At 46.7% G+C, this 70,995-nt stretch overlaps 2 protein-coding genes across 2 annotated transcripts in view; both read left to right on the top strand.

The window, feature by feature from the left end:
* Positions 1 to 9,177, top strand: part of LOC144226937 (transient receptor potential cation channel subfamily M member 8) — a 58,944-nt gene extending 49,767 nt beyond the window's left edge. Inside the window, exons 18-19 of the mRNA XM_077758427.1 lie at positions 4,622 to 4,714; positions 8,405 to 9,177. Coding sequence (XP_077614553.1) covers positions 4,622 to 4,672 — 51 coding nt within the window. The 3' untranslated portion in view covers positions 4,673 to 4,714; positions 8,405 to 9,177. The remainder of the gene's footprint in view (positions 1 to 4,621; positions 4,715 to 8,404) is intronic.
* A 23,014-nt stretch (positions 9,178 to 32,191) lies between these two features.
* SPP2 (secreted phosphoprotein 2) lies at positions 32,192 to 54,598 on the top strand. The gene is made up of 8 exons (XM_077758837.1): positions 32,192 to 32,337; positions 32,454 to 32,578; positions 38,943 to 39,065; positions 40,166 to 40,273; positions 44,427 to 44,481; positions 45,204 to 45,254; positions 47,426 to 47,521; positions 54,493 to 54,598. Exons 1-7 carry the CDS (start codon positions 32,253 to 32,255, stop codon positions 47,509 to 47,511), a joined length of 633 nt encoding a protein of 210 aa, XP_077614963.1. The 5' UTR covers positions 32,192 to 32,252; the 3' UTR covers positions 47,512 to 47,521; positions 54,493 to 54,598.
* Positions 54,599 to 70,995: the final 16,397 nt, after the last annotated feature.

Here is a 70,995-nt window from a genome sequence, read left to right as displayed (position 1 = left end):
CCCATCTCTGAACTCTCTGCTGTCTCTGTCTGACCCAGGGCCCCCTCTTCTCTTTCTCTCAGCTGTGAAAGCAGGTGTAAGATGCCTGCAGTTATGAAAACACCAGCGAGGCTCGGGGGAGTGATTGGGGAGCCTGTGAGCCTCTGTGCTGGTCTTCGATGCTGCTTCAATTTGTTAGCTATTTAATTTGAAGGGCATTGCAAATGCATGAATACACATGTGAGCGTTAGGCGCGGGGAGAGTGTGCCCACATCCCTCCTGAGCTGGGTGACTGGAAATTGTGATTCAGGGTGAGCAGTAATTACAATTGATTCATAAGTACCAGATCCTTGTTAGGCTTTGTGGAGGAAATGATACCTGGTGTTTTACCATGGTATTTGAGAACGGCTTCCTGGATGGCAGGATTCACATTCCGCCCCAGGGCTGTGCTGTTAAGTGGCTAGACAGTACCCCATCTGGTAAGGCAGAATCTCCAGCACCCAGCACCCTGCCCGAACCACGAGGGTCTCAATCAATGTTTGTTGAGAGAATAAATGACCAAAAGGTGCCCCTTCATCGAGCTCTTACATGAGAATTGATCCAACTCAAATATTTTGGGTTTTTTTCTGTGTTATTTACCACCAGGATTCTTTTTTTTTTTAAGTTTGTTTATTTATTTTGAGAGAAAAAAGAGAGAGAGAATGCACGAGCAGGGGAGGGGCAGAGAGAGAGGGAGAGAGAATCCCAAGCAGGCTCCGTGCTGTCAGTGCAGAAACCAACATGGAGCTCAGTCTTACGAACCAGGAGATCATGACCTGAGCGAAATCAAGAGTCAGACGCTAACTGACTGGGCCACCCAGGTGCCCCTACTGCCAGGCAGGTCACCTCCTGACAGAACGGAATGTCTATGCCTGGTGCCTTCCTGGTGCCCTCAGAGCAGCTCTTCTCTTCCTTCTGAATCTTCTTTTTCCCTGGAGCTGCTGACTCAGTAACATCGGAGTCAACTACTCAGCATGACGGTCTGTTTTGTGCTGACAACCAAATGCTTCCATCACACTTTGCTTTAGTTACCTACCGCTGCATAACAAACACCCCCCACCCTTCTGTGACTCCCAACCACCATTTTATTTTTACTCTTGCTTTTTTGAGGGTCAGGAGTCTGGGAAGAGCTCGGCTGGGCAGTTTCGCTTCCTGTGGATTCAGCCAGATTAATGGGGCTGGATTCGGCTGGTGGCCAGGCTAGGGTCTGACACCTCTGTGCTCCTCGATGTGGCATCTCCCCCATGTGTGACGTCTGGTTCTTGTGGCTTGGGCTTGTCACAGCCTGGTGGTCTTAGGGCAGTCCCCCTACGTACTGGCTTCCAAGAGTGAGAAGTGGAAACTGGCAGTGCTCGGGCCGGCTAGGCCTGGGCCTGGCCTGATGTCATTTCCACCAGAGTCTGTGGACCAAAGTGATCACAGGCTGGCCCAGATCCAGTAACACACCTCTTGTGGTGGGAGTGGCACTTGCACTCAGACCCAAAGGACGCGGCAGCCACCATCTTTGGGGACCCGCTATCACACAAGGGTTTATCTTGTTACAACTGCTTTCATTCTGAAGTTGCATTGTTGATTCTTCACTGAGGGGCTGGGAAGACCTCTCTTTTATTGGACTTGAGTGCTGTACATAATTGATCTTGCCAGGCTGTGTATCAGGATTATACTCAATGGAGAGGGAAGGGAAAAGTGCTGGATATTTTTTTTAAAGTTTATTTATTTATTTTGAGAGAGAGAGAGAGAGATTGCAAGCAGGGGAGGGGAAGAGAGAGAAGGAGAGAGAATCCCCAGAAGGCTCTGCACTGTGAGTGTGGATCCAGATGCGGGGCTCGAACTCAAGGACCGTGAGATCATGACCTGAGCTGAAACCAAGAGTCGCTTAACCAACTGAGCCCCCCAGGTGCCCTGCTCGATATTTTTAAAGACTATAGAGAATTTAGAGAATATTAAGAGAATATATGAAAGGAGCAGCAGGGAAGAGTATCTTAAGATTGAGTAATTATATTAGACACATAATGTGTAATTAATAAACATATCCTTATATGATATATTCACTTTTCTACCTCACGTATTTATATTTAAAGATGTTGTCTGCTGCTTCTGTGCCGAGGCCGCACAGCACATAATATTTAAGGAGCACCTGCTATGTGCCAGGCATGGGGCTAAGTGCCATTAAAGCAGAGGTGGCCCCCAAATGTCATGACTGGATCCTTTGTGGGGTGGCGTGCTTATGGGAGCTGAATTGTGTGGGGTTCGATGGCGAGGATGGTTTTCACGCGGTACCCGGCACGCACCCCACGGGCCATCTGCGTCTGCGTCAGCAGGGGGCAGGGTCAGCAGCTGTGAAGGGCCCAAGTTCAGAGAAGCAGGGAGCGGTCCAGGCANGGCCACCCCGTGTGGGAACCGGCCTCTTTCGAGTTAGATTTTCTTCCTGTGCAAGGGGAGCCTCTGCAGAGTCTCAGCCTAAGAGCAGACCCTTTCAAAGACCACTCTGAGCCATCAGAGCGGCCACACAGAGCAGCTTCAACAGTGCGGTCAGGGAATAGAGGCAGCCGGGATGGGTCCAGGAGTTGTGTTTATGGAGAATGGAGGCTTATTTGGTTGCTGTGTTGCGTTGTTTTACTCATGGTTTCACCTGGGGTGGCTCTGGAGGCAGAGAGGGCCGGGGGCAGAGCCTGGGGGCTCCTGGACACCTCCAGGCCTGGGTCAGAGGGCGTCGGCAGAGCCCGGGCACTGGACCAGCTGACCTGACTCCCGCGGGCCAGGCTGGAGTGGACCGAGGCCTCCTGACCGCCGAGGGCCTGGCGGGGGGCGGGGGGGGCACTGTCAGTGGGGACGGTGGGCCTGAGCTGCGGGGGTTGTGGGAGGTGGGGCCTCAGGAAACCTCTTGTAACTGAACGCCGTCCATGCACGTGTGCAGGCAGGGGGGCCTGGGGCCCTAGAGAAGAGCTCGCAGGTTCTGTCCACCTTGCGTGCCCCTGGCTGTAGAGTTCAGCCCCTTTGCCACCTCCTACCAGAAGCCCACCGACACCGTGAATTTTGTAGGTTTGGGGAGAATTTGGGCGGGTCCCCAGGAGCCCTCAAACGGCACAGGATTTCACTACCTCTCTCCCCCCTTTTCACTCTGCTCCCCTGGCCTCTCTCCTTTTTTATTCCTTACTGGATCCTGTACCCCTCCTCTTCCGAGCAGCAAAACATCTCTCCTTTCCAACTTTAGGGATCATCACTTGCTCCTTGAGCAAGCACTGGGAATCTGACATCTGGTTTAAACAGCTTATTAAAGGGGCACCTGGGTGGCTCAGTCGGTTAAGCATCTGACTTTGGCTCAGGTTATGATCTCACGGTTTGTGGGTTTGAGTCCCTTGTCGGGCTCTGTGCTGACGGCTCAGAGCCTGGAGCCTGCTTCGGATTCTGTGTCTCCCTCTCTCTCTCTGTCCCTCCCTTGCTCTCTCTGTCTCTCAGAAATAAAGAAACATTAAAGAAAAAAAACAGCTTATTAAAGCCATTCTACCATCCCCAAATACAGGGCTCTGCCCAAGCCCCTCTAGCCAATGAAAAATTTCTCCATCTCATTGTACCCGGAAAAGTCATTCACAAGTGACCTTAGGACTGTAAGTAGGGATCTTAACTACTTTCCTTTCTAAAAAAAAAAAAAAAAGAAAGAAAAGAAAAAGAAAAACTTAAGTAAAGAGATTATTACTGGAAATAAGCCCAAGTTAAATATAGATTTTTTTTCCTTGACAAGAGCTATGGCGGGTTCAAAGCCAACTGTACAGAAATAGCACTATGTCCACGAGCTTTTATCTGAGTATGCTGGTGCGGCATGTAATTAGAACAAGCTTCATCTGGGGCGCCTGGGGGACTCAGTCAGTTAAGCGTCCGACTTGGGTCTCAGGTCATGATATCGTGGTTTGGGAGTTCGAGCCCTGCGTCGGGCTCAGTGCTGACAGCTCAGAGCCTGGAGCCTGCTTTGGATTCTGTGTCTCCCTCTCTCTCTGCCCCTTCCCTGCTCGTGCTCTGTCTCTCAAAAATAAATAAACATTTAAAAAGATATTAAAATAAAAGAACAAGCTTCATTCATCTTGTGCAATACGCTTGCGAAAGATGCATGTACTGAAAATAATTTTAGTATGCCTTTTACTTACACTGTTTTACTACTTATACTTCTGTTTGCTGGGAGTACACACTTTATTTGATTTGCTAGTATTATATCACATTATTTTTATTAGTATTATACTTTTATCGGAGTGAAACTTTGTATTTTATAATTTTATTAGTGTTAATTACGTATGCCATTATTATTTCTACACATTCTTTTTCTGTGGTGCTAAAACTTATCATTTCTATGTGGGAACCATTATTGACTTAACTTTTGAGGAAAGCTGCCACTAATTGGTGCTAATGAGTGTTTGGTAGGGACATGATTTCAGAAAGTGAGCAGTGAACTGGGTCCATATCACAGGCCACTCATTCTGCTCCATGACGTACCACAGTTTCTATTTGGTATATACACCTGTTTCATGGGAAAGTCATAATTTAAAACTGAAAGTTGGAAAATTCATCTTAAGACCAGTTCTATTCTTTTTTTTTCCCCTCCCCTGCCAAGATTAATGATCTCAAGGGTCTTCTGAAAGAGATTGCTAATAAAATCAAATAGAACTTCATGGACTCTAATGGAGAAAAATCTAATTACAGCAAGGTAAGTCATTTTAATGGGTTATATTTTTGCTCTGAAAATTTACATATTTTAAGACCCATTTAAAATCATGATATTTTATGCTAAGTGAAATAAGTCAGAGAAAGACAGAAATCATATGTTTTCACTCATAGGTAGAATTTGAGAAACTTAACAGGAGACTGTGGGGAAAGGGAAGGGGGAAAAATAGTTTCAAACAGAGAGGGAGGCAAACCATAGGAGATTTTTAAATACAGAGAACAAACTGAAGGTGGAGGGGGGTGGAGGAGAGGGGAGAATGGGTGATGGGCATTGAGGGCACTTGTTGGGATGAGCACTGGGTGTTGTATGTGAGCGATGAGTCATGGGAATCTACTCCCAAAGCCAAGAACACACTGTACACACTATGTTAGCTAACTTGACAATAAATTATACTTAAGAAACAAATAAATAAAATAAAATCATGATATTTATTTTCACGGAAATTGCTGTATTAGCAGATTTGAAAATAATGCACCGTTCAAAAAATCCCAACAATGTAGGGGTATAGGAAGGAAGAAGTGGAAGCCTAGATTGACATTACTTTTCCATCAGCATTGCTCCACATCAGAGGTTAACCCTGCCAGCAACTGGGTACCAGTATCCTTTTGAATCTTTGAAAGGCACTTAGGAACCACGTAGCTCTTTTGGCATTCGTTGACTCAAGGTCACACTGCTCAAGACTTGGCTTTTTTTTTTTTTTTTAACTTAACTGTCTTTCATGGATCTTTTTATGGATCATTGGCTAAACCACGTACCTCATTCTCATGATACACTATACACTATGTATGTTTATTGCTGTGGGACAGACAAATGTATGTTGAGCAGGTTTTCCTACCAAAAAATGTTTTAGTGAGCCATTCAAGGCTTTTCAGCAGTAGCTCATTTGCACAGTAAAAATGTAATTCAGGGAACTGGCAAAGGCTTTGCTCTGTGATCTTACTGTTTGCTTTAATTATGTTTTTCCCTGACCTGTCCAAATTCTGAACCTAAGTGTTAAAACGTTAGCATGTAAATACAGGAAAAAACTGCAATGGGAATTCCATTTGACTAGAATTTTTTGAGAAAGTGAATTGCAAGGAAAGGCAATTAAGGTTTCCTGTCTCCCTCTCCCTTCCTCCTTCCTCCCTCCCTCCTTCCCTCCCTTCCTTTCCTTCCTTCCTTTCCTTCCTTCCTTCCTTCCTTCCTTCCTTCCTTCCTTCCTTCCTTCCTTCCTTCCTTCCTTCCTTCCTTCTACTTCCCTCCCTTCCCTGTTTACTGAGTGCCCATGAACTTCTCAGAGAAGTCCTGTGTCGGGATCTGTGCTGAGGCTCAGACACTGATTACAGGCTGTGCATTAAACACTTACACTGTAGAATTTCTCTTTGCAGATTTATTGTGTTACAGATGGAAATTGTGTTGCATTAGGCTCCTTTCAATATTTCTGGTCACTCCCTACTTTTCCTTGGGTTCTGACGATTATGGGTCACTTTGTTAGAGCAAGCCAGCTGCACATCTTATGCAGAAAGGCGGGCACAGGCTCCTGATGGGCCCCAGACAACAAACCTCACGTATCAGGGAGGAATATATATCAACTCTCTCATAATGGTGTTTAGTGAAAACAATATTATACCTTAAAACAAATTACAATTTGAGCTTTGAAACATTTGTCATTTTGTTTAATTTATGAGCTGAAATAGATTTTTTTAAAAACCCAGGAAGAGATAAAACAATTAAACATGATTTTTTTAAAAGCCAGGAAAGTCTAATAATCAGCAAAGATCCCAAAATGAGGTGCACACCCATTTCTTAAAGCTCCAGTTTCCTCATCGCTTGCTCTTCTTTGGATGTGTTGACTGTGAGTAAAATGAGCAAACACACCGGCTCCTTATTGACCTGCCCTTTGCTAAGACTTAGATTTTTATGAATACATGGAGAATTAATTGGTGAATGAAAGTGAATTCAGAGAAGGACATTCCTCCGTTTCTGTGTCGACTGCCCATGAAAGAAAGGGGATGATGGGGAGCCTGAGTGATTTGGTCAGTTGAGCGTCCGACTCGTGGTTTTGGCTCAGGCCATGATCTCATCATTCGTGGGTTTGAGCCCCACATAGGGCTCTGCGCCAATAGCACAGAGCCTGCTTGGTATTCTCTCTCTCTGCCTTTCTCTCTGCCTCCCCTGCTTATTCTCTCTCTTTCTCTCTCTCAAAATAAATAAACATTAAAAAAAGAAAGAAAAAAGATGAGAAGAGGAATATATGAGAAAACAGAAATCCTGTAAATTCGTCACCACTGATACCTTTAGAAACAATGAATTTGGCATGCCCAATTTTTTGGTATATTTTTTTCTTTTCAACATAAGACCCCTTTTCTTTTCTTTTCCTTTTTTTCTATGTTGTCTATCTGGCATAGCCTTTTGAAGTTCACTGAAAATGTAATTTTATAGGCAACCATCTACATGGAGCTAAAGCATTATTCTTGTAGTATCTCTCTGATACTTCTCTCTCTGGAGGGGTGGAGGTCATCTTTCTGGGGGAAAGGACAAGGAATGAGAATGCAGCTGCAGACGGGATGAACGAGCTTTGGTAGGGACAGGCCTTCACCAACCTGCCCATCTGGGCTCTCCATCACTAAGTTGATCCAGTAATTTGGAATAAAATCAACAGACACTTGTACAGATATTTTCCTTTCTTGCACACACGTTGACAGGAATTAAGAACTGGGGACAGAGCAAATCCATTTGTTTCCCCAGACCTTTACACTTAGAGTGGACCTGACGACCCAGTGGACCAAGGGTCAAGAGGGAAAGACAGTCACTGGAAACGGCTTGATCCCTACACAATAATCCATTGATTCTTGCATTTGCTCTCCTGAAATTCTAGGTCAGTAAAAGAATGTGAAGTTCCTTTGGGGGTCATATTAAAACTTCATTTCAATAAATGATTGCAGTTTTAAACTTTATTTTCAACTTACCCTTTTATTTTTAAAAATTATTTATTATTAGAGCGTAAGTGGATGTGAGAGGGAGAGGGAGAGAATTTTTTTTAAATGTTTATTTTTGAGAGAGACAGAGTATGAGTGAGGGAGGGGAAGGGGGAGAGAGGGAGACAGAATCTGAAGCAGACTCCAGGCTCTGAGCTATCAGCACAGAGCCTGATGCAGGACTCGAACCCACCAACCGTGAGATCATGACCTGAGCCGACGTCAGCAACTTTACCGACTGAGCCACCCACGTGCCCCAGAGTGAGAGAATCTTTAGCAGGCTCCATGCCCAGCTTGGAACCCGACTCAGGGCCCAATCCCGTGACTCTGGGATCATGACCTGAGCCAAAATCAAGAGTCAGATGCTCAACTGACTGAGCCACCTAGACGCCCCTTCAAGTCATCCTTTTATTAATGGAAAGCCTACTCAGCAGGTAAAGCACTCAGAACCATTCTGGGTCTTAACCTGGGCTGAGCTGAACCTCTGTCACTCAACCTGTGGTCAATGTGTCCTCATGGCAAACTGGTCAGAACTCACACCTTTAAGAGAAAACAATGGTCTCATAGCCAACTCAATACCAAAAGAAAATCAAGTTTTGGAAGTGTATTCGGACCCATGACCAGTACGTTACCAGTATATTTAGAAGCAAATCGTCTCCTGAGAACAGATGTGGGAAATCCGTTCCTAAAATAGCGTTCTTTCTCTGTTTCACAGGTGATCTCAGAAATCTACATGGGAAAGAGTCAAATGCCGATGAACTGCTTTGTTACTGAGTAGCCAGTAGGAACTGTTCAGGCGCAGATGGCTTTCATCACTCCAGTGTGCTCAAATCTGAGAAACGGATGTGTGATTGGTTTCACACGGGAAGATGGACACCAAGGAAGAGCTTCCCCTAAAGGCTGCCCGGTTACGTCCTGAGTCTGGATCACTCTGATTTGCTGTGTGATCAAAATGTGATCCTGAACACCCCCCCTCCCCCCACCTGCCCCACTTTGATTTCCCTACCTCTGACTCCTGAGCACTATAGAACATCCACCCTGGGAATAAGAACCGGGTCGTGCTTTCCCTCCTGGACCGCTGTTTTGTTTAACTCCTTTGATTCCTGGCTATTTCCCTTTTTGGAGTATGTGGCTAATTAGTGGGCATGTCGTTAAAAGTCTCCCCCATCAGGGCAGATTCTAAAACCTGCCAGAGCAAGAGAGCCCTGCTCTGCTCAGCAAAGACTGTTCTCACTTCTCATTATGCTTTTTATCTATCAGTGGAGGTGGCAAAATGGTGTCTTAACCTCTTACCCTCACCAGGAGCCCCCCCCACTCTTAACGGTGTGAATAATCACCCAAAAATGGGACCTGAAGAGACACCCCTGATTTTGTTTTCAGTGGATGCTCCTTTCTCCTCTTACTCTTTTCCCAGTAAAAATAATTCATGGATATTGCAGAAAATTCAGACTACATAGACGAGTAGAAAGACTATAAATAGTCCTGCTAGTGGTTAAAGATAATCACTGCTAACATTTTAGGATGCATTTCCAAATCTATTTTTCTCTATGCATGTTTTATTTCTCTTTTAAAATTTTACATGGTGTCATCATACCACATATACAATTTTATATAAGCTTTTTCACTTAGTATTTTATCAAGGATGTTTTTGTTATGTTCCTGGTCTTCTTAAACATCATATTAATGATGCATAATATACCACCTCTGGTGATTTCCGTAACGCTGGTCGTTGAAGGCTGTTTCCAACTGGTCAGTGGAATGAGCATCATGGTGCATGAATCTTTTTCTGCATTGGGGAAGTTTTCCCATAGCTAGAGCCCCAGGAGTGGGCATTGATTATCAAACCATTTACGAGGCTTTTTCGTAATTGTATAGCAAATAGAAATTATTAACTTTAGTGTAGTTACAAGACACATGAACTTAGAACTCTTAACAGAAGACATTGTATTTAACCCTTAGTTTAGGCAGAAACTGACACACTTACAAATACCGCAGATAGTGGAGGTATCGGTATAGAATTGGGGAGATCATCTTATCAAACACTTCTAGTGCCAACTTTCTCTGCAAGTGGTGGTGTCTTTGCCCAAAAGATGTGGGCTCAAGGAACAGAAGGCACTTTCAGTGTCCATAATTGGCTTCTTCAGTTTTGAATAGACTATAAACTCAGGGGCTGCAGAAGGAAATCTTAGAAGGAAGCTATTAAAAGATCATCTAATTGGAAAAACTACAAAAGCACGAACCAAAAAAAAAAAAGTGTTTTATCATTTTTGTCTGGGCTTTAGTTAACGTGATTACTCACAACATTCAGAAGGCTGGCAGGGAATGAATACGTGGCAATGAATGTTTTATTTTTTATTTAAACCTTATTAATGGCTTAAAGGGGAATTGTCTTCAATAGGGCTGATGAGTTCATGGCTTTGGATGCTAAAAGTAGATGTAATAAAATTTCTATGACAAAAATTGCCAATGAATGGAATTTTCAAAAATTTCTCCATTCATGGGAGGATGTTACTTCTGTTTTCCTATGGCCACTAGAATATCTGCCTTTTCTGAAGCCACCAAGGAGAGTTTTGTGTCATCTCCGTGCTGGCTGGAAACAATAAAGTGTGTGGCACTGGGTAGAGGAGATTGTGCAGGGGCAAACAGCAGTCCCCGTCTCCTACGAGTAGTGAATTTGAATATAATTAGTAAATCACAGTGAAAACCTCTCATAAGACAACATTTAGCATAACCAGTAGTGGATCCCCTAAAATGCGTTAGTGCACATATTCCTATCTCTGCTGCCCATGTTTTTATTAGTTTAAGAGAGACGCCTACATGTACATCAGCATCAGCAGCGCAAGAACGTCTCCTATTGGCACTCGTGACCAAGAACCTGGACGCATGCGGAGAATTCATTTGTGATTGAGCAGGAACCACTGAGAGATTTCAACTCAGCTTGTCTGTTGGAGGTTTTTGCATGGCTACCCTACGGAGAGTTTTGCATATGCAAAGTCACCGTTTTAGGTGTAGCTCACGGAAATAGCACAGGTATGGAACGTACCTCTAATCCAAGTTGCAGTGACCTTGTGTCCGGGACTCCGTGTGTCCTGTGTGTCACCACTGGCAATGCTGCAACTTGGTTTAAATGAGTGTGTTACTGAGTTAAATAACAAGGAGGAACTGTCATGTGTCGCTTTTGTCATTTTATTGACAGAATAAAATAAAATTACTTAGTTGTGTTTTGTTTTTTTTTTTTTTGAGAAAGCAGTAAGATTTTTTATTGTCAATACAAGGAAGAGACCTGAGTGTAACAGAAGGCACAAATAAATGAATGATCCCGATCATTTCAGACTCCAGGGCCTCTCTATGGAAAGGTCAGCTCGACTCCTTATGCCAACAGGATACTATCAAAAACGAACAAACAAACAAAAAAAAGGGAATTTGAGACAGTGTTTAAGACAAGGACCAAACACGGACATGGTGAGAGGAGAAATAAAAAGGTGGCTTCTCTAGTGCTTTTCCTTAGTGACTTATGTACAGTAAAACCTTGGTTTGCAAGCATAATTCGTGCTGGAAACAGACTTGTAATCCAAAGCACTCGTATATCAAAGCAAATTTCAAGAACCATTGGCTCAGCTGTGATCATGTGACATTCGGCATCACACACGACTCATATTGCAAGACAATTCACTCATTTATCAAGTTAAAATGTATTTGAGATGTTTGCTCATCTCGCTAAACACTCACAGAACAAGTTACTTGCAATCCAAGATTTTACTGTATTTATAAAAATACGCAGATCTTTGTGGTGGGAGGGGCAATAATTTCATATAGAAAAATTAAAAGTTCTTTCACCTGTCGGGAAAAATGTTTTATGTCTGGCCTGAACAAGAAAGTCAAAATAGGGGGACACCAGGTTCACATGAAACTCAAGACAATAACCTTTACTTTAAAAAAAGTTTCATGTCCATGTAACCATACCACACCAGCAGACTGAATCTTCTCCCTTACCAAGTTTTCAACCAAACTGGAGTTAAATTACTCTCACTTTAAAAGGGCAAAAAAAAAAAAAAAAGGATATTCAAGATTAGCGCCTGTTCTGTGGCACCTAAAAGGAAACATTCCTCCAATAGTCGTGGCCAAAGAGGTGCTCCGGAAGGAAGGGCTGCTGGGTGACGTGATCCGTCCCTCCCAGAATGCAAGGACACTCAAGATTCAGTACAGGAAGAGGGGCCCCTGACAAGTCTGCTGGTAACTGTACCCAGGTCTCAGACAGGTCCCAGGTCCCCCAGCCAACGGGAGCACGCAGAAGATTCTAGTCAAGTTGGCCAAAGTCTAAACTGGTCCGTGAACACCTCTATTCCATGATTTGTCCCTGCTCCCGTTGCTAGTGGTGAGGGAGTCCAGAAGCCTCAGCTCTGGAACGAGAGGAACATCGCCTACCTAGTAAGCAATGGGGGAAGTGCTTGCCTACTGTAAACAAGACAAACATGGGTAACGAGGTCCCCATATGTCACTGCTAGGATTAGTCAGGTTAACTGTAAACTAACCAGTACAAAATGGCTTCTTCCACCCAAGGACAAGCTTTGCACTGACGTTTCTCAAAAACCAATTATGTCTCTGCCCTAGTCTCTGTTTAAGAAGTTCAAAAAAAAAAAAAAAAACATGGGGCACCTGGGTGGCTCAGTCGGTTGAGTGTCCAACTTCAGCTCAGGTCATGATCTCGCGCACTGGTTTGGGCCCCGCATCGGGCACTGTGCTGACATCTCAGAGCCTGGAGCTTCGGATTCTGTCTCCTCTCTCTGCCCCTCCCCTACTCGTGCTCTGTCTCTCTCTCTCAAAATAAATAAACGTTAAAAAACTTAAAAAAAAAAAAAGCTAACAGCGACCTTTCCCATCTCAGAGCTGATGAGGCTTTGCGGGTAACAGTGGGGTTCATGGGGTCTGGAGCCGATGACCAAGAAAGAACTCTTGAAGACATCTTTGGTGCAAAAAGATAACTTTATTGAAGCACAGGGACAGGACCCGTGGGCAGGAAGAGCTGCCCAGACCATGAGGAGAGACTGGATTTATACTATGGAGCTGGGCACAGTAAAGTCCAGGGGAAGTTTCCAGTGAGCTTTTCATACGCTAAAGGAGACTCCCAGGATCCTGGAGCCTGGCTATTGTCAAGCTAAGGTTGTTTTCCCTCTAGCAAAACATTAACACTAAAACAGTAGAGAGTTCCTGGAGAAATGTTTCACTCTGCCAGCCTCAAGTATCTGTCAATGGGCTGCAAGTTATTAGGAAATTTAGTTCTGCATTTCCTTCTGCCTTTGTTTCCCCATCACGATGGAGGCGAGATGAAGACTCGGGTCCTGCAGGTCTATGCCCAGGACTATCACACACGTCCCCCCTGGTTGGGGTGAGGGGTGGTGCTTACAGCCTGTCTGCTTGCCTTAGGCTCCCGCGTCAAGAGCCAAGGTAAAAGGGGAGCTGGCCATAAGATACCCTCCATCCAGAATCTTTGGAATACAAAGAGCTGTAGATGCCAGTGAGCATGAGCACATTCAAGTCACAGGGTTTGAGATTATGGGTCTGTGGTGATTGTTTCTTCCCTTCTGTCCCTGGGCTGTCCGTCTTGGGCGGCTTGATGGTGGAGGGATCTCCAGCCATGTGGATAGCCTGGACACGGATCAGTTGCATTGGAGAAGGCTTCAAATCCCTTAGCTTATTTATTTATTTTTATTGTTTATTTTTGAGAGAGAGAGAGAGACAGAGCGTGAGCGGGGGAGGAGCAGAGAGAGAGAGAGACACAGAATCAGAAACAGGCTGTGCTGACAGCCACAGAGCCTGATGTGGGGCTCAAACTCACGAACTGTGAGATCATGACCTGAGCCGAAGTCAGCAGTTTAACCGACTGAGTCACCCAGGCGCTCCTCAAATCTCTTAGTTGAGTCAGATGTGTTTCTACAGGGATTTTGTTCCCAGGGTCATATAAGCTGACTTCTTTAAGGAGCCCCCCACATACCACCCACCACCCCTCAGACATGCCTCGCTATTTCTGAGGTTAGGGAGATCCCCTGTGAGCTCACAACAGGTCCTCAAGGTCTGTCTTGGGGGCAAAATAGATGTCCCTTGTCCACAACCCCACGTGATAATGGAGCCTTGGGCCCAGCATGGGGCATGGCTTCCTTGCTGAAGGCAGGGTCCTCTGGCTCCAAAGCCACCACATTTGTTCAAGGGAGAACTGAGGGAGTGTGTGTCCCTCTACCCCTCTCGCTTCTTCTGGGTCAAGTAGGGACTGAGCTGTTGGTCGCCATGGAGACAGCCTCTGCCCACAGCCTCTGTCTCAAACATAAAAGTCTTAGAAGCCAGGCCCTCGGCGAAGCTGGAGCTGATTCAGAGCCAAACATTCTGGCGGCCTCCTTGCCCTCCCACCTGGGCCTTTATTCTCCTGAAGATGGAAATCTTTAGGAGAAAATCAACCTTTGGTGGCCTGCCCCATTCATCAATCAGACCAGAGTGCCCCAGAGGCCCCCCGCCCCCCACCAGCTTGATCCTGTTCAGAATACAGAATAGCTGTTCAGAAATGTGCGCTCTGCTCTGCTCAACACATTTGTAGCATCAGTTGGCAAATATCAGTCTCTTCCGGATACAGAACTCTTGCTTGACAAGGAGAAGTCACCCCCATTCGCTTATATGTACAATATGTTTTCATTAATTGTCCACTGTGAGCCCTTTGTGAGTAATAAACATGGATCAGAATAAATGAGAGCAATGTGAGGCCCCTGCCCTCTGCTGTCTTACCGTCTTCCGGAGGAGATGGGGTGGATTTAAGAAACAGAGCTAACACCACAAAGCACTCTGCCCAGCGCGGGGACAGGTGCGGGAGCCATGGGATGCCCACTAAGGAGGGATAGATCGCGTGAAGGACCTGAGAAGCACCTGTTTGTGCCATCGATGGAGGAAATCCGCTTCCCCCGAATTCTTCTCACGGAGAGCACTCTTGTGTTAGCACAAATGCCTGGAGGAGCTCCTTGGGGTGGAGGGTGAAGCCCAAGTGGCTAAAGATGGGAACTGATTGCTGTGCACAGACGGGAGTGAGGCGTCTGAAGTTTGCAACGAAATCGAGAAGCACTCGCCAAGGGGACGCATTGGAAAGGGCAAGCTAGCAGGAGCACGTTGAGTGGGGAGCTGAGCACTGTGTTTGGGACCCACTTCCCTGCGAAGGCGCACATCGTCAGGAAAGGAATATGTAAACCACGAAGCGAGGGTGGCCGCAGATCACGCGTAATCTAGATCTAGGGCCACATCGTGCCTGTGAGCCCCTGTGGCCTCCCGCACCCCCAGATTACAGCTGGTCTGCCCTCTCTGTCGAGTTTCTGAACTTCAGGAACAGCTGCCTTGAGCAGACCCTGGGGCACTGGGCTGCCGTCTCCTCCTCCCAGCCCCTGCCCAGTGCTCCGGGGCGCAGGAAAACCTCGTGGCTTACGTTGCCCTCTCTTCCCCGTGGCTTTCCTCCCTTCTTTGGTTTCATGCCTCAGTGGACTCTTGAATAGGTGGCCGGGTGACGCCCCCCAGCTCAGAACTGCGGGACAAGTGTGCTGGCTGGGAATCCCCCTTCACTGCTTGCTGGCTGTGTGCCTTTGCAAAGGTTACACAAACTCTCTGTGCCTCGGTTTGCTCAAACCCACCCTGGCCCTCACCTGAGAGGGTTAAGAGGATTAAACAAGATAGCTTAGGGGGCGTCTCAGGTCCGGCTGGCCCTTGGTAACTGCCTGGCGACTTTAGCATCCCCTTTGTCACCACCTTCCACTGTTCCTTTGTCCAAAGTCTCTCCCACCTGGTTTCCTGGTGAGCTCCTACTCTACTGTCAGCGCCCAACTCTAGAATCACCTCTTCCAGAAAGCCTGCCTTCATCCCCCAACTCCCACCACCTCCTGACTCTTTGACTTCATCACAGGGGTGGAGGAAAGAAATATCTGGGGGTCACCGTCGTGCTAGCTGAAGGCTTCTGGAGGCCACGAGCCCTGGCCAGGTCCCCAGCTAGCTGCCCAGCCTGGAGGGTCAGCACATGGCACAGCTGTAATCCATTCCCGGTCCAGAATCCTGGCCGGGAAGTTGTGGCTATCAGTTCCTAACACGATCTGTTTATGTGTCTTCCCTGCTCTCCCTCTCTGTGAAGTTCTGGAGCGAAGAGACATTGTCCTACTGGTGTGTTTCAGTCGCCGGAGCTAGACAATGCTGGTCTACTGCAGCAGCTCCGTCAGGAATGTGCGTGATCGAAGCGGACTCTTCCGCACTGTTCTCCAGCGTGTGCCCTGGGCTTCCTTCATTCACGTGTCTTCTCCCTTCTTGGCCAGCCGAGCTATTACTCATCCCTAATTAAACACCATCGGTTCTTTCCTTGTTTCCCTGGGCAGAGGTCACCAGCCCTTCCCCATGTGAGTTTGGCATCTGATTATAAACTTGGCTGCAAGCCCTGCAGCCTGTCTGTGAGGCGTCATGGTTCTCGTCCACCGATCTGTTCCCCACTGATTAGCGGCTCTCGAGGAATCATCTCATTCATTCATCCACGCATTCAGACACAGAAGTCGTGTGCCCTGTACACGGATATCGTCCCGACCTTGCCCTCAGATACCTCACCGTCTCCAGGAAGAGGCAAACCCAATAGCGTTTCGGTCCTGAGTCTTGCTGTCTGGCGGACACTTCAGTACAGGACTTCAGGGGAACAGGTAGAAAGGGACCCGGTCAGAGCTCTGGCAAGTGCAGGAGCGCATTGCCTGGAGCCATCGAAGGGCTAACGAGGGTTGACCCAGTGTTTGAGGCAGAGGAGAGACACACAGGCGAGCACGTAAGAGAACAAACCTGAACCAGCTCGCCTGCATTCAAATCCTGATTCTCAGCTTTGCAGAGCCCAGTGGCCGGCAAGCGGTCCCAACCCACACCACGTTCGTTAGCTGTTGTGTCTGCCTGTCACCTACCCATTTGGTTTAACTTCTAGGTTCTGGGCCCAAAGTGTGACCGTATGGTCAGCCTGTGAAATTTATCCTCAGGAAAGGTTTTTTCCCGGTGAAATGCAAAAAACCAAACACCTCCAGGCTCCTGTAGCTGTGTAAATACAGAGGACAGGGGCTCTCTGCAGGGTCACAGGGGACCCTTGCGGGCCGATGGTGGCCTTGATGCGCGCCTTTGATGGCTCCTTGGCCCCGACGTGTGCTCTTCACAGAGCACTGAGCTTTGTTTTTATTTATTTACTTGTTTTTTAGTTTTTTGTTTTTACTTATTTTTGAGAGACAGACAGAGCATGAGCAGGGGAGGGGCAGAGAGAGAGAGACACACACAGAATCCAAAGCAGGCTCCAGGCTCTGAACTGTCAGCACAGAGCCCGACACAAGGCTTGAACTCACGAACTGTGAGATCATGACTGGAGCCAAAGTTGGGTGCTTACCCGACTGGGCCAGCCAGGCGCCCCCGAGTTTTGTTTTTATTTTTAGAATATGCAAAAAAAAAAAAAAAAAAGACAAAACTCCCAAATTAAGAGTTTTAGATGCGTTTAATGGGTTTTGTTGTTGTTGTTGTTGTTGTTTTGAGTTACGAGGTGGAGGAATCGGGTTTGCAATCATTTTGCGTGGATGGAAGGGAAACGGCACGTGCCCGTTCTGCCATCCTGTGCGGAAGGAAGTGCAGAAGCAAGCGTGGGTCCGAGCCCGGACTCTCCAGCGATGTCAGAGCTCCAGCCTGCTCCACCGCGAGGGCGAGGCACCGTGTCCCTGTTTCCTGCCACCCCTCGCTGTCCTCACCCCTTCTGTCCTTTTCCATCTCGGCGCTGGCAAATGGCCCTGACGTCTAGTTAATTTTTTCTGAGATGAGCGACAGATGAAAGAGAAGCTGCTCACCCGGGGTTGGTGGAGAGGCTTCTGGAAAAACCCCGCCCCCACCGGCCCCCAGGCTCTCCGCTTTTCCTAGAATCTGCTCCATAGAAGCTGCAGCACTCTGAGATTATTCCAGAAATGGTTTCCTTTCAAGCCCCGCTGTCAGTTTCCTTTGGGCGTATTAGGTGCTTTACGGACGGTTTACTCTGAGTCCTGTGCCTTCAGTGACCCGGAACGGAAGACACCGCAGAGTCCTGCCCTGGGACTTCAGCAGCCCCCGCAGGTGTCCCTGCTGGCCCCCCTTCCCAGGGACGGTGGGGGGCTGCCGTCTGCTCCCTGCAGACTGCCCACCCCCCTCCACACCCCCCTCTCCAGCCCTTCAAAGCCCCAGGCTCTGAGCCCCACTGTCCTTAGAACGTCAGGAAGCAGGAGACTCATTCCAAGTGAGGGTTGTTCCCAGGTCAGGAGAACAATTTCCCCTCATTCCTGACAGCCCGTTGCTTCCCGTCTCCAGAATCCTGGATTTAAGTCCCTTCTTTGTGAGCTCTCCTCTTCAGATCCTTCTGTAAGTACGTGACTCAGTTTCCCTATTAGAAAGAGTCATTTCAGACTCGACGTGCATCTGACTTGGATGGAGCATTTTTATACTCTGAAAGGGGGAGATAAATTCGTTTTCACTCAGCACCCATCGCCTGCCCCTGGATCCAGCTCGGCTGGATTAATTCTCCCATATGTCACCTTCTCAGGGAATACAGACAGCCCATGGCTGAGATGGTAGAAAGAGGAGAGCTTGAACTGAGCCATTCCCCAGCCCCCTGAAACCCTCGGAATCTGCCTCTGCCTGGATGAGCAATAGTAGAAACCGCTTTGATCGGAGATGGGCTTTCTCGTTCTGGCCGTTTGGGTTGCTTTGAATTCATTTCTGTAGCCGTGGCGGGCATGAAGGACGGATGTGAAGTGGTGAGTGTTAGCCGTTTCCCGGCCCCTTGCCGGCCCCTCCAGCCCTCTGAGGGGCCGACGCTCTTGCTGGGTTTCATCAGGAGCTGATCCTGGTGAGGGAGGGTTCGGGAACAGACACCGGGCAGGAGGAAGGAGGCCTGGCTGGCTGGACTCGAGAGACAATCTAAGGCAGGCGGACACTGGATCGTGCCCTGAGCGTGTGTGCTTGGGCGCGTGTGCACGCACACATAAACTCTGTCTGACGCTCCTTGCTTTCCTCTGCCACCNCCAAGTGCTGACTCCCCCTCTGCCATCTCCATCTTGGCAAATAGCCTGGCCTCCTACCTCCCCAACCTCCCTCCGTCAGATTTGGAGGCTGCCCTGCACCTGGACTTGGGGTTTTCTCCTTCCGCCCACAGCTACCCAGGCCCTGGCCTTTGTCGTCTCCAAGTGGCGTCGGACGTTATCTACTTGCTCTGTGCATCTCAGGAACCTACGGTGACCACTCTGCCCACCGCTATTTAACCTCGTCCCTTCCCAAGTGATTGCTTCCCCCTGGAAGAATTTCCATCCCCTCAAATCTTTCCTGCCCACAAGATGCAAAGCCTCTGTCCTCCATCTTTCTGTTGGCCTTTCCGTGCCTCCTTTTCGTAGTCTGGATTCTCACAGATGGCCCTGTATTGGCGGCCTCTATCTCTGTCCCTCTCGCTCATGGCGGAGTCCTCCCCCAGGGTGCCTCAGCCCGCATCCCCCCCCAGAACGCGCCTTCCGAGATCACCAGTGAGTCCGATCCTGGTCTTTACATCTAATGGTGTAAAGACCTCCTCCCTCCTGTCCCAGCAGATTCGACATGGTTGATAATTTCCATCTTCCGTCTCCTCTCCTCTCCTCTCCCCTCCTCTCCTCTCCCCTCTCCCCTCCCCTCCCCTCCCCTCCTTTCCTCTCCTCTCCTCTTTACTTTCAGGAAACCAGTCTCCTGGTTGTCTTCATACCTGCGAGGGCACCTTCCGAGTTACCTTGGAAACCATTCTACCCTACGTGTCTATTCATGGTGGCTTTCTGAGGGCTCCGTCCTGGGCTCTCTCTGTGCCTCCGTGGGACCTCTCGTTCACTCTCACGACTTCAGTTACTATCTCTGTGAAGTCGCCCCCCGCCTCCACCCCGGGCTATACCTCCAGTTGCATCTCCCAGCTGGCCTCCATGCCCGTGTAGCCAACAGCCTCGCTTCCTCGCCGCCTCTCTGACTACACTGTCCAGCGTACCCACCAGCCGTGCAGATGGGAGTCCTGGGGTCCTTCTTGGTGGCCCGTCTCCCCTCACTTCATACCCTGGTAGGTGTATCCCTGAATGTCTCCTAAATCTAACCATTCTCTCCTGGACCACTACGGCTCTCCTCGCAGGCACAGTGATGGACTCTGACCCTCCCTGTTCACCATTCACTTCGTCTAAACTCCACATCTGGGCGGAAGTGCTCTCTTCAATGTGAGAACCTGATCGTGACACTCTTGTTTAAAACCCTTAAATAGCTTCTTTTTTTTTTTAATGTTTTTATTTATTTCTGAGAGAGAGAGAGAGACAGTGTGAGCAGTGGAGGGGCAGAGAGAGAGGGAGACACAGAACATGAAGCGGGCTCCAGGCTCTGAGCTGTCAGCACAGAGCCCGATGTGGGGCTTGAACCCACCAACTACGAGATCATGACCTGAGCCTAAGTTGGACGCTTAACTGAATGAGCCACCCAGGTGTGCCCTTTTTTTTTCATGTTTTATTTATTTATTTATTCATGAGGGGGGAAGGGGCAGAAAGAGAGACAGACAGAGACAGAGACAGAGACAGAGAATCCCAAGCAGACTCTGTGCGGTCAGTGCAGAACCTGACACAGGACTCCATCTCACGAACTGAACCGTGAGATCATGACCCGAGCTGAAATCAAGAGTCGGATGCTGTACTGACTGAGCCCCCAAGTGCCCCTCAAGGATTTTTATATGATGCACAGCCTTGGAAGACAGAGATGATGTCTCCCTTCAAAACCAAGGACAGGCATGCTAACTTTCTGCCATGAAAGTAACGTTCTCCCCTGGAGAAAAGGCTGGGCTGCCTTACTGTATGCCGGGGGGTTCAGATTCTCTAGAAGCAGGGTCTTCTGTAGTGCGGGCCACCCTACATGCAGGTGTAAGCTGGCTCTTCTTTTTTTTAAAAAATTTTAATATTTTATTTATTTCTGAGAGAGAGAGAGAGACAGCGTGAGTAGGGGAAGGTTAGAGAGAGAAGGAGACACAGAATCTGAAGCAGGCTCCAGGCTCCGAGCTGTCAGCACAGAGCCCAATGCGAGGCTCGAACCCACCAACTGTGAGATCATGACCTGAGCCAAAGTCGGACGCTTGACCGACTGAGCCAGCCAGGCGCCCCTGGGAAAAGGCTGGCTTTTCTCATGCCGCCCGGGGCCTGGGGCTCAGGTAACCAGAAAGCAGAGCATGAGGTACTCTGGCTGCTGTCGTCAATAATAAGCCATCTCTCACCTCCAGCTCAGGAGTGGCGGGTCTTGTCCCAGATTCTACACCCCTCCCTGGTTGGGCGAAATCTCACACCTTTCAGAGTTCTCGACATTAATTAAAGTAATTATATTTTATTTCTTCTGCAGGTTTCTTGGACTTCGGTGTCAAGATGTGACGAAAGGAATCACGAATCCCAGGCACCGTTACTGCTTCCACGAGACAAACTTCACCCTGGGATCCCTGCTAGGTGATCATCTGGATGCAATGATTTTGGTGACCATCTCTCTTCCTCTCTCTTGTTTTTGTATGTTCTCTGTTTTCGTCTTCTGATTTGTAATTCTTTTCTCTCGGAGTTCTTTCGTCTGTGCTCTGTTCCCTTTCAAGTACTGAAGCTTAGTTCTTGCCCAGTGTTAGCGGAGTTGTAGAGGGGGATCTTAAAGAGGGAAAACATTCTAAGTTTGGCAAAAGGCGGTCAGAAGTTAGGAGACACAGTATGTGGTTCTGTTCTGGTGAAACTACTTATGGCATTTCACTTACGTGAAATGGGCAGGTCGGGAAACTCTGATTTCCTCACCTGAACTCATGCATTCATTCGTTTCATGCATGCAGGCATTCACGCATTCATTCTTGCGCTCACTCATACATCAACAATCACTTGTTAAATTATTTAGAATAAAGGACACCACTTCGCAGGACTCACACTCTAGTGAGGAGACAGACAAGAGAACTCAGGATCCTAACATGATGTGAAAGGCATGATCCCACAGGAAGTCCTGGGGACCCATTGCAGGGTCCGTGGGGGCAGGCAGAGGAGCAAGAGCGAGTCGCAGTGAACCGTGCGGGCATCTGGGGCCTGAGCCGAGTCTGGGAGAGCAAGTGCTTGGCCATGAAGAAGGCCAGGAAGCAGAAAGTCCCAATAATTCCTGCTGAGCCTTTACCTCCCAGGCTCTGCCTCTACTGGTAGATTGGCCCAGCCCTCCAGGGGTGTCCCTAGGGGGGAATCCTTTAACACCCGTAGGGCCATGAAAAGTGTGGAAGGCAGCATGACAACACAATGAACACTACCATTAGCCCTACAATCTGGGCCCCGCCATCTTGTCCGCCCCAAAGGGATCAGTGTGCCCCAGGGGCTGGCTGTGGATGTGAGTGTTCAGCGTGGTCCTTGGCACTTGGCAAACATCCAAGCGACTGCATCAAAACCAGGGGAACGTTTTGGAAATGACTCATGACTTCGTTTTTGCCTCTTTGCGAACATGACCTTCTCCCTAGTTGGCCCAGGATCTTCATCTGCCTGGGCTCGGAGGAGGGAGCGGAGAGGAGAATCAGGCAGCAAGAGGTGAGCTTTGAGAAGCAGGACGTTGTCTTGAGGTGGAATCACAAATTCTTTATTCCCTTACCTCGAGTAGTCTCCCCTCGGCCACCACCTTCATCACAGATGACAGAGGAGCACGGGGCAGTGCAGGGCTTCTGGTGAGAAGACGCCGGGCTCTCATCATTATTTACATCTATGTGAGTCGATGAAAAGAGCTTAACAGTCTCAGTCACCGGGGGTTGGCTGCCCTTCCAGAAGCCCGCAGAGGGACAGAGCCGTGCTGCCCTCCCAAACAGCTCCCGCTCGCATGTTCGTCAAGCAAGCATATGCTTGGAAAATGACTACCAGGTAAGAAAAAAAAAATGTTCAGTATCTCTTAATTTCAGAGAGACACAAAGCAATCCCAAGAACTTAGAAGCATCATGGAGGTGTTTGGACAAATCTCTGGATTGCACTCGATGGTAGAGCCTGCAAATATGTCCACTGATTTGCATTTTTAAAAGGAAAGTGTGTTGTTTTAGAATTCTCTGGATTCCTGTCTCTTGGAAACACCGCTGGGCTTCCAAGGGGTTAGTGCCAGATTATACATGGCTGCTGGGAGCAGAAAAGTCTGCAAATTATCTTTCCTTTGGGGGCGATTGAGTTCTTTAGTTTGCTTCACTCTTAAATGGTGCTTCTTGGCTGCTTGTGAAAAGGGAAACAGACACAGGATTTGTTCCGGGTCTGAGCACCCAGAGTCGAGGGGCAGAGGCACGGATAAGGCATTTCATTGTGTTCCTCCCTTTTTGTCATAGGAGGCGACATGGGGTGTTGTGCGTTCAAAAAAGAAAGAGACGGTTGCTATCGAACATTCGAGGCATTTCCCTCCCACTCTTGAAATTTGAAATTTAATTTCTTGGCTTTCCAAAATAATGTTTGGCATAGTTTTAAAAAGCCGAAAAGCACCACAAGGCTAACAGTGAAAAATAAGTCTGTGTCCTGCCCACCCCCACCCGCAACGAAGAACTAAGGCAAACACATAAAAGTGTTTTGCTTGTCTGTTGTGCTTTCTTGTTTTCATATTTCTTTTTTTATTTTATTTTTTTAACACTTGTTTATTTTGAGAGACTGAGACACAGCGTGAGCTGGGGAGGGACAGAGAGAGAGGAAGACACAGAATCTGAAACAGGCTCTAGGCTCTGAGCCATCAGCACAGAGCCCGACACAGGGCTCGAACCCACAAACTGTGAGATCATGACCTGAGCCGAAGTCGGACACTTAACCGACTGAGCCACCCGGGGGCCCCTTATTTTCTTATTTCTAAGTAATGACTTGTCCTGCTATTTGTTGATTTTTTTATTCTCATGACTTCTTATTGTGGAAGATAAGGACTCCTTATTTTTTTAAATTAATTTATTTATTTTTGAGAGAGACAGAGGGGGGGAGGGGCAGAGAGGGAGAGAGAGAGAGAGAGAGAGAGAGAGAGAGAATCCCGAGCAGGCTCCCGCTAACAGCACAGAACCCGACCTGGGGTTCCAACCCGTGAACTGTGAGATCATGACTTGAGCTGAAACGAAGAGCTGGACGCTCAACCCACTGAGCCACCCAGGCTCCCCACGGACTCCTTTTGTTAATGTCTCTTCGCCACCCCCACCGGCCATGCAGTAAACACCTCCCAGAACTGCCATCCCCCCAAACATCATTGTTGAACGCTTATACGATCATGATTATATCTGTATTTTCCACAGCAGCTCCCCGTGTGCTTGTGTGATGGCCATTATTGCCCGAATGTCAAACATTAGGGAATACACCTTCAGGGTACATAGCAAGGCTTTTTCCCGCCCTCTTTGAGTCCAGGCAGCGGGTCGTGTGACTGATGTGGCCAACAGGCTCCAGGGCATTTATTGGCTGATGTGAAATTCTCCAGGGGTCTCTTGTATCCCGCGCTGCAAATTCCCTGCGTTCAAGAAGGTGATTGCTCCGTCAGTCTGGGTCCTTTTGTGACTAGGATGAGGACTGTCCCTTTGTCAACTGGCGACGCGCACATAGCCGTAAGCAAAAGATAAAATCTGATTGTTTTAAGCTACTGTGGTTTTGGGGACCATGTTGGTTAGCACGCTGTAACCAAAGTTTTCCCAACTGAATTATTTCCAGAGCAAATGTTTATTTTTCCCGGAAATACCAATGCGTCATTTTATTTTTTTTTATTTTTTTTTTAAATTTTTTTAATGTTTTTTATTTATTTCTAGGAGAGAGAGAGAGAGAGAGACAGCGTGAGCAGGGGAGGGTCAGAGAGAGAGGGAGTCACAGACTGAAACAGGCACGTCATTTTATTTTTTATTTTTTTCCAGTGCGTCATTTTAAAAGGCTTGCTTAATTTTCTCTGTACCAATCAGAAACTCAACTCCAAAGTCTACACTAAAGGTATAAATCTCTTCTTAGTATTCTTGGTCAGAGACTATTAATTTCATCTTTTCTTTGGGACTCTCTATTCAGGGGTGGCCTTCTAGCCTTGCACAATTGTCTTCCTGCAGACCCCCTTCGCCTCTCTACTGTGGAGCATAAATCCCCTGCTACGTTATTTTTGGCCAATGAGTTGTAAGCAGCAATGCTGTGTGTGACCTTTGGAAAAGGTCCCTAAAGAGAGGAGGCTGATGGCACCTGGGTGGCTTAGTTGGTTAAGCATCCAGCTCTTAGTTTTGGCTCAGGTCATCATCTCACGGTTCGTGAGTTTGAGCCCCAATCAGGCTCTGCACTGACAATGTGGAGGATGCTTGGGATTCTCTCTCTCTCTCTGCCTCTCTTTCTGCCCCTCCTGTGTCTTATTTTTCTCTCTCAAAATAAACACATAAGCTTAAAAGATAAAATAAAAAAAAGAGAAGAGGCCCATCCTTCTCTTTCCTTCTTCAAGCTGCATGGAATAGAATGTGATGGTCGGAGCTCTGGCAGCTGTTTTGGACCATAAGGACAGGATGTCTTGAAGGAACCCAGGTCCCTGATGATTGTGGAGCCTCCAAACAAGCCCTGGGTTGCCTATCATCACAGGTTTATTTTTTAAATGTGATAAATAAACATATATTATTTAATCTGGTTTTAAATTTTAGTCTCATGAAGGTGAAGCCAATTCAAAAGGAACTCTCCTTGTGCCTATCGAACTCTTTTGTTGTGGTGAAGCACATCCTCTTATCTATCAGGGTTTGGTGAGGAAATGGAAGTGACTGTGTACTTGAGGTACCTGGGTGACTCAGTCAGTTAGGTGTCTGACTTCGGCTCAGGTCGTGATCTTACCACTTTCGAGTTCGAAACCCGCGTTGGGCTCTGTGCTGACAGCTCAGAGCCTGGAGCTGCTTCACATTCTGTGCCTCTGTCTCTCTCTGCCCCTCCCCAGCTCATGCTTTATCTCTGTCTCTCAGAAATAATTGTAAAAAAAATTAAATTAAATTAAAAAAAAGAAGTGAGTGTGTACCCCAGGTATGAGAAGTCTTAGAAAAAGAAATCCTTAAATCATTACTTCACAACTTTCATTCCAAGTGGGTTAAATCACTAAAATGTAAAAGAGGAAATTAAAACATCTAAGTAAACAATTATGAATCCAACCTGGAGGCTTTGGACAGAAGGCACTGGTAGAAACCAAAAACAAGTTGAGTGGCTGTAACACAAAAATAAAATCTTTCACAGGACACATCACACCAAAAACAAAATAAGTGAAAATTAATAAGAAGCCATAATTAAAACTCAAGGCTTCTGGTCAAACGTTCTTAACCTTCAACCAGGGTTTCTCAGCATTGGCACTCTTGACATATTGGACTGGATAATTCTTTCCTCTAGGGATCTGCACAGTGTAGGAAGTTCAGCTGCAGCTCTGGCTTGGAGATGCCCAGTCACATCCTCTGCCCTGGTGACTGACAACTCAAATATCCCCAGACTTTGCCACATGACCTTGAGGAGAAGTCAGCCCGGGTTGAGAATCGCTTGTCCCATGCGGTGGTTCTCACATTTGTGCATGCATCAGAACTGCCTAGAGCATTTGTGAAACACGGATGCCCGGGTCTTCCCCCTGGGATTTCTGACGTAAGTGTCGGGGGGGTGGGGGTTTGAGAATTTGTGTTGCTAGTACGTTTCCAGGGGGTGCCGAAGCTGCTGGCCTGGGGACCACACTTTGAGAACCTCTGATCTATAATCTTTTTCCTTGCAAATAAAAACACGTCATCCCCTATAGTATAAAAGCAACGATAATATTGACCTTTCCAGAACACGGAAAGGTTGTGACCATAGGTAATTGAGGTACATATTGACGGCGGAGTTTGGGAGCTTAGAGACCATGTTGTTAGGAGAGATTGCATGATAGAGGCAAAGTTTGTGATTTATGGCTCTGATGAAGATTTGGTGTATATTTGCTCTAAACTTGGTGATTTTTCTTAAGTAATATTACCGTAGACGTGACCAAAAGAAAAAGAAACAGTCTCAAGAGAAATGACAGAGATGTTCGCAATGAATCTTACTAGTCTGTGATTTGGATAACCACCATCTTTATTCATACCTGTTCCAATTGTTGGTTAATCTTCCTCTGATAAAGGTTATATAGATGTCCAGGGGCTCTGTTAAAAAAAAGTTATAAGACCTTCTTCACTACTGCCATATAACTTTTAATAGCTTAACTAAATAATTTTTGTTGAGAGAGCAGAAAATTGTTGGAATTAATGCTGTACACCTTTCTGCAGCTCGGCAAAAAATAATGAAATAAATCATTATGGCCTGAATTTCATGGGATGGCTTATATATAAGATTTTAGGTTTGCCAGATGTGACACAGTTTTAGATCATCACTTCTTTTTTTGAAATATTTATTTATTTTTGGGAGAGCGCAAGTGGGGAAGGGGCTGAGAGAGGGGACAGAGGGTCTGAAACAGGCTCTGCGCTGACAGCGGAGAGCCCGATGCAGGGCTCGAACTCATGAACTGTGAGATCATGACCTGAGCTGACGTCAGATGTTCCACCAACTGAGCCACCCAGGTGTCCCTAGGCCATCCGTTCTTAGCACCAATGAGCACCTGTTCTCCATACTCCGAGCCATTGTTTATTGTCGCCAAGTGAATCCAGCACTGGAATGATCTCTCTCACCCCAGCAAAAGCTACAAACGAAACAATAGCCCTGTGCTGGCAGCATTATTTTATTGCTATCTCCTCCATCTCCTCTATTCTTTTGCAATTACTTTTATTAGCACTGCTCACTTAATGAGACCTTGGAGCTTGGAGCCAGATGGTACTGTTAGTTAAATCTGGAAGACTCTAATGGAATTGAGTTCAAACCAGGTTAGGAAGAAGAGAATTACAGATCTCATAGCACACTGCTTTGTGCGCCTCAGAAGGTACTGCTGGCTTGAGAAGGAAAGAACTTGGATGAAGCTTCCGAGGGACCACGTGTGCTCCAGTCTGGATGCTGTGGTTCCGCACAGACAAGAAGGCGTGTTCCCTGCCTCACGGAGTGTGCAGTCTACTCGCGATCAAAGACAGTTTGAAGCAAGCACACAAGACCCCTGGGCCTTGTGATAAGGGCTGGGAAGGGAGGAAGCAGAGAGCTGATGTGAAAGGGCTAAGGGTACACGAAGTTTAGGGGTGCTCAGGAAGGCTTTCCAGGGAGGCGCTAGTTACCCTGATAACCCAAATGGTGGGAAGGAGCTGGCTTGGGGAAAGCACGAGGAAGGAAGGCCCTCACTGTTGGGTAGAAGGAATCGTGCATGGAAAGCTCTAGAAGGGAGATTGCTTTGCATCCCCAAGGAACTGCAAAGGGCCCCCGTATGAATGGAACCGGTCCAGGAAGATGCATGGCCTGAGAGGAGGCCAGAGGTACTGGACCAGAAGTATTGCATGGGACAGATGGACATTTAGACCCTGAGATTATCCAGGGATTAAAACAATTTTTTATAATGTTTATCCATAATTGGGGGCACCTGGGTGGCTTAGTCGGTTAAGCGTCCGACTTTCGCTTAGGTCATGATCTCGCGGTTCGTGGGTTCGAGCCCCGTGTCGGGCTCTGTGCTGACTGCCAGCTCAGAGCCTGGAGGCTGTTTCAGAGTCTGTATCTCCCTCTCTCTCTGACTCTCCCCTGCTCACACTCTATCTCTCTCTCCTAGAAATAAATAAAAATATTTAAAAAATGTTTATCCATATTTGAGAGAAAAAGAAAGAGAGAGACAGGGAGAGAGAACAAGAGAGAGAGAGCAGAGACAGAGGGAGACACAGAATCTGAAGCAGGCTCCAGGCTCTGAGCCGTCAGCACAGAGCCCGATGTGGGGCTCAACCTCAACAACCACGAGATCATCACCTGAGTGGAAGTTGGATGCTCAACTGACTAAGCCACCAGGTGCCCCAATTAAAAAAATTTTTTTTGAAAATTTTTATTTTTTAGATTTAAATCCAAGTTGTTAACATTTAGTGTAATAATGATTTCAGGAGTAGAGTTTAGTGATTCATCGCTTACATACAACGCCCAGTGCTCATCCCAGCAAGTGCCCCCCTTAATGCCCATCACCTATTTAGCCCATCCCTCCACCCAATATCTCTCCAGCAACCCTCCATTTGTTCTCTGTATTTAAGAGTCTCTTAGGGTTTTTCTCCCTCCCTTATTTTTCCTTCCCTTCCCCTATGGGCATCTGTTTTGTATATTACATCCCTCCTATGAGAGAAGTTATATGATATTTGTCTTTCTCTGACTAATTTTGCTTAGCATAATACCCTCTATTCCATCCACATTATTGCAAATGGCAAGATTTCATTTTTTTGATTGCTGAGTAATACTCCATTGTGTGTGTGTATATGTATATATACCACATCTTTTTTATTTTAAAATTTTTTACATTTATTTATTTTTGAGAGACAGAGATGGAGCACAAGTGGGGGAGGGGCAGAGAGAGAATGGGACACAGAATCTGAAGCAGGTTCCAGGCTTTGAGCTGTCAGCACAGAGCCCGATGCAGGACTCGAACTCACAAACGGTAAGATCATGACCTGAGCTGAAGTCAGATGGTTAACCGAATGAGTCACTCAGGCGCCCCAATATACCACATCTTCTTTATCCATTCATCCACTGACGGACATTTGGGCTCTTTCCATACTTTGGCTACTGTTGATAGCGCTGCTATAAACATTGGGGTGCATGTGCCCCTTTGAATCAGCATTTTTGTGTCCTTTTGATAAATAACTAGTAGTGCATCTGCTGGCTGTAAGGTAGTTCTAGTTTTAATTTTTAAAGGAAACTCTACACCGTTTTCCAGAGCAGCCGCACCAGTTTGCATTCCCACCAGCAGTGCATGAGGGCTCCCCTTTCTCCGAATCCTCGCCAACATCTGTTGCTTCCTGAGTTGTAACCTTGGTGGCGATGTGCGGATGAATGAGATGTGTAGAAAGATCACCTCTGGTCTCAGGACAGTAAATATTCATGAACCGTCCAGTATGTGAAGTCACGAGATGCATGACTTTGACCCTTTGTGCAAGGCAGGCAAAACAGAGGGAAAATTTTCATTCATCAAGTTGCCTCCTGTAGTAGCGTTAATGTAACACTTGTGTGCTGTCCTTCCAGTAGGGCCCGGCGGCCACGGTAAACCTGCACAGTGTCTCCTCCTCCCCCTCCTTCCTGTCGCTAACAAACGCCTGCCCGACCAGCAGCCCGCCCCACGCGCGATCCTGGTAAACGGCCCCAATCTCCTTCCCAGAGGGTCTCCTTTCCGCTCTTCCTTCCTGGCCTCCGGCCCCTTCTGCCTTGTTTGTGCTTCTGCTTCTGTCCAGGCCCCGTGCAGACATGACACCCGCCTGGGAGCCAGGAGAACTGCCAAGAACTCTTACAGCAATTCATGCTTCACCGGTTGGCACTCATATGTGCCTGGTTTAAGCAGGGTGAGCCAGATCGTTCGTTCACTTAAGATCTTCTCCAGACCTGTTGCCTGATACTAACAGATGCTAGGAAATAAGTATTGAATTTCATTCTTACTAACATTTATTGAGCAATGAATTTGTCAAGGGCTCTTCTAACGGTTTGTACTTTAATCCTCATGTGATGGTTAATTTAAAAAAATTTTTTTTTAATGTTTTTTATTTATTTCTGAGAGAGAGAGAGAGACAGCGTGAGCAGGGGAGGGTCAGAGAGAGAGGGAGGCACAGAATCTGAAGCAGCTCCAGGCTCTGAGTTGTCAGCACAGAGCCCGACGCAGGGCTCAAACCCACAAACCGTGAGAATATGACCTGAGCCGAAATCAGATGTTTAACCGACTGAGCCACCCAGGCGCCGCATGTGATGGTTAATTTTATGAGTCAGTTGGTTATGTTGTCCAGATACTGGGTTGAACATTTTTCTGTTTCTCTACTGATATTTTCAGATGAGGTTAACATTTAAATCAGCAGACTTCGAGTAAAGGAGATTAGTCTTTTGAAAAAAGGAGATTAGTCAATTGAAAGCACCAATAGACAAAAAATGAGTTCCTCTGAGCTGGGAATTCCCAGCTGAGGAGGGAATTGTGCCAGCAGACTGCCTTTGAATGGGACTGCGCCTCTCTTTGCGTCTCTGGTCTGCTGGCCCACCTTGCAGATTTTGGACTTTCTAGCCTCCACCATTTTGTGAGCCAATTCTTTAAAACAAATCTCTCTGTCTCTCTCTGTCTCTGTCTCTCTGTCTGCATGCCTCTCTAAACACCTTGTCGGTTCTGTTTCTCTGGAGAACTCCAATTAATAATACACTTCAGGGGCACTTGGGTGACTCAGTTAGTTGAGCATCCAACTTCAGCTCAGGTCACGATCTTGCAGTTCATGAGTTCGAGCCCTGCATCAGGCTCTGAGCTGTCAGCACAGCTGTTTCAGATTCTGTGTCTCTTTCTCTCTTCCCTTCCCTGCTAGAGTCTATCTCTCTGTCAAAAATAAATAAGCATTAAAAAATTTTAAAAAACACACAATTTAGAGTTTACTATTTATGCCCATTTTACAGATGAGGAAGTTGAGGTTCAGAGGCATTGAGTACTGTGCACGAGGGTAGACACTTGATGCGTGTGGAGCCAAGATCCCAGGCTAGGCCTTCCTGAGCCACAGTGCAACATGGCTTCTCATGCATGAACACACACTGCTAAGTATAAAGTATCTCTCATTTTTTAAAACATTTTTAAAAATGTACTTATTCTTGAGAGAGAGAGAGAGACAGAGCATGAGTCGGGGAGGGGCAGAGAGAGAGAGAGGGAGACACAGAATCAGAAGCAGGGTCCAGACTTCGAGATGTCAGCACAGAGCCCGACGTGGGGCTCGAACTCACGAGCCATAAGATCATGACCTGAGCTGAAGTCGGATGCTTAACCGACTGAGCCACCCAGGTGCCCCAGTATCTTTCGATTTTAATATTCACCAGCTACATTGGACTCTTGTAGCATGTGAGGATCATCAACACACAAACACCTTTTCCTCTAAGTGATGCGCAAAATTGTCCGTTAGCAGGAAGCTGTATCTTAGCTCGTGTCCTTGCCCGTCACATTTAGCTCCTGTGTGTTAAATTATCTCCTTTGCTTTCATACTTTCCAAAAACACCTTGAAATAGCCACACCACTTCCATATGCCATCAACCACAAGATCTTTAGGAACACGAGGGAGAGCCCAAAAGACACAGCACTTTAAAATTCACGGTTTTGCCGAAAACACGAAAACACCCCCTCTTTCTAAACGTGCAACTGAAAAAAAGAGACAAAGCAGCACATGCGGATGAAATTAAGACGGAAAAACAAACAGCACCCACAGGCGACCGGATCCTGATGTCTTTCGCCGTGGGCTAAAGTCCCCTGCTGAGGTCAGAACTTCAAAAGTAGCCTCAACCTGGACCGTTTCCATAGGAAACGCCAGCAGTAAATATTGACCCCAAGATCAATGGTTTCTGTTTAAGCTGCAGGCTGCTCCAGTCGGAGAGAGCAAGCCGGGTCACATTTGATCAAGAGCTGCTTTCTCAGACGCATAGACACGATCTCGCTGCCTCTGAATGAAGATTCTTCCCCGAATGGAGCAGATAGGGATGAAGATACTGATTGTGCTTGTTCTTGGAATGAACTTGCCGTCTTGTGCAGGTAAGGAGCTCAGCGCCAGGCCCCACTGCCCTTAATGCCTCGGGCGCCATCCTGGCCAGAGGCCGGGGGTGGGGGGGTCTTGTCTCACTGTGTCCCCCACATCCTTTCACGTCCAGGTTTTCCGGTGTATGACTATGACCCGTCCTCCTTGCGGGAAGCCCTCGGCGCGTCTGTGGCAAAAGTGAATGCCCAGTCCTTGAGTCCGTATCTGTTTCGAGCCTTCAGAAGCTCAGTCAAAAGAGTAAGTACAGAGGCGTCTGGGGGGAGCTCAGTCGGTTAAGCGTCCAACTTCGGCTCGGGTCATGATCTCACTGTTGATGAGTTCGAGCCCTGCGTCGGGCTCTGTGCTGACAGCTCGGAGCCTGGGGCTGGTTTGGATTCTGTGTCTCCCTCTCTCTCCGCCCCTCCCCCGCTCTTGCTCTGTCTCTCTCGCAAAAAATAAGTAACCATTAAAAATAATAAAAAAAGAGTAAGTGCACATTCCATCTTGATTCTTTCTACTGTTTTCTGTTCCTTTTTTTTTTTTTTAATCCTTTCATCTGTTGGGTCCACTTTAAAATGTTTTCCAGTTTAAAAAGATAACAGCTAATCCTCGTTTTTGTACTTTTTTTTTTATGAGAAAGAGTTTAATTACAGTTCTTGTCATCAGACCCTCAAAGCCACTTTGGATGCTGGATCCCTCTGTAGCTTCCCCTCTGGCCTGGTTTCCTCCTTCCAGATGTTACCCTTCCCGCACCCTGCTTCTCTATCCGGGTTCCTCTTGAGAGGTTTCACGAAGAACGGCTCCTTTATGGGAAATGAGGTTTTTTGTTTTTTTTTTTGATTTTGGATGTCCTGCTCCTCATCCTTAGACGAAATAAATTCCGCCTTTTGAGCCAAAGAAATCCCGCCTTCTTCTGTGAATTTGGTAGTGGTCTGCGTCCTGTTAGCTTTGGGAAATGGGGAAGACAGGAGTTTTCTTGGGCTTCCGATCACTCAGTCTGTGATCAGCGAAGAAAGAAATGCGGAAAGATGCCTCAACGCCTGGACGGCAAGTCCCCTTCCCCCCCTCCGTCCCCAGTGACTTCCTGGTCTACTTGTGGTCGCGGGCTGGGTGGGAACAGAAGTCCCCCCCAGGCACTGGGTGCTAAGATGGGAGGTGGGGGGTCGGGTGGTAAGAATGAGAGGCCACAGGGCACCGGGGCAGAGAGGCAGCCAGGAGTCTAGGCAGTGGCTACACCCCCTCAGGGGCCCAAGGCCTTTGCTTTCTTTCTGCCTGCGGCTCGCCTAGCCCTCTCCCGCGGGGGCTGGGTACCGCCTCAGCTCACAAGTACCTTGTTCTCTCTCCTGCTGTGAAAAGCACACGGCTCCTGGCTTTCTTAGCCCCATGTTCGAATACAGCACATCCATCCTGACCCTTGTTCCGAAACGGGCTCGGTTTCTCAAGTCCAGATTCCCAGGAAATTAAGTGAATTGTCTCAGTTATGGTTTCTAATTGGGCCATAGGTCATGAAGGTGATGGGCTGTGTTTTAGCTAAGTGCCCAGGCCAGGAGCAGGCTGTCAGGGCCCGGAGTGGGGTTCGGGGACACTGGGAGACAGGTCAGCTGCCAGGCTGCCAGGTGCATTCCTTCTGGAAGAGTAAGGATCAGAATCAAGGACGCCCCTTTTGCACACTGGCTGCGTTGGCTTCCATCTTTCGCATTTAACGAAATCTGCTTGTGGTGTGAAGGCATCAGCATCCTCTGGCTGAGCTTACAGATACAAGGTTTCAATTTACCTGTAATCTGGCTGATACTCACTTCAGAACAAAGTTAGTGGCTCGGTAAGTGAACAGGAGTGTGAGGGTGGGGCCTGACACCGTGGAAATCTGGCCTGCAGGGACGGGTGGGGTGAGGTGCGCCTCCCCTGGGCACATTCTAGCATGTGCTCCATCTTGTATCAGACACGTGAGTCAGACACAGGTGCACCTGCAAACCACACCCACGCATGCGTCCCCGTGATGCTTGGTGATTTCGTTCACAGGCGACGCCTTTCCTCTCCGGCTCTTCCCTCTGGAAATCTGCCTATTCTTCTTCTCATCAGCCTTTTCGGATTACTAAGCATGTGAAACAATAAAAACAGCAAACATTTGTAACTTTTGATCTCCTAGTTTCACTCCCGGAATATATCCAAAGGATGAAGTGGCTCAGTCGTGTTGATGTACGTGCGGGGGTTTTGGGGTCCCGGTCAGGGACTCAGGGAGGAGGGTCAGGTCCTGCTACTGTATTCCTGAGTTTGCTTCCTATGCCCAGAGGCTCTGGACCCTGCGCGTCAGCATGGCCGGAGCCGGGACGCCTCCTGATGTTGGGGAGGGAAGGTCGAGTAATTAGGTCTCAGGCTCCAGGGGTGGGGACCACATTCTTCAGTGTTCTCCACGTCATTCTCATGTGCATTAGGGGTTAAGAACCCTTGGGTTTCATCAGTGGACCTGGGTCAAATATTCTTGCAATTGCTTCAAAATGACTTGGGCCCACATTTTTAAAAGATGGGAAAAGACAAGACAATGTGCTCTGACATCGACACTGGACTTGCTCAGATCCTTCCGTCAGGATCACGGGCGGGGGAGGAAGGTGGACATGGGCCCTGTGCTGGGGAAAAGAACAGAATTCGGGTTCCGCTGGGGACGGAGCAGAGGGTGGGAAAGACGGAGGATGGGATGTACCACTACATGAACAAATGAAGTTCGTTTCGGAGGGCGGGGCGCACTGCGGGGAAAGCAGAACAGGCAGAGGCAGGGGTGGCCGGGCCGCGGCCGGGGCAGCCGTCACATGGGGCAGAAGACTCAGTGANTGGGGGGATCGTGGGGGGGGGTCTGGGGGGCTGAAGGCCTTGAGAGAGGGTCCGGCAGGGCCAAGTGAGGTCGGAGAGGTGGGCCTGATTTGGGACATTCCCAGAGCATGACTTTGAGAAGTCCAAAGTCTGTTTTAAGGACAACGGAAGATGCACAAACGCGCAGGCAGATCTTCGCGCTTGGGAAGGCTCTCTCCAGCTGCCGCGTGTGGACTGGGGAGCCAGGGAGGGGGCCGAGCCCCCGCCGCAGGGAGCAGGTGGTGATGGAGGGCAGCTGAGGTGACAAGGGACAACTAAGCCTGGGGTGGGTGCGGGAGGGTGGGGGTGCCTGGGTTCCGGGGCAGATGGCAGCAAAGCCACGGAAGGTTTGGGATCCTTGGATGTCTGTGCCCCTCTCTGTCCATTTTTACCGTTCATCTTCTTTGCTTCCCCCCCAACCCCTGCTTTTTTTTCTAAATAATTTTCTAAATTATTCTTAGCTTCGTACCTGATCTTTACTTTTTGTCCAATTGTAAGGATTAGTTTGAAAAACCTAAATGATCACCGTATTAGGCTTCTCCAGAGCAGAACCAATTGTGTGTGTGTGTGTGTGTGTGTGTGTGTGTGTGTGTGTGTGTATAGAGAAAGAAATGCGGGAGGAAAGAGAGAGTGAGTGAGATTTACCTTAAAGAATTGGCTTACGCTATGCGGATGGAGGTTTGGGAAATCCAAAATCTGCAGGGTGGGCTGGCAGGTGGTTGTGAAGTTCATGTCTGAGGGCAGGAGGCTGGCAGATTTCCTGCCTGCTCAGGAAAAAGACAATTTTTGCTCCATCCAGGCCTTCAACTGGTTGGGTGAGGCCCACCCACATTTAAGGAGGATGATCTGCTTTACTCAGATTCACCAATTTATTTAAAAACATTTTTAATGTTTATTTATATTTGAGAGAGGGAGAGAGCGAGAGCGAGCGAGAGAGCAAGTGAGCGAGGAGTGGAGTGGCAGAGAGAGAGGGAAACACAGAATCTGAAGCAGGCTCTGGGCTCAGAGCCTAGCTGTCAGCACAGAGCCCGACCAAAAAACTGAGATCATGACCTGAACCAAAGTCGGACTCTTAACCGGCTGAGCCAGCCAGGTGCCCCCCAAAGTCACCAATGTAAATGTCAATTGCATCCCAAACACACCTTCACAAAAATATCCAGAAAATATCCACGAAAATCACCAAAATATTTTTTGACCAAAAATCCAGGCATTGAGGCTCCGTTAAGTTGACACATAAAGTGAATCATTATAATCACCAAAAGGAATTGTCATGGACTTTTATTGCTTATATACTTTTACTTCTGTTTGGAATGAAACCCCCAAATATTCTCATTATACAAAGTCAGAAAATACAACAAGAAAGAAAAAAACAAAATTACTATCTATTATCCATTCCTCTGAGACACCCACTGTGAACATGTGGGAGAATGCCTTGCTGGACCTTTTTCATGTATTGGAATAAAATATATTTTCTTTGAAGACAAACAGGAGTGTAGTGTAACAGTTGTGAAGTCCCGTGATTTACTTCACTACAATTTAATCCAACAATGCTGGATCTTGGGTTTCCTCCAGTTGATTCCTTACCTTCAGACATTTAAGTTGTCTCGCCTTTTTTAAAACAACACAGAGAGGAAAAGTCACTGGTTGAAACTGAGTTTCCATGAAAAGGCAAAATCATTAGGCTTTTCTTCTTATTGTGAACAGAGTGCGTACAAGTGCTTAAAGATGAAAAAAAAAAAGGTTGCAAACTTATCTCAGAGTTCAAGAAAATTATTTGTATTCGAAAATTTCCACATGTTCATCTTCTCAACCCAGGCTTTGTGACTCCAGTTTGCTCTCACTGAGTCGCTTTCAGGGAAATTGCTGACGTGTGATGTGGGGGAAGGGCCCCCAATGGTCTCCAGCTGAATAGGGTTCTTTCTTTATGAGACTTTGATTTATTATCCAATGTTTTAAAATTATGAGTAAATGAAGTGGTAAATATTGTGGATGTTTAGTGTTACTTCTTTCCAGAAAAATCTACTTCTACGAGCAAGCCTCACCCAGTGTTAGAAGGAGATATGAAAGAGGCGCCTGGGTGGCTCAGTGGGTTAAGCATCCGACTTCGGCTCAGGTCGTGATCTCACAGTTTGTGAGTTCGAGCCCCGTGTCAGGCTCTGTGCTGACAGCTCAGAGCCTGGAGCCTGCTTCAGATTCTGTGTCTCCCTCTCTCTCTGCTCCTCCCCCACTTGCGCTGTCTTTCTCTCTGTCAAAAATAAATGAACATTTTTAAAAAGTTAAAAGAAAGGAATAGACATGAAGGTTCCCCATCCCAGGCTGGGAGTTTGTCACTTATTACCAAACAAAATGTTCTTCGGGTTCCGGCTCTTTCCTACCTGTGAGCGGTCCGGGCTCTCACTGAGACCTCTCCCCACCTTCTTCTCACTGGACTGAAAGGGACTTGAGTTTTGAGCCTGGGTGTGTGGCCGGGTACTGGGCCGTGACAGCTCCTGTCCGGCCTCCCGGCTGCCATCTTCTTCCCTCCCCTCCCCCTTGTGTGATTCACATCTTAGCCCTTAAATCCTTCTGAGACCTTTCTATTGCAATGAGAATGAAATCTAAACACCGTCCCATGGGCAACAGGAGCATAAATTACCAGACACCCCCCCGCCCCCATCTCTCACACATCATCGTGTAGGGTTCCCCTCTTGCTCATTTTGCTTCGGCCACAACCGCTGGACTTGTTCTGCCCCAGGACATTGGCTCTGCCTTTTCCACACACGATGAGCTCTTTCCCATTCTATAAGCCTCAGCAGAAAATATTTCTTCCTTGGGAGGATTTCTCTGGCATGCTGTCCCCAATACTTCCTCCTCTCCACCCCATCACCATGTTGCTTTTTCCCTCATGACACCATAACCATCCACAGCCACCTCGCTTAGTCTTCTTTATCGTGTTTACTGTGTGGCGCTTAAACTGCCATCCAGGCTGCATGGAATCCTCCCTGATCTGCCTGTGGCGCTGGGCACACAGTGGAGACTCCCTGAGTCCTGGGACTCCTGTGTCATCAGAACACTGCGATTCGTCAGGGAGTTTGGAAGTTTCTCACTTGTCTATAAAGTCACCATACACACTAAACACGTCCTGAGCCATGGCTCCTCGCCTACCATGCGCATTTTCTCCTTACGGCACGTCCAGGCCTCTGCGTTTGGGAGCCCTGGACGGCTCTCTTAAGTCTACACCCAGGGGCCATTTTAAACAGCAAAATCACCAATAGAAAACACAAAAATGAGAAAAACTGGGCCCAAAAAAGACCAGGAAAGTGACGCTAGCCTACAGCATGATGGCAGAAACCAGAAGGCAGAGCGCTGCCTTGACTGATCTCAGCTGGGAACGTGTGCACAGGGCACCTCAAATTCTTTGCCCCTCCGCGCATGCCTGTGGATGGCAGCAAAGGGACCCCGAACTTTGATTTTGGGGTTATAAATAAATTTTAGTGAGTAGGCAAATTGGCAAAAATGGAGTCCGCCATGAGGATCAATTATAAATGGAAATCATCATAAGCAATGTTGACCTTGGATTTTGAACGCCTAAGTTCTGACTCCATTTTTTTTTTATTTTAATGAAGTATTATGTGCCTTTGGAAAAACATCTCTTCTTCTGGTCTTGGACTGAGGGCCTGGAACTGGGAGATTCCACAGAGGGTCTGTAACTTTTTCTTACTGTGCAGGGAGGAACATTTGTAGCGTCATAAGCCTCAGAAGCTCACCAATAGCAAACTGATGCTTTGTGTCTGTGAAGGTCTATGTCCTGGAGCAGGACAGCTTGAACATGGACCTGGAGTTCGGCATTCGGGAGACCACATGCAGGAGAGATTCTGGAGCAGACCCTTCTACCTGTGACTTCCAAAGGGGCTACTACGCGGTAAGCGGGGCAGGAAACGCGGAATCCCAGAAATTAACATGCAGAAGCGCCTCATGTCTTCCATGACCCGGGGCTGTGCCCAGTCATACGGATGCTCTGGTCTCCAGGCACACGGGGCGGGGGCTCTAACTGTGTCCGTGCTGTGTTCCCTGCGCAGGGGCAGTGCGACTCAGCGGTTGAGGGCTTGAGCTCTGGACTCCATGGTCTTGAGTGAATTTGGCAAATTATGTAACCCCTGCTGCCTCAGTTTCCTGCTCTTTGAAATGGGTACAATGATGGTTCCGGGCTAAGTGAATACAAAGAGGCCAATCCCAAAGGCAAATTCCAGAGATATTTTAAATTCCATCTTAAACTAATCTAACACTGTTCTTGGCATGAGCCACGCTATTTTGTAGCTGACCATTGTATAATAGGTCAACTGGCTCTGGTTCTATTGAACCATGTCATGTTCAATTTTGTTTGCCTGGTGACCAGAATGCGGTCCAACAGTTGGTTACCCCCTGTGGGCAGGAGTCTGGGGTAGCAGGCCAGTACCACCACGCCAGCTCTCCATCTCCAAGGTGCCTGCCTGCAGACGTAGGAGTTCTCAGGGTTTTGTGAGTTTATGAGTTTGTTACTTTATGTCAGAGTCGCTTTGCAACAATGTAAACTCTAAAAAGGAAATCCTTTATTTTGCTACCTATTTCATGAGCCTTTCCTCTGTGACTGTTGGACAAAGAGCTCAAACCCAAGTGTCACAGCAACTGCTCCTAACAGACCCTGAGGCCAAAGGAGAGGAGAACACAGTCCTTGGGTCCTTCCGGCTTCCTTGTGTTCCAATGGGAAACTTCGGGGCAGCCCGCTTAGTGCTCACAGAGGTGCTGTTTGCTCTCCAGGGGAACTCAAGATACACCACACTCCTAACAGCCCATCTTGAGATATTTCATTTGTGTAGGCTTCGCTCCTGAGAGATTTTCATTTCGGAAACACGAGGTGCCTCTGAATTTCCCCCTTCTGTTTGTATCCTTCTATCCGGCATTACAGCATTGACTGATCTCTGAGACAGGCCCCAACCCTTCCTAAGAGCTGCTGAGGATGCAACTCTCTGTTTTCCCTTCCAGCCGGCAGCTGTTTGCAGAAGCACAGTGCGCATGTCTGCCGAGCAGGTGCACGACGTGTGGGTTCACTGCCGCTGGTCGTCCAGTTCTGAGTCTAACAGCAGCGAAGAGGTAGGGCCAGGGGCTGGTGTCTCCCGGGACGGCGCCTGGGAGGCTCTGTGTGGGTCTGTGACGAGCAGACCCGTGTGATAGACTCACCAGAATATCGCCCAGGAACGGGCAAGCCCAGCTCTGCTTGCTTGGCTGGCGTCTCCCGAACTTCCCAGACTCTCTCTCTCTCTCTCTCTCTCTGTTTCCCAGAGATTTGGAAACAGAGAGCTTAAGGCAACAGTTGGCAAATCTTTAAAGTTTTAGAACCAAGTATGCAGCTCACTGGCACTATGTTTAGTGGAGGGAAGAGGAAGGGCAGTTTTGTCGTACTGGGCACTTAACTCCGTGATTGGCCGGCCGCCTCTTCACCAGTGAGATGCCATCAGGAAAGACCGCCTGACAGCACTGTGAGAACTGAGTAAATTGGTGGAAAAGAAAGATCTGGCCCAGCGTCTGGTCCAGGAGAGACGTTGGACGTGGCTCTCGGAGTCTGCAACTCAACTCAAATTGATTTGGTTTCAGGATCTATTTCCTGGGTGTTAGGATGGGATGAAGGGCTTCTTTTTTTTTTTTTTTAATTTTTAAAAAATGTTTATTTTTGACACACAGAGAGACAGAACATGAGCGGGGGGAGGGCAGAGAGCGAGGGAAACACAGAATCCAAAGCAGGCTCCAGGCTCTGAACTGTCCACACAGAGCCCGACGCAGGGCTCGAACCCACAAACCGTGAGATCATGACCTGAGCCGAAGTTGGACGCTTAACCGACTGAGCCCCCCAGGCGCCCCAAAGGGGCGCCTTTTCTAGACTCCAGTGGAAGGTCTAGGAAGTCTGATGTGTTTTTGAGCTGACACATGACTCATGTGTCGTGGCCCGGCCAACCCAGAAATGACAAGGACCCAGCACAGCATTTCACAGGCATTTTGTTCATATTAATTTTGTGGCTTATATGGGAGCAGCTAGGGAGAGAGTGAGGAGTGAGACAAGCAAGTCCCGACCTGTGTGGAGTTTGTAGACANTGGGGGGGGGGGGGGGTCCGTGCAGCAGGGCTGGTCCTGACCACCAGGCGAGCATTTGGAGACATAGGTTGAGAGGACACAATATCGTCAGGGGCAGGGAGAGCTTCCCTGGGGAACTGACGTTCGCAGCAAGAATGTCCATCGGGGCAAAGGGGACAGGCGCTCAGCGGAGGGAGGAAAAGCGACTCCAAGCACAAGGGGACCATCAGGGGTTCTGTGACGTGCAAGAGAAGCTGGTGGGGTGGAACGGGCAGAAATCATCACAACCGTCATGAGCACAATACAGGCACAGACACATGAGGGTTGATCCAGAGAGGAAGGGGTGGACCTCTGGGCTCGTGTCTAGGATCCCTGGCTTCATCCTAATGACAACGGCCCTATGGTCAGCTGAGACCAGGTGGGGACTCTAGGAGGCAGGCAGGACGGGTGAGGGAAGCCAGCAGCAGGAATGAGTAGTGAGTGTTGAGAAATGGATTCTAGTTCATTCTATGGCCTTTAACACATGGAAATGAATTCAGTAACTGCCCCTCTCCATTAAATCCCTCTTCCATCACTGGTTTGGGAAGTCAGTTCTGATTACACAACCCACACATCTGTTGCAACTTTTTCATGGCATAGTGAAGACTGCCCACTTCTGCCAATCCAAGCTTTGTAAGAAGACTCTGACATTTCCTTAGGTGAGCCCCTGAAACAAGCAAGGTTGTGAAATAAACTCTCAGGTGGATGTCCTTCAAAGATTAAGAGGTCAGAAAGAATGATGAGCAAATTAAAAAAAAAAGAATTCTTTAAATTAAAGAATTCTGTAATTTGGAGGAAAAAAGAGAAAGCAGATGGAGATTTCAAGTAATTCCTGGAAACTCTGAAATAGATTTCTTACATGAAGCAGGAAAAAAATGAGAAAACAGCTGTTAACCATTTTCAGTGGAATAAGCAGTGATATTAGAAACATAAAAGAAACTAAACTAGGATGAATTTAGGAACCAGATAAAGAAATCATTGTTGGAAGTAGGAAATAGAAGAAATAAAAATGAAAAAAAAAATCCTGGGGTAATGAAAATGAAGATCATTTGAAAAGCATATGTAGTTCATAGAAACAATTCCAGGGAAAGGAATATGATGTGAAGAAAGGTGTAAACCATGGAGGATAAGACTGAAAATCCAAACTATGAAAACTAAGGATTTAGATCAAAGGGAAAATATCTCCCAAGGATATAATGAGAGACATCATAAATATTAGAAGTTTGGATTTTTCCCTTACATGATTTTAATAAGTATAAAAGCTGTAAGGAAATATGAGGAAATAAATGTCTAAGTTTGCTAATATTCTTCTCTCCTTAACCAAGTACATATTTGAATTGTGGGTAGTTTCTATGATTTTTTGTTAATTTTGAAAGAGAAATATAGAGAGGACAGAGGGTTCTGTGGCACCTGAGTGCATAGCCAACCACTTAATGGTTTAGCCACAGTCCAGAGTGTGATGCTAATTCCTGTAGGTTGATGAGGGAACTTGACTTTAGACAAACACTGATTTGGAGTAGTTGGGATGAGATTTGCCTATGGCTTCAGCCAGGAGACCCAGAAACAATCCAAAGGGAGAAACTGAGGAAGAGTAACTGAAATGGAATTCTGAGCTCAGGGGATGAGAGGTGACAGTCATTTAACTTATTTACCGTGTTCCATCGCAAATGATAGAAACTCAACTACAACTCGCCTAAGCCAAAACGGGTAAGTCCCTGGATCACATTCCCAGAAAGGAAGGGGCGGAGCTGAACTCATGGACCAGTTCATTTAGGAATCTTCCATACCACCTTTGCCAGCTTCTCCCTCCCCGCCTCCCCCATCCCCACCACTTCCCCTCCCTTCTCTGCTTCCCTCTCTTACTGCAGATGAGCTTTTTCCTTTCAGCAAGGCCACACACTGCTCCAGATTCAGATCCTCTAACTTAGGGGGGAAAGGCAGCATTTCTCTCTAGCCCTACTGGACATGCCTCTTGGCATGACTCCCATTTGCCTGGCTTAGGTCATGTATTCCCCAGACCATTTTTTTCAAGTTTATTTATTTTCAGAGAGAGAGAGAGAGAGAGAGAGAGAGAGAGAGAGAGAATCCCAGGTAGGCTCTTTGCTGTGAACACAGAGCCCAACATGGTGCTTGATCCCATGAACCAGAGATGATGACCTGAGCTGAAATCAAGAGTCGGACACTTAACTGACTGAGCCACCCAAGTCCCCTCCCTTTTCTTTTAATAACACCTTTACTGAGTTATAATCCCCATAGCATACAACTCACCCTTTTAATGTGTCCAATTCAGTGGCTTTTAGTATATGCATAAGGTTGTACAACCACCACCACTATCTAAGTCCAGAATGTTTTCATCAACTGAAAAAGAAATCTCATCCCCGTTAGCAGCCATTTTTGTGCTCCCCATTCCCCAGCCCCCAGCAATCACTCATCTGCCTTCTGGGTCTATGGATTTGCCTCTCTGGCCATTTCATACTAATGGAATTATACAGTATGTGTCCTTTGTAACTGGCTTATCTCACTAAGCATCATGTTCTGGAAGTTCAACCTGATGTATTGGTACTTCAGTCCTTTCTAGTGTTGAATAAGATGCTATTGTATGGATATACTACCTTTGATCTATCCATTCAGTACTTGATCAACATTTGGGTTATTTCTGCTATTATAAACAATGATGGTATGAGCATTGGTGTGCAAGTTTTTGTGTGGATATATGTTGTTACGTATATGGACTTTCAGTGGCTTCGTGGAATCTACTTGTGCAAGACTTTTCCTAACTGAACACATTAGGGGAGCTTCATGCCCAGAAAACCCCCACATCTGATCTAAATGCAGCCTATTTGCAAGTCCATATGAAAGGTTCCGTATTTCTGCTTCCCAACATTTGGGAGCACATTCTGAGTCCAGTGGAAAGCTTTTCAGGCAATTTAAACTTCATGTAATTTGCTCTTTGCCATGTGCTTTCATAGACATACATCTTTGACACCACATCAAATTACTTAATACAATAAATTGCCTTATTTCATCAAAAATGAATTATGTGATACATCAGAATCCTCCTGATAATGTTTGCCTTTTTTACAATGTGTTTTTTCTCTTTCTCTTTTTCATGTGCTGAAATGACTTAAAATTGAGTTAGATGGGTTTTGGGGACATATTTGGTTCCTCTACATGGAGAAACAGCTATCTACTTGGTAAGTTGAGATATGTTCTTTTTAATGTTTTCCTTTCTTGAAACAACTTTATATTGTAATTCTCTGTTAATGAGTCATTAAAACTGGAAACACTATCCATACCTTTGAACAATTACAGTATTTCCAGAAAGTGAGCATCTTCTTTTATTTTGTTCCTTTCTTACCAGTAGGCAATAACGATACAACTTTTCATTAGGTATCCCTTTATGTTTATACAGAGATTTTCCATACATGATTCCATTTGAAGGCCCCGTGTGTCAAGCAGGCAGGGCAGAAGTTGGATTTTACCTTGAGAGGCTCCCTTAACTTGAACATGCTTATTTCCTTCTGGGTACATAGCCTGGGTTATAGGACCCAGATGTGCAACAATGTGTGGCTGGAAGGCCTGGACTAAAGCTCATCTCATTGATTGAGGGTGAATTCTGTCTTCCTGCAGCCATGTGATGAGAACCGACCATCCCTTTAAGAGTCTTGGTTGAGGGAGGGAGGGCCCTCCTTCCTTTCCTTTTTGCGTGGGCTCTCAGTTGAAGTGGGTTGGGTTAGGGTTCAATGGGCTAGGAGCCATTTTTACTTTCCTGAGCCTTTTTCTTATTGGTGCTGATGGTGATCTTCCATTGTTTCCTTGCTTAAAAGGAGGCATATTTGGGGCATCGATAATAAAATCACAGAATATTCTGGAAATGGAGAAAGGGTCTTGCCTGATGACTGTTCTTGTATTACAGGTCTCATTCCTGACAAATCCAGAAGTGAACAGTTATATGAACGGTCACTTGGTAAGTGGTACTACTTTTTTCCATGCAACACCAGCAGGGGCTTTTCGGATCAAGCCAGACTCTGCTGAAACCATTTCATAGTAGATTAACCCCAGAAATACAAAATATTTAAGTGCAAACGGAAAGAGCAGTACTGCACGAACTTGCTTTGTGAATCACTAAAAAGGTAAACATGAGGCATCAAAACTTACTTAAATGTTAGCAGGAATCAAAATATCACATCTGGTTGAGGACATTGGCATTGACCTTTCCTCCTGCCCCACTTTGGGGCATTTTCTGAAAAAGTGTAAACTCTCTTGAACCCCTCTTTGCCATCTGTTTTGAAAGGTGTTTGGGGGCCAGCAGATGAAGTGAATAAGACTGGAGTTCCTCTCTTTTACAGATCACTTTCCTCATTTAATCTTCTTGGTAGCTCTGTGAGCCTGCTTTTATATAAGAGATGAGTGATAATTCGTGGTGTTAATTGTATATGCAAAATACTCTGTGCTAACTGGTTGACCCAGCTTTCTCTTTCACAACCATCCCAGGAGGCACTGCATTCCTTCCCATTTTGTGGACGAACAAACTGAGACTTAGTGAGTTTCTGTAGTTTGTCCAAGGCTACATTGCCAATGTAGGAGTTGGATCTACAGACAGTACTTTATTTCTGATCTGTCAGACTCTAAAGCTTCTGTTTTTGCCAGTGCTGTTTTTGGGAAGAGTTGTGAAATTCACTTTATTTTGGATTTCTTCATTAAAATGAATAATACAGATATTAATATTTCATTAATATGTGTTGGATCCTCACTCGGCATACTGAAATTTATGTGAAGTGCCAGAGCTTACAACCTGAGGCTTGATTTAAAACAAGAAGTTTTAGACTCCCTCTGAGTTGTCTGGGAGAACATAAAATTATTTGAACAGCGTGACCATTGCTGAAGACATTTTTTTTGAATGCTTCTTTTTTTGGAATTGCCTTCAGAATCTATGGCCCATTCTTTCAAACTGCTGTAGTGGTGGACAATGTGTGTCCTTGGATTTGATTTTGGAAATAGCCAAAATGAAAGTGACTAATCAGATTAATAACCAACTTGGGTACATTAGTTATATATTGTTGCATGTCAAATCATCCCAAAACTCAGCAGCTGAAAGCAACAAATGTTTGTTATATCACAATCTTTGAAGGTCGGGAACCCAGAGGCAGCTCAGCTGGGTGGTTCTGACACAGCCCCTAATAAGGCTGCAGATAAGATATTGTCTGGGGCTGTGATCTCATTTGAAGGCTTGACTGGGTCTGAAGGATCCACTTCCAAGGTCACTCACATGGTTGTAAAGAGCCTCAGCTCTTCATGGGCTCTGGGACTGAGAGCTTAATTTCTCCCACTGTGGGCTTTCCCATAGGGCTGTCTGAATGTCCTCAAAATGTGACAGCTGGCTTCCCCCAGAGACAATGATAAGAGGAAGAGAGAGGGAGAGAGAGGGAGAGAATAAAAGAGAGAGGGAGAGAATAAGCATGCCACAGAGCACTTGAGACAGAAGACATGGTCTTTTGTTACCTAATTTTGGAAGTTATATATCATCACTTCTGTGTATTTTATTAGTCACACAGGCCAACTCTGGTCCCGTGACCAAGTATGAAGTCCAGGAGGCCATCTTGGGGGAGGCTGGCTACGCATTGGGAAAATGCCATTTGGGACCAAAACTACTTTATGGATATAAATTGATGTGACTGATCCTTTTTGCACAGCTCAGAAGGTGATTCCAGAGCTGAATTTTAAAAACATTTTGGGCCTTGGGAATGTCATGGATACACACGCCTGAGCATCTGTCTCTGAGATTTCTTTGAAGACAACAATTTAATTTATTCCACCAAATGTGTGTGACAAGCACTGGGCAGATCTCACGGAGGACTGAAAGACAAATGTGACAGTCCCTGCCCTCGAGGCTTACAGTAGTGGCCGGGACAGATCACACGCGCAGAGAAATATGCCTGGGTTCAGCTGTGATGCCTCGCAGGGGAGAGTGAGGGAGAGCCGGGTAAGGAAGATGGAGCTGTCTTGTCTTGGGCATCCCTCGGCAGTGTGGGTTGGCTCGTGCTGGTCACGACCGTTTCCACTACTTATTGTCGTGGGGCCCATGTCATCTCACATGTTGGTGTGAATGACAGAGCCTATCCTTCCTTCTGTCTGTAGAAAGCCTGAGAAGGATCTTTCCTCCTGAGAATCGAGGGTACCCGTACAGGAGGCACAGAGCAAGAACAGACACTGGCTTTGAGTAACGGCCTCGAGGTAAGGGGACACGGCTGAAAACACGCATATTTAGAAATAGAAGCTGCTTGGAGTGAGCGCCTGGGCACTGCTGCCCCCAAATGTCTTACTCTGCTGCTCTGTTCTCACCCTCGCATCCCCACCTCCTCGCCTCCTCCAAGCCTCTGCCCTTCAGGCGCCTCTTCCATCCCATGCACCTCGGGCTTTCTCCTGTGGCTTTTGTAATTGTCACCTCTGGTGTGACCAAGTGTCCAGTTGAAGGGCAAACAGACAGACCGAACAGCCGTTCCTTTGATGCGTCCCCATCCCAGCAACTGCCCGCCCTCCTCGTCCGCTAAGCTCCTCGACTTCTCCATGGACTTCGGCTGCTGCCCACCCTGCTCACCTCTCATTCGCTTCTGCTCTTTGCACCCTGGATTTTCAACCCTCGGATCCATGAAATTGGATCCGCCTGCCTCTCCTCGATCGATAATTTAAATCCTGGTGACCATTTGTATTATCTCCTTAGCCCACTCTCTCCTCCTTCTACAGATTGTTCTATTATCTATTCCACTTGCCCGACTTCATCGATGATCTGCAATTACTTCCAAGCACACTTCTCTGACCGCACTCTATCCCGAGATCCGGGCCCATGGATGCAGTTGCTATGGTTACCTGTGGCCTCCCAGAAGCCACCCAGCCTCCTCTTCCTGTCTTAATTGAGGGCAGCACCATCCACCTAATTTTCTCAAGCTCAAAATTTTATTTATTTATTTTTTTAATTTTTTAAAATTTATTTCTAGGAGAGAGAGAGAGAGCGTGAGCAGGGGAGGGTCAGAGAGAGAGGGGGAGACACAGACTCTGAAATTGGCTCCAGGCTCTTAGCTGGCAGTCAGCACAGAGCCCAACGCGGGGCTTGAACCCACGAACCGCGAGATCATGACCTAAGCGAAAGTCGGACGCTTAACCGACTAAGCCACCCAGGCGCCCCTCAAGCTCAAAATTTTAGAGCATCANTTGCCCGACTTCATCGATGATCTGCAATTACTTCCAAGCACACTTCTCTGACCGCACTCTATCCCGAGATCCGGGCCCATGGATGCAGTTGCTATGGTTACCTGTGGCCTCCCAGAAGCCACCCAGCCTCCTCTTCCTGTCTTAATTGAGGGCAGCACCATCCACCTAATTTTCTCAAGCTCAAAATTTTATTTATTTATTTTTTTAATTGTTTAAAATTTATTTCTAGGAGAGAGAGAGAGAGAGCGTGAGCAGGGGAGGGTCAGAGAGAGAGGGGGAGACACAGACTCTGAAATTGGCTCCAGGCTCTTAGCTGGCAGTCAGCACAGAGCCCAACGCGGGGCTTGAACCCACGAACCGCGAGATCATGACCTAAGCGAAAGTCGGACGCTTAACCGACTAAGCCACCCAGGCGCCCCTCAAGCTCAAAATTTTAGAGCATCACTGATTCTTCTTTACTCTTTCTCTTCCCTCAACATTCACAGGGTCCAGTCTTACTGATTTTGGCCACACATTTTCTCTGGTATTGGCTGATTATTTCCTCATTCTCACCATGGGCCGGTGTGCGCATTCTTGACTCTGGCTCTGATCTTATGCTGTCCACCTTGCACCTTGTCCTCGGGCTTCTCTTGAAACATGGAGGAGATTCTAATCCTTTCCATGTAATCCCCTAATGCTCACTTCATGTATGGGGTAAAGCAGAGGTGTGCAAAAGACAGGCACTAAGCCAAAAGGAAGAGCAGCCTATTTGCCCCCAGTGCTGGGGGAGCTGAAGACCGAGCGCTGATGTACCAAACCAGCATCGAGTGCCATCGAGTCTCACAGGTTTATAAATTCCCAGTTACTGGGGAATCTGTACCTAAGTCTGTTTAAAGGTTCCCTTTAGTAAGGGGATATCAGGAAGTGGACGCTTAAAAGGAATCCCCAGGCACAATTACAGACATCGATTCAGTGCACATCTGCTTTTGCACACAGACACATGTTAATACCAAAGCTTGAGCTCTCACAGCTCAGTTTACACAGCACCGTAACCCTTCAGGATAAAGTCTGAACCCGTTAGCGTGGCCCAAAGGCCTTGGTGGTCTGGCCCGTGCCTGCTTCTCCAAGTCGGCCTCACCCCTCAGCTCAGCAGGACTGAAATATGCCCAGCCCGTCCTGCTGTGACCTCCACGTGGAACAGCCACCTGGCTGCTCGCCCCTCCCTGGGCAGGGCTCAGCTGGGTGTCCAGATGTCCCCTGGGAGGTCTACTCCGAACCCTTTAGGACAGTCCTCATCACGGGACCCCCCAGAAGGTGTCCGCCTCCTCTCTGCGGCATCGTGCTGCGCCAGACCCCCCGGGGCACAGGGTAGAGGGCAATTCACTCGCTACAATTTCCATGTGCCCAGCACAGAGCCTGGCACACAGCAAGCTTCCAGCGGGTATTTTTGAGCAGATGATGGAATCCTGCACATTAGGTCCCTGAAATTGTTATTTTTAAAGGACATCGGTTGAGCCTAGTATAATTAATTTTTAACCACTGTAGTTTGAAGGCAGTCCACTGACGTTTTACTAAAATAGAAGGCAAATTTACCAGTGAGGCTGTATTGGATGAAAGATGCAAACGGTAGGTTTTCTTTTTAATCTCTGTGCCTCCTAAAAATAAACACCAACTTCATATGGAAATCAAGAAACTACTCATTATGAAGAAATGGACTCATCATATTCCTTTTTTATAAATTTAAATCATTTCCTTTTGCTTTATAGAGCATCCTTGGGGAAATATAGAATTCTCCATGAACTGGCTGTATTTCATTTAATAATATGATTCTATTGGTCATATACACATACATGCACTGCAATACAAACTCTTGATTTGATTTCCATAACAAAATTGATCACTTAGGAAATGTCTCTTTAAAGGCAGTGCAGGGGCGCCTGGGTGGCTCAGTCGGTTAAGTGTCCAACTTCAGCTCAGGTCATGATCTCACGGTTTGTGATTTCGAGCCCCGTGTTGGACTCTGTGCTGACAGCGTGGAGCCTGAAGCTTACCTCTGATTCTGTGTCTCCCTCTCTCTCTGCCCCTCCTCTGCTCATGCTCTGTCTGTCTGTCTGTCTCTCTCAAAAATAAATAAATGTTTAAAAAAATGAAAGGCAGTGCAGACGGAAGGGTCAATGTTGCTGCCCTCATTTGGACACTGACTTTGATTTAAGTCCCAGCCATGTCCCTGCCCTCCCATGACCTTTAGATTTCCCCACTGCGCTCCGAATTTCCTAGAATCACAAAATGAGCCTGGGAAGGCCAGCACAGGGTCTGGGATCGGTGGACCTGGCTCCCAGCCTGCTCCGCCACCATGAACTGTGAGGCACTGCTCCACTCTCATAACTTCTTGGCTCATTTCTCTCAAAGAGATTTATTATTATTTTTTTTGTATTTGTTTTTGTCCCTGCTGGACGGTGAACTCCTTGGTGAGGCATGGCCTCGTTATTCTTATTAATGATTTTAGTTCCTACCATAAACTTAAGGGCAATGTCTAGAACATCATAAATGTTCAATCAGATTGGAAGGAAGGAACACACGCATGAGCCAAACCAGGGTGACTATTTGCAAGCTGTGAGTGACATTTTTCGGGTGGGGAGCTCCCTGAAGACAGAGGCTTTGGTTCAGGTAGGCTGAGCCGTCAGACCCTGGTTCTGTGCCTGGAACAAAATAGGGGTCGAGTACATGTTTTCCTAATTTAATAAACACTGTCTAGGATTCTTTCAGGTTGCTAGAAAGTCATTTCATATATGGGAGTAGATAGTGAGAGGGAGCATTTAAACAAGAGCTTTGGAATCTTTTTCTTATTCACTACTCAGGTTCCCACTCTCACACTGGAAAGGATCTCGCCAAGTGTCTAACCCTTGCTCGATCCTTAGTGCTAGAATAGTCCACGCCCTTTAATTACGCAGCGGCCTGATGATGGCAGACCACACTGAGTACACCCAGACCACAACAGCATGAGGAAGGCCTTTGCCTTTGTGTGGCCATGTCGATGTGTGCCGACCCTTGGAACTCTGCGTTCAAGGGCAGCGGAGGAGGCCATTGCTCGTGAGACCTGTTGGGGACAGCTGCGTGATAGAAAGACTCAGTCTCAGGATTGTATCATTTTGCCCAACAAATGCTCAACACCCAAGAGTGCCTGCGTCTGCGTTTGGACCCTTTATGTGCATTGCCTTTTATAAATCTTGCAACAACTCGTATTGTCTCTGTTCTGTAGATGAAGAAGCAGAGGCATAGGAGGCTCTTGCTCTCAGATGTGGTATTGAGCCTGCGATTTTAACTACTGATGTCTGGGTATCTCTCTTTTCCTGCCTGTGCTACTCTACCTCACGCCAACGTCTTCATGTTTGAGAAAATCTGTGAAAGGGCAACCCCCCCAAGGATTATTTATTGAAGATACATGTGTCAGGGGTGGGGTGAAGCCAGGTAGGCAGCAGCTGTCTGGCAGGTAGACTAGTTGACTGGAAGTGTTAACACATACCTACCGATCATCAGCAAGGTGGGTGGGGAGACTCTACAACACGGGCCCCTAAGTGAGTAACTGAATGAAGTGTGAGACCCTTGAATGACAACCTCTTGTCATGATCTCCCATGGCTGCTCACCTCCTGGGGAAGCCAGATCCACCCCCCTGCCCCCTGCATCGGAGATGGAAAAGACCAGCCAGTGCTTGGGAAGTGGCAACCTGGCTATATGCTACCGTGTCCACTTACGCTCTGCTCTAACACTCATTCATGGCACACACGTGACAATTCCTCCACCAAGTACAGTTGGTTCTCATTATCGTCGTAGTTATGATCTGTAAAGTTGGGCCAACACTGAATAAGCAGATACTCAACCACTGTCCCTGTGGGAAGTACAGCGTGAGGCTCCTGTGAGTCTCTGGCCACCTTTCGTCAACCAGTCAGTGCACAGCCTCGTCGTATGTGTGTTTCTGCTTAAGGACACTTTCTTTACCACACACTATTGATTCACGTAGAACTCACGGCCAGTAGCATGTAACTTGTGCTCGAACCACATTTGTCTAACACACGTGCATTCTCCACGAGACATGTCACAGCCCATGCTTAGCGGCACTAGCCAGCCCTTCTGCACTATGCACGGGGGCCACCTTAAATAGCAAAATCACCACCAGAAAGCACAAAAATGCCAAAAACGTGGCTGAGAGAAGGACACTTGTTGACAGTCTGAGCTGCAATAAGGAGGCAGAGCGTTGTCTTGTTTGACCTTGGCCAACAACACGCATGTTGGGAGACTCTAGTTTTTGCCACCTGAGCATGTTGTAGAATGAATGTAAACCCTCCACGAGTATTGATCTGGGGGTTACAAAGGAATTTTAGTGAGCTGGTGAATTTCTGTGAATTCAGAGGATATACTGAGCAACGGTCCCCACCCCTCGCTCATTCCTACCTTCTCTTTACTCTCTCGGGTTCTCTTCCCACTTGGCTTGAAAGATGTAGTGTCTGTACTGCTGCCTCCTCTTTCTATTGGCTCCACCCTGCTCTCTCTGCGCCTCTTGGGGCCTCCAGCCCCCTGACCTTCCCTGTGTCCACTGGACTTCATGGCTGCATTTAGTGCCTCTTTCCTGACTCTCCTTTCAGCCAAGACTTCTCTCCTGCATGGATCTCTCCTCTTCCTCATGCACCCCAAATGGTGGTGTCCCCCAGGCCTCAGCTCTTCTTCTATGCACTGTCTTCTCTTTCCTGGGTGATCCCGGACACCCCCAGCACTGTGACGCCCATCTGTCTGGAAAGCATTCTGCCTGCCGTGTCCACATTGCACCTCTGTGGTATTTCCATACTGTGCCTTAACCAACAGCATGCCAGACGCCTCCATCTGTGTCTTCTGCCACATGCTCAAAGCACAGTTCTTCCCTTCGGGGCTGGTCTTTCTCCTGTAACCAACTCATCTTCCTGGTTACCTAGGTCTGAAACATAATTCTCCCAGACCTCCTCCCTGCTCTCCTACACCCAGTCACTGCTTTCTGCTGCCTCCTTCTGAAGGTCCCTGGCTCTGACCCTTCGCTGGCCTTGTGTGGTCAGCGTTTTCCTGATGGTTTCATCTTGTTCCCTCAAGGTCACCTCCACATGTCACCAGAGTTATGTTAACACTGGTGGGGATGGGGGTCGAGTGGGACACAAGGAATCAGGCCCTCTGCACCATGGTGTGGCCAGATCTGTGTCCCTGTTCCTCTCTGCCTCCACCTCACACAGAAGAGTCTCATGGCTGATTATTTCCATGGGCCCCCAGTCTGGCTCCGATCTCCATTCCCAGACCCCTGGTGCCCTGCTACAGCACCCCGCCCCCAGATTGTCCACAGGGTCTCCTGCACAAGATGAATGTCTGGAATTACACTTCTCATACCGTATTCTAGCCCCTTCTGGCTTCTCTATAGCTGGCGATTTCTTCCTTTCTTTCTCTCTCCCTTCCCTCCTTTCTTCCCCCCTTCTTCCTTCCCTTCCTCCTTCTTTCCCTTCCTTCCCTTTCCCTCTCCTTCCCTCCCTTCCCTCCTTCCCTCCCTTCCTCCCTTCCTTCCTTCCTTCCTTCCTTCCTTCCTTCCTTCCTTCCTTCTTTCTTTCCACTGAGGCTGCACCTTATTTATCTTTGTACCCCTAATACTGAATGAATACATACATGCTTACTGAACAGATGAACGGATGGCTGTAGCTGAGGCCTGTCTCCCCCTTCACTGGTTTGGGTGGCTCCCTTCCTTGCACCCTCTCTACTGCCTGCAGCTTTGCCTCAGAGCTCCTCTGGTCCTTCCTTTTTTGAGACTTGAGCTTCCTTTCTGGGGCTATGTCCCCTTCCCCCTGCAGGTGTCTCTCTCCTCTGCGCACTTAGTATGTTTGCTCCAGTTCCTAGCGCCATCTTGGATTTCCTTTGAATACATCAGGAGTGCTGGGTCCTGGGCCTCCTCGGGGAGAAGGAGGAGAGCATGCGACAGAATCTAATCCCTCCCCTCTTCTCTCTTTAACAGCAAAATGCATCAGAAGGACTAGAAGTTCCAGTGAAGAAAGATACTTCATGAATTGTGTAATTTTTCTTTTGATCAGTCCCAGTCCTTAATAAATGTCTTACTCTTCCTCTTTTTTCATTGTTTGAGTTTTTAAAAATAAATGGACATAACTACCAAGTTTTTAGATAAGAAGCAATGACACGAAGAGATTAGTATTACCTAAGGATTTTAGGAGCTGAGGACTCACAAAGTGGCCATGCTTAGCCTAATTATGTCAAACACATGTTTTAGATCAATATGCAATGACTGTAAATTCCTTATTCTTATTTTTAAAATGTTTTTAAAATTTATTTCTGAGAGACAGAGAGAGAGAGAGAGACAGCGTGAGCAGGGGAGGGTCAGAGAGAGAGGGAGACACAGAATCTGAAGCAGGCTCCAGGCTCTGAGTTGTCAGCACCTCAGAGCCCGATGCCGGGCTTGAACCCACATACCATGAGATCATGACCTGAGCCAAAGTTGGACGCTTAACCAACTGAGCCACCCAGGTGCCCCAATTCCTTATTCTTAAAAAGACAATCAGTCCCAGGCAGCTGGGCATCAAGGGTGTCTTTCCTTTTGTGACTTATGTTAATTTTAAACGTAAAATTTAGGGACGAAAAGGTGATTTAGGAATGAAAAGGGAAAGGCAGTCCCCTCCCTACCACCAAAATGCCCCTGTGGATTCTTTTTCTCTAGACTTCTCAGTCCAGGGTGTCAATATAGCAAAGCCAGCCTTCTGTCAAAGCAGGTATTGCCGGGAAAGAACCCAAGGACAGAGCCACTTAGCAATCGCTGCAGTAGGGGTCGCTCCTGGGGCCAGGCCCTCGTGGGGAGCCCTGAGAGGATCATAAGATGTGAGAACCTGCAAACCCAAATGCAGTGCCTCACCTGTGGGATTGAAGCCCTGTCAGGTTCCCCGGCTTTCCATGAGGACGTCACAAGCCCCTGAGGACTATTTCCTGGACTGGTACTACTCTAAGACGTTATCAGTCCTTCGCATCTTCATTTAGAAGCAACAGCCTTCTCCTGCTCTCGGGGCAAACTGCTCCTCTCCCTACAGCTTTTCAATGTCTGCCAAGGCTGGACCCTGCCTCACCCGCCATCTTCCCTATTTTTCAGAACTTTCCTGGGTATTCCTATGGGCTTATTTTATTTCCATTTTAATCAGCAATGTCAAGTCATGAAAAAAAAAAAACCTTCTGTTGATATTTTAAGTCAAATTATACCAAATTTGTAGCTTATTTTGAAAATTTGACATCTTTAGACTTCTGAGTTTTGTTCTGTAAGTTATATGACCCTTAATAGAGTTTAAGGTTTTTTGAGGGGTGTGTTTGGCATAGTTTTTAAAATATTATTTTTTTTATAGATTTATTTATTTGAGAAAGGAGAGACAGAGGGAGAGAGAGAGAGAGAGAAGAAGAGAGGGCAAAGGAGACAGAATCCCAAGCAGGCTTTGCGTTGTCAGCACAGAGCCTGATGTGGGGCTTGAACTCATGAACTGCAAGATCATGAGCTAATATCAAGAATCAGACGCTTAACCGACTGAGCCACCCAGTTGCCATCTCACCAAAATTATAAATGAGATCCTTTTTCATTAGATTTTATAATATAAAATTGACTAATATATTAGAAATTTGGCCTGTCTTCCTACTGTAATTTTCATATTGATTTTAATGGGTCTTCTGTTGCTATTCCAGAGTGTTCTATGTATACCACATAACTTTTGCAAATAATATTAATTTTGTCTCCTCTTCATTTTTCAGTGTCATTTCTTTCTTTTTTTTTTAGTTGTTATTGTTATTGTTTTTAGAGAGACAGGGAGAGTGCAAGGGTAGGGGAGAGAGAGAGAGAGACAGAGACAGAGACAGAGAGACAAAGAGAGAGACAGAGGGAGGAAGAGAATCTCAAGCATGCTCCATGCTCAGCTCGGAGCCTGACATCAGGCTCAATCTCATGACTCTGGGATCATGACCTGAACCAAAATCTAGAGTCAGATGCTTAACCGATTGAGTCACCTTGTGCCCTTATTGTCATTTCTTTCTTTTTCTTATTTTCTTTGAGTATATTTCAACAGGGTTAGATAGCCGCATGGTGACTAGCATCCCTGTTTTATTTCTTTAAACACTATTTTTTAATGTTTTTATTTATTTCTGAGAGAGAGAGAGAGAGAGACAGCATGAGCAGGGGAGGGTCAGAGACAGAGGGAGACACAGAATCTGAAACAAGCTCCAGGCTCTGAGCTAGCTGTCAGCACAGAGCCTGACGCGGGGCTTGAACCCACGAACTGTGAGATCATGACTTGGGCCGAAGTCGGACGCCTAACCGACTGAGCCACCCAGGCGCCCCAATCCCTCTTTTATTTCTTACTTTGATAGTGTTCTGAGAAGGATTTCAGCCTTGCACCATTAAGCACCCTTCTGCCTTAAGGGGTTAAGGGGTGCTTATATTTTCTACCCTATTCAGGTTGCATCCATCCTTCCCCTATTAAGAGTTTATAACATAAATGTACATTGAGTCAAACATCTTTTGAGATGTCTCTTTTTTGAATTTGCATTTGGAGATTTGGAATTTGTCTTTCTTCTTTGATAACAAACCAGTGAATTATACTAATATATTGCCTTAATTGAACCATCTTTGCATTTCTGGAACAACCCCACTTGGCTGTGGTTTCCTGTTCTTTAAATATGCTGCCAGATTCCAGTCGGCACTGCTTCATTTAGGATGTTAATATCACCTTTCATATGTGAGAGTGATCATAGTCTTGTTTTGTGCTGTCTTATCTGGTTTTGGTACCAATCTTGTGAAGCCCAGCACAGCCTGTACATGGGACTTCCGCTGCCCACCATCTCCCAGGGCCCTGGTCTAATAAAAGAACAACTGTGGGGGCACCTGGGTGGCTCAGTGGGTTGAGCTGCCAACTTCGGCTCAGGTCATGACCTCACAGTTCATGGGTTTGAGCCCTGTGTTGGGCTCTATGCTGACAGCTCAGAGCCTGGAGCCTGTTTCAGACTCTGTATCTCCCTCTCTCTCTGATCCTCCCCAGCTCATGTCGTCTCTCTCTCTCAGGAAAAAAAAAAAAAAGAACAACTGTGGAGGGCAGGTGTGACCTCTTTAGTGGTCAGAACAGTATATTAACCACATACAAAGTAATTTAAGTATTTCCGTAATCTGCATTCCCCAAGCATTTTTGCCAACACATTTCTTCCACTGTCTTCTGGAAGGAGAGAATAGAAAGAAACAGACACAGCCTGAAATGATCAATCCCTGCTCAGCAACAGTCCTGGGTGCTGGGGTGGGAGTTTGCTGGGTCATGGATCTGGTGGAGGAACTGTCTGATTTGTTCTAGAAATGTGTGCATGGGGATTGTGTGAGCTATTCCCCTCACTGAGCACAGGCACCGTGCTCTCACTTGGCCCATGTCTTCTCCCAGCACTGATGTTTCCTGGGCCTAAGCAGGCCAGCAGAAAGAGAAACATTTACTGGGGGAAGTGGGCTCAGCTGCTGTGGACAAGCTCCTCACACTCGGCGGAGGTATTTCTAATTCCTTTGGGCCACAATTCAAGTGAGTACTTTTCTGTTAACCAAAGAGACTCTGTGGGTTTCCCATGAACGACACACACCTGTTCCTGCCCAGCTTCCGCCNCACTCGGCGGAGGTATTTCTAATTCCTTTGGGCCACAATTCAAGTGAGTACTTTTCTGTTAACCAGAGACTCTGTGGGTTTCCCATGAACGACACACACCTGTTCCTTCCCAGCTTCCGCTGGTATAGAAATCCTGGCACAAGACAAACAGTGGCAAACCTCTCTGTAACAATGTCATTGTGCCACTTGGAGGCTGGTAGCAGAACAATTTTGGCCTCTCTCCAGAGGCAGGTGTGACCAGAGCCAACCTCGTATGAGGTGACTTGCTTGCTAGGGAATCATTAGCAGTATGCGCAAGCATAACAATGTTGCATCCTTGTGAGCCCCTGGGAACATGCACACCTCTCTGGGGAGGCCACATTTACCTCCCTTGTCCCTTCACAGCTTGGATTAAAAATTGCCCAGAATTCCAACATTTGATTTTCTTTTTTCTTTTCTATCCCGGAAGGTCTCGGTGTGGCTTGGCTTGTCACCAACATGTCACACACCATGCCCTTCTTCCCACACCCAGGGTATGTGTGCCGGAAAGCTGTCGGGTCAGGTCTCACCTTTGGGGCTGCCTCAGCCCCAAAATTTGCTGGTGTCTTCCTCAAGTTTGGGGCAGGTCCCAGAGTATCTGTTTTGTGTTATTTTCCTTTCCAGACTGTAGCATGAGATTTAATTTTGATCCTAAGGTTAACTTTATATACATTTCATAATACATGGCCTGATTTCTTCAGCAACTATCAGGTATTAGTGGCTCACGAGGAGTGGAACAAGGACAAAGCAAGAACATTCTATAGAATGTTCTGTACTGCGGATGTCACGTTCTGAGCTTTTATTTTTTTTTTAATATTTTTTTTTATTNTGTCCTTTACTGCTTTGTTCTGTTTGGGGCAGGCCTATTTTATCCCAAATGGTGTCTACCCATTTCTTTTTATTTATTTTATTTTATTTTATTTTATTTTATTTTATTTTATTTTATTTTATTTTATTTTATTTTATTTTATTTAACATTGTTGCAGAGTGTCTTCCAATCTCCAGCTACTGAGCAAACTGGGAATGGAATGGGTAGCTCTTCCAGGCTTGCTTTCCCTCGGTGTCTACCCATTTCTAAAATATGATTTGAATTTGACTGTATTATCATAGTCAGTGGTCAGTTTTTTCGATCAGTATGTTACTCACTAATAGGTTCACCCTGAATGGATCCTTGGGCTGGGAGATCCTCCCTGACTGGGAGGAAATCCCTTTCATAAAAAGCTCCTAGACCAATATCACAGGGCCAGCCATACTGGGAGGATTTGGGTATTTATAACTATATTCATTCCCTATTGCTGCTGAAGCAAAGGGAGTAGCTTAAAATAACATGTGTATCATTTTACAGTTCTGAAGGTTGGAAGTTCAAAATGGGTCTCCTGGGGCAAAATCAAGGTATTTTTAGCAAAGCTGTGTTCCTTCCGGAGTCTCCAGGGAGGATTCATTTCTCTGACTTTTTCAGCTTCTGCAGGGCGGCCTCATTCCTTAGCTTATAGCCCCTTCGCCATTTTCAAAGGACAAAGCTCCAACCTTTGCTTCCAACACACATGGCCTTTTCCGTGACCACCCTGCATCCTTCTTAACAAGGAACATTGGGTTCACACAGATATTTCAGGATATGTTCATCTCAAGATCTTTAATTTAACCACATCTGCAAAATCTCTGTTACCTTGTGAGGTTACACATTCACAGATTCTGGGAATTAGGATGTGGATGGCTTTGGGAGGCCATTGTTCACCCTGCCACCAGAGCTGTCCTTTATGGGACACTAGAAACCAGGCAAGCACTCTACATGGATTCCATCCTATAATTTGCAAAATAAACCTAGTGGGTACCTACCCACTATGACCACAATTTGACCAATTAGGAAGACATGGCTTAGAGAAAACTTGTACCATCGCCAGAAAGAGGCAAACCCAGACCCAAGCTAATCAGTGGGTCTGAGGTTCTCTCAGTAGATATGAGGCAAAGAGAAGGGTAGCCAAACCATTGGCCTGATGGACCACATTGGCCATGAGATGTTGCCAGTGCAGGCTTCTTACAAAACCATTGCAAGCCCACCCTACAGACCCACCTACCTTTCAGATGAATGTGCGTTAAGCGACTCCATAAGCCAATCCAGGGAGCATGGTTCTCTGTATCAGCTATAGGGACTCCATACAGGTGGGGGTGGGGACTTGTTTTACCCCAAAGCTCCCTGTTAAACACTCATACTCTTGTCCTTCTATTTAATTCTTCTTTAGACTGAGGGCCCGGCGTTCCCAGCTTATGAAATTAGATGAGGAGCCGGCTTCATGCCAAGTTTTCCTTTGCCCATGACCTTGGCATTCTTTCTTTGACTATTCAAACAGACACTCCCTTGGCCATCACTCAACAGAAAACTGGCATCCCTAAAAGCCAAACACAACCTACCTCAGAAGAAAAAACACAATTAGTGAGCAGATAAAACATCTGAGCTTTATTTTTTCTCATAACTAGCATGTGGGAGAGGTAATGGCTTTGTGGGTGAAGTGGAGGAGGGGAAGAAAAATGAGCTGTTTCCTTAGATTCCCTGTTGTTCAGCGGCACTCTGAGCCGGAAGGCACTAGGTGGCAGGATTTACTAAGCTGGGCTCTGCGGGGCTTGTGGCGAGGAGAGCGAGGCTTGGTGTGCCACGGTGACTAGGTCACAATTAAAGTGGGAAGTGTGTGTCGTCCTGTGGACAGAAGCACACGGGCTGTTGCTGCTTCTTCCGAGACACAGCTCTGTGTGTTTGCAGCCCCCGCAGAAGACTGACTGCAATCTCCACCGTTCCTTCCTCTCCTTTCTTTGCTGCTTTGTCGTGCATTCATTCCTCTGCTCTATCCCCTCCGTGGGTCACGGTCTACTGGGGCGTCTCCGAGTTTAACTCCTGGTGGCTCGGAGGTTGGCTGTGCTGCTGCTTCCCCTTCTGAAGCACACATCCTGTTAGGGACGTCCCCTTCTCAACTGTTAAAATTGGGTTTTGTGGTAGGAAAACTCACATTTTCAAGAAAATGCCTGGCATATAATATGCAATGCTTATTACATATTTATATATACATGTTAGCACGTGTCCTATGATACAGTCAAAACTCTAAGCCGGGGATCGCCACCATCTCTCCCATCTCAGAGGTGCCTGCACTGCAGATGGGGATGGGGATGGTCTTCTGTTCTCACACTCACCCTGCAAGCACAGGGGAGGGTGATGGACACTTTTGGGGGGGCTTGGTAGGGGGTGCTGGGTAGCTTTGCCCTGGGGCCTGGCACGTGATAAATCTGGTTCTTCCACTCAGGGCTCTTTAGAAATGTCTTGTGCGCCCTTCTCTCCCGGGTTCCTTTGGCCTGGGCCTGGAGTGGACATAGCTCCGTTTGGAATGGTCCCTGCAACTTCTCGCTCAGTCCCAGAGCATCCTACATCACACTCCCACACTCCTCTTCCAGGCCTTCCTGCCCGGCCATGCGGCCATGCTGGACTGCCTCAAGAGGACCCCCGGCCAGCTGCTGTGGGTTCCGTTATGTTCCCCCAAACTCATATCCACCCAGAACCTCAGAATGTGACTTCAATTGAAAAGAGCATCTTTGCAGAGGTAATTGGGTAAGACGAGGTCATCTTGGATTCAAATGGGCCCTAAGCCAGTGACTGGTGCTCTTATAAGAAGAGAAAACAGAGACACCAAGAGAGAGGAAGGAAGTCCATGTGATGATGGAGGCAGACACTGGAGTTTTGTGCCTAGAAGCCAAGGAAAGCCAAGGGTTGCCGGAGCAACCAGGAGCTAGGAGGGAGGCCTGGACCAGATTCTCGCTCAGAGCTTCCAGAAGGAACCAGGCCTGCTAACACCTTGACTGGGGACTTCTGCCTCCAGAACGCCTTCATTCTCTGAACTCTGAACGGGGTGGGGGCAGCGGCGGGGTCTTTGCATGTTCATGTTGGTTTCCCAATCCCTTTACAGGCTGTATATATGTACATTGTTGAGGCAGGATTGAATAATGCCTATAGCCAGCCTTTCTGACTAATTGTAATACATTGAATTTTACATTCCCTGCGCTGAAAAGACATGTCTTCCTAGAACCCATGAGCATGACCTTATTTGATAAAAGGGTCTTTGCCAATGGGATTCATTCAAGGATCTCAAGATGAGAGCATCTTGATTTTAGAGTAGGTCCTGAATCCACCGATAGGAGTCTTTATGAAGAGGGGAGGACACAGAGACACAGAGGGGAAGAAAGCCATGTGAGGACGGGGCAGAGACCCCCAGGACAACAGCTACGAGCAGCGGGAAGAGGCAGGGAAGGCTCATCCCCTGGAGACTTGCTCGGAAGCGTGGCCCTGCCAACACGTTGACTGATACCTTGATTTCAGACTTCCAGCCTCCCTGAGTGTGAGTGAATCAATCTCTGTTGTTTCAAGTCACCCATTTGCGGTCATTTGTTGTGACAGCTCTAGAAACCTAACATGCAAATTATATTGTAAACGTTTTTCCATGCTCTAGGCATTGTGGTAATTATTTTTAACAGCAGCACACTATTCTGTAGTATGAGGAAGCCAATCAATCTTCTTTTATAAAATATTTAATATCGTAAAATTGAACTAACTAAAGAGCAAGGAATTAAATACACTCGGATATGCAGTTTGGGTATCTGACAAAGTCTTCAGGAAGGTGTTCCTAGAAGGGGAACTGCTTGGTCAAAACATACACCCTCTGCTCGCACGCACCTCCCCTGCATGAAGCCGACTGCTTAAAGCCTGTAATTTCTGTAAATATTATTTCACATGAGGTGGCCCAAGACGTGTAATAACTCTGTGACTCATTTGTATGACAATGCTTGCTAATGCTTTCCTCTTGAGCATGAAAAATAGCCCTCTGAAGACCAGGCAACCTAGTATTTAGCCATCCGGGCTTCCCTCTGATATGTTTTAGTCATATCCCTCCATCTTGGTGCCAGACACGTATTTAAAATGTGCTTCTTTGTGCCTTTTTAAAAATTGGCCTCAACTCTAAAAGCAAGTACTTAGCTATAGCCAGTCATGCCTAAGTAGCCAGAATTATTACAGTTGCATGGGGCAGCTCCCTTCTCCATCCCCAGGGTTGAATAACACAAACACACTGGCTGTTGCACATAATGTTTGCCCGACAAGTCTGTGGGCATCATTGTTCTGAAGAGGTCAGCATAGAAGATTTACTGAAAACTGTATTTATCTAGAGTCAAAGGATCTGCAATTCAACTTCTATTTTGCTAACACCGATTATTTTTGCCTTGGGAATGTTTGGGGGTATCATTTCGCCTTGGTGACATATCTGGGCAATGAGAGCAGTGGACTAAATAAACTAAAAGATTCCAGATTCTGCTCTCCTGCTAATGTTTAAACAGCCTATTGCAAGGGCATTGGCGTGTTCACTTCTAAGTGGTGGAGCAAATGTATCTGAAACACACCAAGCTGTCCTGTGTGCTCAGAGGTGATATTTGGAGTCAAGATCGTGCTAAAATAATTATCTCAAAGATCGTGATTAAGAGAAGCAATTGTTCGGGAGCCTACCTCAGTTTTTCAGTTGGATGAAACATTTTATTATTATATGAGTTACCATCTTGATGCAAAAGGTTATAATTAAAGGCAATATAATCAATCGTGGAATCATGACCAAACTAACGATTGTGTCTCATTTGTGAGTTCGTAAGAGACTGTGGCCTGCCATAAGCTTACAAAATATGTCTATATAATTCTGATTTGGAATCTGAAAATTACTTGAGGAATTTAGTCCAGAAAGAAGCTGATTAGTACAATGAACTACGAGATTCCTTATTTGTTTGGCCAATGACTTTTGGATAGCACTCCTTCCTGACTCCAGGATAGAAACATAGCACATATACACATCCACACACATAGGCATGTGCACACGCATGAGCATGCACAAGCACACATACTAAAAAGTATGCAACACACGCAGATCAGAGCCTCCACCCTCCTCCTAGCAACTTATGCCAATGCCTCTTCTTTAGGGAGAGGAGACCACACCATGCATCATGAGGAAAGGCCTGCAGCAGCGAAGCCATCATAGAGAGGGACAACATTTGCGCAGAGCACCCTTTTGAAGTTAATGAGGGCCCAACAGACATGCGTGCTGCGTGGAGTATCACTAGAAGACCCAGGGTCAATGTAGTTCTGTAGTTTGGAATGACTTTGCCTTAATGTTATGTTGCTACCTGGTTCTCTTCATGTTTCTAAGTTTTCATGCATTTATGTCATTTCATAAAACTTGCTGAGTCTCTGGAGTTGGGTGAACCTCAGAACACACCTGTAGTGGAAGTGTGGAAGTCTCGGGTTCCCTGGAAGCTGGGGGCAGGGCGACCATGGCCGGGAGGGCCAGCTCCACCCAGTGACCACTCCAGAAATGGGCATGTGTGTCCACTGCAGCCAGGGACAAGCAAGGAAGAGTGTACCAGATTCTGATGGAAACATTTACATGCGTTATGGGTCTACCTTTCTTCTGCAGAGATGAAGCTGACACAGGGCAGAAGGCAAGGCTAAAGGGAATCTGAGGCATGGAGCCAGAGCTGGGGAGTTCAGTTAAGCCCCAAACCCGTCCTATACCTGCCTTTCCAATACCAACCCATTCTTCATCATTCAAGTCATTTTAGGCTGGCTGTTATAGCAGGGGTTGTGAGTGTGATATACTATCACGTTCAGTTCATCTAATTTTATAGAAGAAACCAGAGCCTATCAACCCACGGCCACAGGGCTTGCCCAGGATCATTAGCTACTCCCACAAATACCAGCAACTGGGGCCCAGTATCCTGATGTCCCGACCCACACAGCCTGTATAAGCTTGAGCAGATTTTGCACATGCTTTTTCAAATGTTAAGCTTGGGTGGATCAATGGCTTCTCCGGTGAAGGCCTTTAATGATCACAGAAACTAGATAAAGTCAACGGAGCAGTGTTTGCCTGAGAGATACGGTTATCTTGATGACCCAGTTTACTGAGATTCTTCTTGATCCTTGCTCACGCACTGAGGCACTTGCCTGGTGAATAAACTTTTTTGAGTTTTGATACTGATGGGCAGGCTAATGAAGATTCCTATTCTCCAGTTAGTTCTTGCCTTTTGGTTAGAATGTTTCTGTGTGTGGCTGTTGCACGTGCTGAGAAAGGGCCTCCAGGTCCTGAGGACCTCTTGCATGCACACCTATTCAAGTCTTTGCCTTCTAGGGAAGAAGAGGAGACAAAGAAGGGCTGCAGACAGCACCCCTTCCCACATGCCTGGACTTTTTCAGAGAAGTGTGGACTGTCTCTTCTTTGTCTCTCTCCTCCTTGTGGCTTATCTTTCCTTTACTCTTGATCCCACCCCCATACCCATAAACACACCTTTTGTTGTTGTTGTTCTAGACATTATGTTATGGGACAGAGGTACAAGACCATGCATCAGACAATGTGGTTTTCGCACCTGGAAATGACCATGGGCAGGTCATTTCCGTGACACTCTGAAACACTTTGTGTTCTCAGGGCTCTCCTTGCCCATCAGAAAATGAGGACAACATCCTCCAAGCACATTTCTCGCCCACGCTACCCCGCGATCCCCAGCCTTGTTATGCTGATGCATTAGTTCACTGACACATGTTGGGTGCTCTCTATGTAAAAGGCACAGTGCCAGGAAGGAACTATAAAAATAGATTGTGGAGCATTATCTAAGTGTATCTTGTTACCATTATAAAAAGCCTCATCTGGAAACTGTATCAAACATTTTTATTTCTTCTTAAACTACTGTCATTGGCCACATCCATAAACTTCCCAGCTGGTCTATTACTCATGTCAGGGGTAAAAACAAGATGCCATCCTTTTATGCCCTCCACTGAGAAATAATTGTGTCAACTGGAAATATTATAAAGGTCATCTGGCAGGGCATTTATTCTACATTGTGCATCACTGGTTTTTTTGAGTGTTGGCTAAATACTATAAGTGATTGATGTCCCTGACAATTCTCACTTTTTGTTTTGTATTTAATCAGTCACACATGGAGCAGGAATCACAAAGATTGTGGTCAGATTAAGCTTGTTTAATTCATAAAATAACATCATGTATGGGGCGTCTGGATGGCTCAGAGAGTTAAGGGTTCAACTCTTGGTTTCGGCTCAGGTCAGGATCTCATGGTTCATGAGTTTCAGCCCTATGTAGGACCCTACACTGTCAGTGCTGTCTCTGCTTTGGATTCACTCTCTCCCTCTCTCTGCCCAGTCCTCACCTCTATTTCAAAATAAATAACTAAACATTTAAAAAAAGAAGAAGTTTGAGAAGCATTTCTGAATTCTATCGTATTATCTGTTTCTGTGTACCAAATCACCTCAGTGTTGCACCTTAAAACAACACAATACATTATCTCATGGCTCCTGTGGGTCAGGAACCGGAGCGTGGCTTAGTGGGGCCATCTGCTTCCAACACTTAGATGTTGGCCAGGGCTGAGAGCTCATCTGAAGGCTCGACTGGGGGTGGAGTCCATCACGAACTGATGGTGGTGCCTGGTCTCAGCTGAAAGCCAACATGGGAGGCCCGGCCTCCTTGTTCTTTATCTTGTGAAAGCATCCTGCCTTCTGGCCCATTTTGCAGTTCTGGGCAATGGAAACCGCTCACACCATGAAGTGTTAAATAAAATTTGTTTGCATCACCTGAATGTCTTCTATAGTCATTCCTTAGCATCCACTGCTGTGAACTGAAATCTTTGAAGACACAGAGAGGGGATGCAGCATTTTGAAGGGTAGCAGAATATGTGACTCCAAAATATGCTTCTTTGACATAAGGATTATTTTGAGCTGATTATTTTGAGAAACAGCGGACACAGGAAAAGCTTGGAATATGGAATTGAAATTACCCTTTTTGAAGGAAAATCAACATATATCAAGGAAATCTCCATTTGTACGGGTGTCTCTTTCTTGGGACCAGGAAGAAGAGGAGGGCTCTAAATCACAAGAAACTTCTATCAGTGGAGAAGTCAGCACTCAAATCTGTAGAACCACCTTGCCCTGGTTTACCATGGCTTTCCTACCAACCTCTCTGTGACTGGCTTCTCCTTCCCCAACCCACATCTTCTTTTCTTTTGTCTTTAGCTATAGGTGGTATCTAAGCTGGTGGTGTAGGTAGACCACCTGGGAAGCTCCTCATTTTTCCCTGGGTGTCTACTGTGTATTGATGAGGTACACATGTCAATCAGCTTCAGTTTGTTTTTCTCTTGTTCATCTGTTTTCTATTTAGGGGTCTCAAATAAGAACTCAGAAGGGTAGAGGGAAAATGAACTTTCTTTCCCTACAATTTCCTAAGCTTATCTAATGGGACATCCCCTCCCTTGCTGTTTTGGGGAACTTTCCAAGGGATACTTTGGGAAGTGCTAATCTAGAGCTACATTTTACTAAGTAAAATTTAAAGCCACTACGTTTGCTTGTTCTGGCTCCTGGGTTCAGGGAAGATGTGTTCTTGGCATTGCAACTCGGAATTCAAGATTCATTTTCCATGAAACAATGCAGTTAGATGTAGTTGAAATCGGATGATTCGAGCTGTAATTTGGGTGTATGTGGGTAAAACAAGCTTTTGCAGACTAGCCTGGAAACCAAACCACCAGGGATAGAGCTGTCACCAGAGAAGAATCCACTCGGGGTTGCGGGCAGATTAGAAACATACATGTGGAATTTGTCCCAGGCTTCACTGGGGAGCTGACTTTGCTAGAATTCTCAAAGCAAAGCTTTTTTATCAAGCTTAAAATATGCACTCGTTTTTTGAATGACTGAACCTAACATGAATGGTTTTTACTTGTTGCCAACATACATGCCTTGAAATTCTGAGACGTTCTTTCACATTGCCTTTTTCTTAAAGATCTAAAAAAGAAATCCTGAGTAAATGTCTTACAATTATAATCATCTTTAATTACTTGTTGCTATGGAGTTTTGCTTGGTTACAAATTCTTCATCTGCTGTTCCCAATTCAACTCAAGTTTTAGCAGCTGAAGGGATATTCTGATTCTTACAAGAGACAATACATACATTTTCCAACAGTGTTGGTCTTCACACCAGCAATGCCTATCCAAGGAGTGCCAAGAAAAGAAGATGTCAGGGAGGAAAATTTTTTCCTTCTACCCTTCTAGGTTTTTGGATTGGTCTAATAAATCATGCTCACATAAGAGAAAATAACAGGAGAAAAACATAATTATGTAATTGAAGATGAGACCCTAAGATGAGTTGGACAATGGTGGCTTATCTGTTATCCTGAGCAAAGGAAAGGGGTGGAGCCTGGGGCTCTAAAGAGGAGGAGGGCAATTCACAGGAAGCTGAGGAGATCAAGTGTTTGGTAATCAAATGTTTCTCCTGCCATGTGGATAGGTCAGTAGGATAAGAAAGTGATCTCTTGGTAATGGCTCTCTGTCTGGGCTAAGCCCCCTGTCCAAGTTCTTGTAGGTAGTTTATGGGAGAGAGGAAAGCTTTACTTGAGTCTGTTGGGTCATGACTGCCGTCAATTTAAAATAGTCCATGTGCACAAGCGGCAGATTGCCAGGAGCCTTCTTCTGAACCCCTTCAAAAACAAAACAGGAGAGAGTGACACTTCATAAGAACTACAATACAGAGCTTCGAGAAGAGATACTTGGACTGTTTTCTTTTTTCAGAATGGAAATTTTGTCTCAGCAGCTTGAGAAGGAGAGGAAAGCCATTTGTCAAAAGATTCATTTTAAACCTCAAGCTGTTAGATGGGGAGGCAGGCTCCCTTCAGGAGTTTTATGCTAAGTTGTTCTCCCTGAAGAAAACAAAAAGTTTTAGCATTTGTCAAAAGGGTTCTGGTGATCTTATTCTATTGTTTGGTGGAACAGAGTAAAAATCAGTGCTCGATCAGGCCAGGTGAATTTAACAGAATCTTCCCAAAACGGAAGATACCGTATTAAATGAGAGTAAAATTGAACTCCAGTGGCAACCAGGGCTTGTTTCAAACACTTAATCCATACCGCTCACGAGAGCTGAACGCTTGCCCTTATAAGTCCCTCAGATGGCTCTTTTCTTCTGCCATTTCAGAAGGGAAACTCGAGGTGAAAGTCAGACAATTTAGAGGTGGAATGGCAGCATTTTAGGAGCTTAATTTGAGATGGTGGCTTTGTAATGTGTTTGCTCGGCTCTGCCGACCTGTTTCCCAGAATGACCTTTCTTGTACGTTTCTGGTCCCGTGGGCCACAAAGAACGTTTGTAGGAGATGCTGAGGGCACAGGGATGCAGTAGACATCCTGTAGATTTTGTAGGTGCCTGAGCAGCCAGCCCACTTCTCACCTCACTGGCGTGAATAAACGTCTGGGCCCTGCAACCGGCCCACCTTCCCTGCGAGTTCCCTTCGGTTTGTTCAACTCTCGGGCCAGGTGTGTGTGCTCAGCTCCATGAGGAATGGCCTGGCTTTTGCCGTGTCCTGCCTCATCAAGCTTGGAGGTGACAAGAATGGCTTGGGTCTGCCAATTGTAGCCTTCTGCTGTTCTCTGAGGAATAGCCATCTGTCCATCCTTATGGGGTTCCAGCTTTCATCGCATCCATTTTACATCGATCTTCTCTTCTGACTCTCACCCTATGGACTTCAAGCTCCAGCATCAGAAGGGAAGATCGTGGCCTTACACGTATATGAAAACAAATATAGATACAAAGATACAAAGACGTGTAGTGGTTCTGCATCTCTGAACTTTAATCAGTACATGTGCCTGTCTACAAATATAAATAAATGTAATATTGAAAAAAAATCAAATACAATGAACTGTTAACAATTACCGAAATAGACAGCAGGTGCGTGATTATTTATTTTATTATTCTTTCAACTTTTTGTATGTCTGAACTTTTCTATACATATGATTTGGGGAAAGAAAGAATGAGTCATTGGCTATGGAGTAATGTCATAACAAATGACACTTTTTTTTCCCATATGTTTTATTTATTTCTAGGAGACAGAGAGAGAGAGACAGCGTGAGCAAGGGAGGGTCAGAAAGAGAGGGAGTCACAGACTGAAACAGGCTCCAGGCTCTGAGCTGGCAGTCAGCACAGAGCCCGACGCGGGGCCCGAACCCACGAACCGCGAGATCATGACCTGAGCGAAAGTCGGACGCTTAACCGACTAAGCCACCCAGGAGCCCCCAAATGATACTTTTTTAAGTGAAATTAAGTAATACATTCATTGAGTACTGAGCCAGTATTCAATTGAGCCAGGCGCTGTCCTAGGTGCTGAGGATTTTATGGCGAACAAGACCATCAGAATTCCTGCCCCCATGGAGCTTACATTCTAGTATTTTCTTAAACACCTACAATTCATTGGCAGTCTTACATTTTGGCCCTCATGGCCACTCTTGAGTGGCCAACCACAGGTTTCCTCTGCTCTCTGAAGACCAGCCATTATCTGACCTTCCTTGCCAGTGCCAGTAAGATGCCAGTGATCATTTGGGGTTATGGCCTTTCAGTGGTGCATCAACAGTAGAAATGACCTAAGCAAAGGAACCAAGGGAGTTGCCAAGCTCCCTTTCCCCTTTTTCCTCAAGGGGCCAGCCTCTAACGTTGTGCATCAGGGCAGTGCTTTGGTGGGAGATGGTAGATTGAGAGTCGGGCAGGTGTAATGCTGGATCATGGATACCCAGGTATAGAGGTAAGAGGCTGATGCACAGAGAGATGCCGAAGTTCCGCACAGGTCACAACTTGGGGTCCACTTCTTTTATGAAGACCCAGTGTTCTTGCTGTGATAACATGTCTCTTGATTCAAGATTTTAAATGTCTGAGATGACAGTATTTGGGGATTGCTCCTTTACCTCTTTAGCAAACCCCACATGGGAAAAGCAAACCTGTA

The sequence above is a fragment of the Crocuta crocuta genome, unplaced genomic scaffold (assembly GCF_008692635.1).
Source record: "Crocuta crocuta isolate KB4526 unplaced genomic scaffold, BGI_CrCroc_1.0 scaffold290, whole genome shotgun sequence".
NCBI classification, from domain to species: Eukaryota; Metazoa; Chordata; class Mammalia; order Carnivora; family Hyaenidae; genus Crocuta; species Crocuta crocuta.
Note: the sequence above shows the minus strand (reverse complement) of the source record. Positions and strands in the feature narration are given on the sequence as shown.

What these genes read in the sequence shown, in the direction of transcription:
- SPP2 (XM_077758837.1), top strand. Translation starts at nt 32,253, where the DNA reads ATGAAGATTCTTCCCCGAATGGAGCAGATAGGGATGAAGATACTGATT. An exon ending in GAACTTGCCGTCTTGTGCAG is followed by an intron (nt 32,338 to 32,453) that starts GTAAGGAGCTCA and finishes TTTCACGTCCAG; the next exon opens with GTTTTCCGGTGTATGACTAT. An exon ending in TCCAAAGGGGCTACTACGCG is followed by an intron (nt 39,066 to 40,165) that starts GTAAGCGGGGCA and finishes TTTCCCTTCCAG; the next exon opens with CCGGCAGCTGTTTGCAGAAG.